Here is a 72,089-nt window from a genome sequence, read left to right as displayed (position 1 = left end):
ACTCCACAAGTGAGGTCTCACCAGAGCACTTCTCTCTTTCCACTGCTAATACCTCTCCCTATACAACCAAGCATTCTGCTAGCATTTCCTGCTCCTATTTCAGCTGCTGCCCGTTCTCAGTATTCTCTTGCGACCCATTTTTTACTCTCCACTCTATTACATTGTCTGCCTACCTTTAACTCATCTGAAATCATTACCCCTAAATCCCTTTCCTCAGAACCAGAGGTTAGGACTCTCAAATATTATATAAACTGACCTTGGGTTTTTATGTCCAAGATGCATTATCTTGCACGTATCCACATTAAATGTCAGTTGCCACAACTCTGACCATTTTTCTAGTTTACCTAAATCTTTTTTTCCCTTCTGGGACAACAATCCTGTTACATATCCTAGTATCATCAGCAAAAAGACATACCTTACCATCAAGACCTTCTGCAATATCACTAATAAAAATATTAAAGAGAATGGGTCCAAGTACAGATTCCTGAGGTACCCCACTGGAGACAAGCCCATGTTTCAAATATACTCCATTGACTACAACCCTCTGTTGCCTGTTACCCATTCAACAATATTGGAATCCAAACGTAGAGATTGCAGTTTATTGCTAAACCTTCTATGTGCAACAGTGTGAAAAGCCCTACTGCAATCTAGGTAAGCAATGTCTACTGAACCACCCTGATCTATTATTTTAGTTATCCAATCAAAAAAATGAATAAGATTAGTAAACCCTGAAGTAAACCCATGTTGTCTCTGATCTTGAAATCCATGGGATTTTAGATTTTCAACAATCCTATCCTTTAACATGGTTTCCATTACTTTCCCCACTACTGAAGTAAGGCTTACTGGCCTATAGTTGCCCGACTCCACCCTACATCATTTCTTGTGAATGGGCACAACATTCGCTAACTTCCAATCTTCTGGGACTCCTCCTGTTAACAATGATTGGTCAAATAAATCTGTTAATGGTTTTGCTAGTACACCACTAAGCTCTTTTAATAACTTTGGGTATATTCCATTAGGCCCCATTAACTTTACTTCTGACAGTTAAAATAGAACCTCTTCCTCTGTAAACTGACATGTAACAAATTACTCACTTGTCCTTTTTCCTAACTGAGGCTCCTTTCCTTAATTTTCATCTGTAAATACTGAACACAAAGTTTATTGAGGCAGTCAGCTAAACCTTTATCCTTCCTTCTTTTGTTTTTAATCTAACTAATCCTTGTTTTACTTTCCCTTTCTCATTTATGTATCTAAAAATGTTTTGTCCCCTTTTTTCACGCTGACTGACTGATAACAAATTAGGCAGCAATATGCAATGTCAATCTGCCATTGCTAAGGCCAGTAAGGTTTTGTCATGTATAAATAGGGGCATAAATTCTCGGGATGAAAATATAATTTTGCCTCTTCATAAATCGCTGGTAAGACCACACCTTGAATATGCTGTGCAATTTTGGGCACCTGTTCTAAAGAAATATATCATGGCCAGGGGCGGACTGAGAACCCTCAGGGCCCCCGGGCAAAATAATTAAAGGGCCCCCTTACAGGCCCCACCCATACTCCGCAGCAAGCGCCACCCTTGTACCGCCTCCATGCACCGCCTCCAGCCACACCCTACACAATCTTTAGACACAAGGAACAAAAGTGCAATAATCCCTTGGAGGCCCCAGTAGAGACTTTCTAACAGAGGCCATCTCAGCGTCCCTGCTGGAAACAGTCGCCTCCACGCCCCAGTAGAGACTACAATTGAGGGCTAATGGGCCATGGAGGGGGGATCATTCTAGCAGAGGCTATCTCAGTGTCCTTTAGCGAGTGTGTTAGAAAGAATTTCCTCCAGGTCCCATTAGAGACTACAATGGAGTCTAATGGGGCCTGGAGGGGGGTCTCTCCAACACTCTGGTTCCTATTCACAATATAGCAACACAACATAGCTCGCTGATACCTAGGCCAAGTTGGCTCCTCTTACCTTAATTACTGTTGCTAGCTGGCAGTCTGTGGGCTTGCTGGAAGGCTGTGGGCTTACTGGCGGCGGCTGGCAGGCTATGGGCTTGCTGGCAGGCTGTGGGCTTGCTTTCTGCGGCAGGCAGGCTGTGGGCTTGCTGGCTGGCTGTGGTTTGCTGGCTGCGGCTGGCAGGCTGTGGGCTTGCTGGCTGTAAGCCTGTGGCTTGCTGTAGGCCTGTGGGCTGGCTACTGGCCTGTGGGCTAACTGGTGGCCTGCGGGCTGGCTGGCTACTGGCCAGCCTGTGGGCTGGCTGGCAGGCCTGTGGGCTGGCTGGCTGGCCGGCCGGCCGGCCTGTGGGCTGGCTGGCTGGCTACTGGGGCACTTGTAGATTATTTAAAGAAATAATCCATGCACAATAACCACTACTGCTCTGTGTACTGGTTATGGTCCCAGGAGGGCCGGGCCCCCCTCCCAGAGTAAGTAGTCAAACCGTTTAAGAACAATTGACAACTTACCTGGGGTCTGCTGGGATATGAGGCTGTAGTAGGGTATAGGAGCAGTGGTGCAATGTGTGAGGGGTGCAGTGTATGTGAAAGGTTGAGTGTGTGTGAGGGGGTGTAGTGTGTGAATGTGTAGGGTGTGTGGGGCAATGTGTGTATGAGGGGGCTGTGTATGTGTGTGGCAATGTTAGTATGGGGGGCTGTGTGTGTATGGGTGGGCAGTGTATGTGTGTGTGTGTGTTTGTGTGAGGAAATGTGTGTAAATGTGTATGGTGTGTGTGGGGCAGTGTGTGAATGTGTATGGTGTGTGGGGGCAGTGTATGAATGTGTATGGTGTGTGTGTGTGGGGGGGGGGCAGTGTGTTTATGGGGCTAGAGTTCACTCTCACCACTGCGACCACCAGGAATCCCTGGTGGTCACAGTGTTGAGAGTGAACTCTAGCCCGTAGCTCCAGGGCTAGAGTTTACTCTTGCAAGAGCCGTAACGTTGCCGTGGTTCTCCCCCCTCCCTCTCTTATTACTCCCCCTTCCTCTTTTTTCTCCCCTCTCCCCCTCTTTTTACTCCCCCCCTCTTCTTACCCCCCTCTTCTTACCCCCTTCTTACTCCCCTTCCCCCTCTTCTTACTCCCCCCTCTTCTTACTCCCCCTTCCTCTTTTTACTCCCCCTCTCCCTCTTTTTTACTCCCCCCCTCTTCTTACCCCCTTCTTACTCCCCCTCCCTCTCTCTTCTTACCCCCCTCCCCCTCCCTCTTAATCCCCCCTCCTTCTCTCTTCTTACCCCCCTCCCCCTCTTCTTACTCCCCCTCCCTCTCTCTTCTTACCCCCCCTCCCCCTCTTCTTACTCCCCCCTCTTCTTACTCCCCCCTCTTCTTACCCTCTTCTTACTCCCCCCCTCCCTCTCTCTTCTTACCCCCCTCCCCCTCCCTCTTAATCCCCCCTCCCTCTCTCTTCTCACCCCCTCCCCCTCTTCTTACTCCCCCCTCCCTCTCTTCTTACCCCCCTCCCCCTCTTCTTACTCCCCCCTCTTCTTACCCCCTTCTTACTCCCCCCTCTTCTTACCCCCTTCTTACTCCCCCCTCCCTCTCTCTTCTTCCCCCCCTCCCCCTCCCTCTTACTCCCCCCTCCCTCTCTCTTCTTACCCCCTTCCCCCTCTTCTTACTCCCCCCTCCCTCTCTCTTCTTACTCCCCCTCCCTCTCTCTTCTTACCCCCCTCCCCCTCTTCTTACTCCCCCCCTCTTCTTACTCGCCCTCCCCCTCTTCTTACTCCCCCTCCCTCTCTCTTCTTACCCCCCTCCCCCTCTTCTTACTCCCCCCTCTTCTTACTCGCCCTCCCCCTCTCTCTTCTTAACCCCCTCCCCCTCTTCTTACTCCCCCTCCCTCTTTTCTTACTCCCCCTTCCTCTTTTTACTCTCCCCTCCCCCTCTTTTTACTCCCCCTCCCCCTCTTCTTAACCCCCTCCCCCTTCTTACTCCCCCTTCCTCTTTTTACTTCCCCTCCCCCCTCTTCTTACTCCCCTCCCCCTTCTTACTCCCCCTTCCTCTTTTTACTCCCCCTTCTTACTCCCCCTTCTTACTCCCCCTTCCTCTTGTACTCCCCCCTCTTCTTAACCCCATCCCCCCTCCCCCTCTTCTTAACCCCCTCCCTCTTACTCCCCCCTCTTCTTACTCCCCCTTCCTCTTTTTACTCCCCCTCCTCTTCTTACTCCCCCCCTCCCCCTCTTCTTACTCCCCCCCTCTTATTCCCCCCTCTTCTTACTCCCCCTTCCTCTTTTTACTCCCCCTCCCCCTCTTCTTACTCCCCCTTCCTCTTACTCCCCCTTCCTCTTTTTACTCCCCCTCCCCTTCTTACTCCCCCTCCCCCCTCTTCTTACTCCCCCTTTCTCTTTTTACATCCCCCTCTTCTTACTCCCCCCTCTTCTTACTCCCCCTTCCTCTTTTTACTCCCCCTCCTCTTCTTACTCCCCCTTCCTCTTTTTACTCCCCCCTCCCCCCTCTTCTTAACCCCACTCCCCATCCGCCCTCTTCTTAACCCCCTCCCCCTTCTTACTCCCCCCTCTTCTTACTCCCCCTTCCTCTTTTTACTCCCCCTCTTCTTACTCCCCCTTCCCCTCTTCTTACTCCCACCTCTTCTTAATCCCCCTTCCTCTTTTCACCCCCCACTCCCCCCTCTTCTTAACCCCATCCCCCCTCCCCCTCTTCTTAACCCCCTCCCCCTTCTTACTCCCCTCTTCTTACTCCCCTTCCTCTTTTTACTCCCCCCTCTTCTTACTCCCCCTTCCTCTTTTTACTCCCCCTCTTCTTAACCCCATCCCCCTTCTTACTCCCCCCTCTTCTTACTCCCCCCTCCCCCTCTTCTTACTCCCCCTCCCCCCTCTTCTTACTCCCCCCTCTTTTTACTCCCCCTCCCCTTCTTACTCCCCCCTCCCCCCTCTTCTTACTCCCCCTCCCCTTCATACCCCCTCCTCTTTTTACTCCCCCTCCCCGTCTTACTCCCCCCTCCCCCTCTTCTTACTGCCCCTTCCTCTTTTTACTCCCCCTCCCCTTCTTACTCCCCCTCCCCCCTCTTCTTACTCCCCCTTCCCCCTCTTCTTACTCCCCCTTCACCCTCTTCTTACTCCCCCCTCTTCTTACTCCCCCTTCCTCTTTTTACTCCCCCCTCCCCCTCTTCTTAACCCCCTCCCCCTTCTTCTTTTTACTCCCCCTCCCCTTCTTACTCCCCCTCCTCTTTTTACTCCCCCTCCCCCCTCTTCTTAACCCCATCCCCCTCTTCTTAACCCCCTCCCCCTTCTTACTCCCCCTTCCTCTGTTTACTCCCCCCCCCTCTTTTTACTCCCCATCCCCTTCTTACTCCCCCCTCTTCTTACTGCCCCTTCCTCTTTTTACTCCCCCTCCCCTTCTGACTCCCCCCTCCCCCTCTTCTTACTGCCCCTTCCTCTTTTTACTCCCCCTCCCCTTCTTACTCCCCCCTCCCCCCTCTTCTTACTCCCCCCTCCTCTTCTTACTCCCCCTCCCCTTCTTACTCCCCCCTCCTCTTTTTACTCCCCTCCCCTTCTTACTCCCCCCTCCCCCCTCTTCTTACTCCCCCTCCCCTTTTACTCCCCTCTTTTCTTACTGCCCCTTCCTCTTTTTACTCCCCCTCCCCTTCTTACTCCCCCCTCCCCCCTCTTCTTACTCCCCCCTTCACCCTCTTCTTACTCCTCCTTCCTCTTTTTACTCTCCCCCTCTTCTTAACCCCCTCCCCCTCTTCTTAACCCCCTCCCCCTTCTTACTCCCCCCTCTTCTTACTCCCCCTTCCTCTTTTTACTCCCCCCTCCCCCCTCTTCTTAACCCCATCCCCCTCCCCCCTCTTCTTAACCCCTCCCCCTTCTTACTCCCCCTTCCTCTTTTTACTCCCCCCTCTTTTTACTCCCCCTCCCCTTCTTACTCCCCCTCTTCTTACTCCCCCTCCCCTTCTGACTCCCCCCTCTTCTTACTGCCCCTTCCTCTTTTTACTCCCCCTCCCCTTCTTACTCCCCCCTCTTCTTACTCCCCCTCCCCTTTTCACTCCCCCTCCCCTTTTCACTCCCCCTCCCCTGTCTTTCTCCCCCTCCCCTTTTCACTCCCCCTCCCCTTTTTACTCCCCCTCCCCTTTTCACTCCCCCTCCCCTTCTTACTCCCCCTCCCCTTTCACTCCCCCTCCCCTTCTTACTCCCCCTCCCCTTCTTACTCCCCCTCACCCTTTTACTCCCCCTCCCCTTCTTACTCTCCCTCCCCTTTTTACTCCCCCTCCCCTTTTTACTCCCCCTCCCCTTCTTACTCCCCCTCCTCCTCTTCTTACTCCCCCTTCCTCTTTTTACTCCCCCTCCCCTTCTTACTCCCCCCTCTGCTTACTCCCCCTTCCTCTTTTTACTCCCCCTCCCCTTCTTACTCCCCCCTACCTCTCTTCTTACTCCCTCTTCCCCTCTTCTTAACCCCTCCCCCCTCTTTTTACTCCCCCCCCTCTTCTTACCCCCTCCCCTGTAGCATGGCCGAGCTGCTCTCTGGTCCGCGGTGCCCAGCCGGAGTGATAGGAAGGTGCACACTCAGTGTGCACTTCCTGTCAGTCCGACCGGGTACAGGAAACAGAAACTCCTGTTCCGCGCGGAGTTTCTGTTTCCTGTACCCAGTTGGACTGACAGGAAGTGCACACTGAGTGTGCACCTTCCTATCACTCCGGCCGGGCACCGCGGACCGGAGAGCAGCTCGGCCACGCTACAGGGGAGGGGGGTAAGAAGAAGCTGCAGCCGCCTGAGGCTCTTAACAGAGCGCTCAGGTGGCTGCAGCATTTAAAGGGCCGGCCCCCTGATGGCGTGCCCCCCTCTCGGCCGGGCCCTCGGACCATGTCCGAAGTGCCCGACCGGTCAGTCCGCCCCTGATCATGGCACTAGAAAAAGTGCAGAGACGAACTACAAAATTGATAAAAGGAATGGAGCATTTTAGTTATAAAGAAAGGTTAAAAAATGTAAATCTCTTTAGCTTGGAAAAACAGCGCCTGAGAGGGGATATGTTACATAGTTACATAGTTACATAGCTGAAAAGAGACTTGCGTCCATCAAGTTCAGCCTTCCTCACATATGTTTTTTGCTGTTGATCCAAAAGAAGGCATAAAAAAAAAAAACCCAGTTTGAAGCACTTCCAATTTTGCAACAAGCTAGGAAAAAAATTCCTTCTTGACCCCAGAATGGCAGTCATTGAAAGATTATATCCTTGAATATTCTGTTTTTGCAAGTATGCATCTAGTAGCTGTTTGAACATCTGTATGGACTCTGATAAAACCACTTCTTCAGGCAGAGAATTCCACATCCTGATTGTTCTTACAGTAAAAAAACCTTTCCTTTGCCTTAGACGAAATCTTCTTTCTTCTAGTCTAAACGCATGACCTCGTGTCCTATGTAAAGTCCGGTTTGTGAATAGATTTCCACACAATGGTTTGTATTGGCCTCGAATATATTTGTATAATGTTATCATATCCCCTCTCAGGCGACATTTTTCTAAACTAAATAGGTTTAAATTTGTTAACCTTTCTTCATAGCTGATATGTTCCATTCCTTTTATTAATTTTGTAGCCCGCCTCTGCACTTTTTCTAGTGCCATAATATCCTTCTTTAGAACAGGTGCCCAAAATTGCACAGCATATTCAATGTGTGGTCTTACCAGTGATTTATAAAGAGGCAAAATGATATTCTCGTCCCGAGAATGAATGCCCTTTTTCATGCATGACAATACCCTACTGGCCTTGGCCACTGCTGATTGACATTGCACATTGTTGCATAGTTTGTTGTCTATAACAATTCCCAAGTTCTTTTCGTGTGTTGTTATCCCTTAAGGGTATATGTTGCTTGTGTATTCTTTACGCCGAAGTGCATAACTTTGCATTTTTCAACATTAAATTTCATCTGCCATTTGAGTGCCCAGTCCTCCAGTCTATCTAAATCCCTCTGCAGCAAAGTAATATCTTGCTCACATTGTATTATTTTACAAAGTTTTGTGTCATCTGCAAACACTGAAACATGACTTTCAATGCTGTCTTCAAGATCATTTATAAACATGTTAAATAGAAGGGGTCCCAGAACAGACCCCTGAGGGACACCACTTGCCACCTCTGTCCAGCTTGAAAAATTACCATTAACGACAACTCTTTGTACTCTGTTTTTAAGCCAATGTTCTACCCAAGAACAAGCATTTTCATCTAGACCGATTTCCTTGAGTTTGAACACTAATCTTCTGTGTGGAACTGTATCAAATGCCTTGGCAAAGTCCAAATAGATCACATCCACTGCAACACCCTGATCTATACTTCTACTTACTTCTTCGTAGAATGCAATCAAGTTAGTTTGACACGACCTGTGCTTCATAAAACCGTGCTGATTTTTGCTGATAACCATGTTCTTCTCAAGGAATTCTTGAATATAATCCCTTAATAACCTTTCAAATATTTTACCAGCCACAGAAGTTAAGCTCACAGGTCTATAATTTCCAGGCAAGGATTTTGAACCCTTTTTGAATATAGGAACAACATCTGCCTTCCTCCAATCCTCCGGAACACTTCCTGAAAGAAAAGAATCTTGAAAGATTAAAAACAGAGGTTCACTTATTTCTACACTTAGTTCCTTAAGTACACGTGGATGGATACCGTCAGGCCCTGGAGCTTTGTTTATATTAACTTTCTTTAGTTGCTGCAGCACCTTGTCTTGAGTTAACCAATTACAATTATTCTGCAAGTTTTTAGTAGCAATCATTTGCACATCTATTGCCATGGGTTCTTCCTTAATATATACAGAGGAGAAATAGTTATTTAAAATTCCTGCCTTTTCCTGGTCTTCATTAACTAACACCCCCGTTTCAGTTTTTAGTGTAGCTACACTTTCATTTTTGGGTTTTTTAGAATTTATGTACTTAAAAAATGCTTTAGGGTTGGTTTTGCTCTCTTTAGCTATCATTTTTTCATTTTGAAGTTTAGCAAGTCTAATTGCCTTTTTGCACGCATTATTTGCTTCCTTATATCTTTTATAAGATGCATCTGATTTGTCCGATTTAAATGCTTTAAATGCCCTTTTCTTATTTTTAATCTCTTGTTTTACTTTTCTAGTAAGCCACATTGGTTTTAATTTGTTTCTTTTATATTTATTTCCCAATGGTACATACTGAGAAATGTACCTTTCTAATATTTGTTGGAAGATGATCCATTTATCCTCAGTGTTCTTTTCACTAAAGAGTTTATGCCAGTCAATATATTGTAAAGCTTCCCTTAACTTATTGAAATTGGCCTTTTTAAAATTATATGTTTTAGTATACCCCATGTGCTTTTGTTTTTTTGAGTTTATTTCAAAGGACACTATATTGTGATCACTATTTCCCAAGTGCTCACCTACTTGAATGTTGGTCAAAAGATCAACGTTGTTTGTTAAAACCAGGTCCAGACAAGCGTCCATTCTAGTTGGTGCTTGTACTAGTTGTGACATGAAGGTGTCATTAAAAACCTAATTCCCTTTGCTGAGCTACTAGTCCCTCTGTCCCAATTTATGTCCGGGTAATTAAAATCTCCAATAATTAAAGTGTTACCCAGATTTGCAGCTTTCTCAATTTGCTCAAACAGCTGTTGTTCCTCGTCAATATTAACATTAGGTGGTTTATAACATATCCCAACCAATAGTTGGTTTCCCTTATTTTCCCCCAAGCAGATATTTACCCATAAAGCCTCCACATTTTCCTCATCGCATTCCATTTGCTTAAGATTTGGCTTTAAATCATGGTTGACATACAAACATACCCCACTACCCTTCTTGTTTTGCCTAGCCTTCCTAAATAGCATGTACCCATTTAAGTTAACTGCCCAGTCATGTGTCTCATCCCACCATGTTTCAGTTATGCCTATTATATCATATTGTTTAGTGTATGCTAATGCCTCTAGTTCCCCAATTTTGTTATTTAGTCTCCTTGCATTAGTAAGCATACATTTAATATCATGCATCACTTGTATATTTTGTGAATTATCAACATTACATAGCTTCTCTGTTCTGAGCTTGCCCCTGCCCCCGTCTCCACCCTCCTTGTACTGTGCTAAAGCCCATTTCCTTTCTGTCCTATCTCCATTTTGTAAATTGCTATGAACCTCCCCCTACTACTAGTTTAAAATCTCCTCCAACCTTCTAGCCATCCTATCCCCCAGCACTGCAGACCCTCTCCCGTTTAGGTGCAATCCATCACTACTATAAAGGTTGTACCCAATCGCAAAGTCGGCCCAGTGCTCTAAAAACCCAAAACCCTCCTTCCTGCACCAAGACTTCAGCCACGCATTAACCTCTCTAATCTCCCGCTGCCTTTTCACTGTAGCACGTGGCACAGGTAATATCTCAGAGAATACCACCTTGGAGGTCCTTTTCTTAAGTTTGCTACCTAATTCCCTGAAATCATTCTTTAGGACCTTCCATCTTCCTCTTACTTTGTCATTGGTACCAACATGGACCATGACCGCTGGGTCATGTTAACATTATACAAATATATTCGGGGCCAGTACAAACCATTATCTGGAAATCTATTCATAAACAAGGCTATACATAGGACACAAGGTCACACATTTAGGCTGGAAAAGAGGAGATTTCATCTAAGGCAAAGAAAAGGTTTTTTTTACAGTAAGAGCAATAAGCATATGGAATTCTCTGCCTGAAGAGGTGGTTTTGTCAGAGTCTATACAGATGTTTAAACTGCAATTGGATAAATACTTGCAAAAACACAACATGCAGGGATATAATTTCTAATTAGTGGGGTAATAGCTGCTTGATTCAAGGATACATCTGACTGCTATTTTGGGGTCAAGAAGGAATTTTTTCCTAGTTTGTTGCAAAATTGGAAGCGCTTCAGACTGGGTTTTTTGCCTTCTTTTGGATCAACAGCAAAAACATTTGTGAGGAAGGCTGAACTTGATGGACGCAAGTCTCTTTTTAACTATGTAACTGCTATTTTCTCTTCTGTGAGATTTGGAAGCTCTTATAACTTGCTTAGCCTCTTTCTGCCTATAGATCTGTCTCTCCCTCACTGTTTTTTTGTTGTTGTATTTACTAAATGCTAACTTTGTTTTTTTACGATTTTGGCCACATTTGCAGAGTACCACAGGGGTTTCTTACATTTTTTGCCTTTACTGACAAGCCTATTGCAATTTTCTGTTGCCTTCAGCAGAGCAACTTAAATAATCCCATTTCTCTTGGACTCCATTATCCCCTAGATCAGCATCTCTATGAGAGGTGCTGATTTCTCTATGGGAAAGCATTGGATTGGTTAAAAATGGGCAATTCTGATGTTACCAAGGAACACATCAGGGGCGGGGCAGCTTCGGCAGACCCATGTGGCGCTGGAAAAAAGGTGAGCTTTCACCTTTTCTAATGAGGGGGAGCAAGCCATCTAAATGATGGGTTAAACAATATAGGGTCAGGAATACATGTTTGTGTTCCTGACCCTATAGTGTTCCTTTAAAAAAAAAAAAAAAATTGCTGTTAAAGAGGAACCCGAGTATATTTTAGAGAATATACCAGTGGTAGATGTCCAAATAGCGGTTTCCAGCAGCTTAAAAGATGCAATGGAAAAACATATTGACTTCTTTAAAGAAGTGTTTTTAGCCTTAGCATCTCAATGTAAAGTGCTGATTGCAGGAACATCAGTGGCCAAAGCACAGAAACTATGATTAGATGCCTTAGAAAACATCTATGCAGGAGAGTCCAAAGAATATCCAGTCCAAATCTTTCCAAACATTAAGATGGCATCAGATTTTTTTAAATTGATTCTAAGGCAAAAAGTCTGAAAATATCGGGAAAATCTATGGGACTGGCTACGATGGCAAGAAGAGTAATCTGGTTAAGAAGCTGGTCAGCAGATTCAGCCTCCAAAAATTCTCTGTGTGACATTCCTTTTGAACCAGGCAGACAGTTTAGTTCCAAATTAGATGATCTGTTAAAGCAGATGACGGAAAGCAAAAAAGGATTGGCCGAAGAAACCAGGAAGAAAGGTTGGAGTAAGAATGTTTTAGGGACAGATCCTCTTACAGAGTTCCTTTTAGAGAAAGGTGTTTGATTACAGAAGAAAACAATTTTTCAGACAAAAAGAATAGTAACTTATGACGCCATACCTGTAGGCAGAAGACTCATGCACTTTTTGTCGAAATATCAACAGACTACATCAGACAGATAGGTGCTTCTGTAATTAAAAATGGGTCCCACTTAAAACTAGCAAGTATCCCAAAAAGAACATGTTTGTGTTCAACAGTCCATTCTGTTGAATGGTGCTTTGGCACCTATTCAATAATTTTTCTTGTCACGAAACCAGACGGTACATTCAGACCAATTCTGAATCTCAAGACCGTAAACAAGTTTATCATAAAAAATATGTTTCTTATGGAGACCAGAAATTCAGCTACTCACATTATCCAACCTGGAAATTGGCTAATTTCACTAGCATATTCCTATAGCAGAAAAGTGCAAGAGATTCCTAAGGTTTGCCATTAAATTCTAAGAGCAGATACTACATTTCCAGTTCCGAGTGCTTCCATTTGGCCTTTTGTCAGCCCCAAAGGTGTTTACAAAAACACTATTAGTCATTACCACAGAACTAAGGAGAAGGGGTCTAAACGTGATTCCTTATTTAGACAACTGGCTTTTACCAGCTCCTTCAAAAGAACAACTTTGTCAAGACCTCAGAATCTTTAATAAGCCACAAGTGGATAATAAACCTCGAAAAATCAGAATTAGTACCAAAGGATCTCTGACTATACAGAAACAACTTCAATCATGATTTCCCACAACTCTTCAAAAGCAGACAGAAAAAATAATGACAATTAAAATTATGCCTTGGTGGGCAAGGAGTTGGTTCTCCATGCTCCTAAATGTCCCCAACTCAACCTATTGGAAACTTGCTGTCAGAGGAGATGCTATAACACTCCATGGTGCCACAGAAAACTCTACAGAAATGTAACCGTACAGCCTGGTTTCTGAATACCAAATATTGAAAGACAAAAGGTTTAGCTCCTGATGTTACTAATATTATGATGTCTGCAAAAAAATATTCTATGTCTAAAAAATTTTTCCAGAATCTAAAAGAAATTTTGTAATTGGCGCTTTATGATCAAGGAAAATCGCTTATCATCCATTCCGAACATTCAAAGATTCTTAAAACTGGGCTTTGCAAAAGGATTTAGACGTGCCACGCTGAAGGTCCATTTTTTAGCTTTTTCAAGGCTTTGTCCCATTTAGTTCCAACCATGAAAAAGACTGTTCCTCTATGGGATCTTTATGCGAATCTCCATTTAAACAGTTGGAGAAGACGTCACTCAAAATTATAACTATCAAAACTTTATTTTTAGTGGCAATTACTTCGGCAAAACAATTAGGTGAACTTCAAATACTAAATTCAGATCCTTTAATTTTCCATCAAGACGAAGTAGTTTCAAAGCTTGATTCGTCTTTTATTCCATAAGTTTGATCAGCAACTAACATCTATTAAGAAATTATTCTGCAAATTTTTGCCAACAACCTTCTAATGCTTTAGAATAAAAGTTTAATTACCTTGACGTTAAAAAGGTCATTACTGCAATACTTAAAAAAAAAAAAAAAAAAAAGTACAAGTTCCTTTAGAAGATCGAACAGACTTTTTGTACGTGCAAGAAAAGGTCTTATGACATCTAAAAGTTCACTGGTCAGATAGTTAAAGGATTCTACTTGGTTGGCATATTCTTCCTTGCAGATTCCTCCATCTCAATCAATTAAAGCTCATTCCACTGGAGCTATGTCCACGTCTTGTGCCTTCAGCTCTCTTTTGCAAATCTGTTCTGCACTTGGTTGTCTCTTCACATGTTTACTAAACATTATAGGTTACACATACTGTGTGTAACCTGGCCTCAGAAGAAGCTAGTTTGTGTTCCTGACCCTATAGTGATCCTTTAAGGATTGCTTTATTATCCCTGTTTTTCAAGCACTGCCTCTAATCTGAAGGAAAAAGTATACATATTTACTTACCGTGAATTTATTTTTCCTGAAGATTAAAGACAGTGCAATCTTTCCCCACTTTTTTTTCTAATAAATTATTTTTGCAGTTATCCAGCTTTTGTATTTTCTGGGGAGCTTGTGATTAGAGGGCACTTTATAGTGCCGAAAGGAGATTTTGGGGGAGGTTATTTAAAAAAAAAAAAAAAAAATTGGGGTGTTTGCCTGGCTTTTTTTCCCTGCAGATTAGAGAAATTCATGTTTGTCATACACTGGCTCTAAACTTCAGGAAAGAAATTCACGTTAAGTAAAAATTTATGCTTTTTGTAGTGCATCACTTAGACACAGTTAGCATTTAACAAGTATGCAGTAGGCAATATACAGCAACATTGTACAAACAAGGCATTTACAAAAAAAAACAAAAAAAACAGGAAACCGTAAAACTAGGCATCACTGAGAAGCAACACCATAAGGGCACAATTATAAGATGTGAAATTCTCAGATCTTCCCAGAATGAGAGTGTTAAAAGGAACACAAACATGTACTCCTAACCTGATAGTGTTAAAACCACGATCTAGCCCCACTGGGCCCCCTAAATATAGTAAGATCGTACCTTTATTTCAGTCTGCTGCTGGCTCTGCCCCTGATCTGCCTACTTGGCTGACATCAGAAGTGGTGGATCTGAACCAATCACAATGCTTTTCCATAGGAAAGCATTGGATTGGATGAGACTGTCAAGGAGGCAGATCAGTGGCAGAGGCAACACAAGCTAAACACAGCCCTGGCCAATCAGCATCTCCTCATAGAGATGCATTAAATAAATGAGGAAAGTTCAGTGTCTCCATGCAGAAGGTGGACACACTGAATGGCAGTGGTGTACAGTGTGCCCCAGGAAGCACCTCTAGTAGTCATCTGAGGAATGGCCAGTGAAGGTATCCCTAGGCTGTAATGTAATCACTGCATTTTCTCTGAAAGGGGGGTGGGGGGAGGGGGAATGATAGGATGATATATGAGAATACTACTGGTGTAAGGGACATAGATTGCTCTGAGGCATAGATAAGAGGAATTGTAATATGCCAACAAATTATCCCATCTAATTTGCATTTAAGTCATGTTAACGCTATACTAACACACAGTCTGTGATACAGTTATAGTCTATAGAACATTGTGAGAATGTAAACTGCAGGTGAGCTTTGTACACTTCTGAAGCAAAAGTGTAATTTGTGATAAATCTGGTTCACATTTGCCACCCAACCCTTGAATCACAGCAAGACTAATTTTAGGAATATTACTTATAGGGACACTATAGTCACCTGAACAACTTTAGTTTAATAAAGCAGTTTTGGTGTATAGAACATGCCCCTGCAGCCTCACTGCTCAATCCTCTGCCATTTAGTAGTTAAATCCCTTTGTTTATGAACCCTAGTCACACCTCCCTGCATGTGACTTGCACAGCCTTCCATAAACACTTCCTGTAAAGAGAGCCCTATTTAGGCTCTTTATTGCAAGTTCTGTTTAATTAAGATTTTCTTATCCCCTGCTATGTTAATAGCTTACTAGACCCTGCAAGAGCCTCCTGTATATGATTAAAGTTCAATTTAGAGATTGCGATACAATTATTTAAGGTAAATTACATCTGTTTGAAAGTGAAACCATTTTTTATTTTTTTTCATGCAGGCTCTGTCAATCCTAGCCAGGGGAGGTGTGGCTAGGGCTGCATAAACAGAAACAAAGTGATTTAACTCCTAAATGACAGTGAATTGAGCAGTGAAATTGCAGGGGAATGATCTATACACTAAAACTGCTTTATTTAGCTAAAGTAATTTAGGTGACTATAATTTTTCTTTATTGTACAAGCACAGCCTTTTAGTGGAGCCCCAAAACAAGCACACAAATAGTAAAAAAGTATTCCAGGTTTATTTCAACCAAGCCGTTTTCAAAAATGATAATTTTGTTGCAGAGTGGGAGGAAAAAATTGCAAGCAATTTTTAGATTTTTTTCTCGAGGCAGGTTAATAAAATCAACAAAGAAAGATAATTGGCTACTTGTAGCCACATTTACAAAAATGCATTCCTTGCTTCACTTCACATTGCAATGAGGAAACCTTTTTAGCAATACATTAAAAATAAAGGAAAAAAACAAACAAAAAAAAAACCCACAATCTAAGGCAGATCTACAAAGTGTGGTGTAACAAATGTTAGTATAGAAAGGTAACAATACATCACATGACCAACCCAAAAACACAAGGTATTGTCATATTACTATTTAGCTGTTCAAGTCGAATAATAAACCACGGTTTTAACAGACACCCTGGTTTAACTAGAAAAGATGTCCTTTCACTATTAGCATCACAACTGCAGTGTTTTACTCTGAATACTCTTAATGTATTAAAAAAAAAAAAAAAAAAAAAAGCACAAAAACAACAACAAAATGCAATTATTCATTTCCTCTTGCGGATCAAAAGTTCATGAGAGGGTCTTATGTGCATATCAACCGTGTAATGCACAGAACTGCTGGAAGACTGTCAAGATGTGATGATCAAGCTCCGCTGTGAACAAGAGGTTTTCAAGGGTGACCATGTACTGCTGAATTATCTGATGATGCTTTAAAGAAAAAGATTTATCGAAAGTTAATATTGCAATGCAATAGTCAAGGGTGCAGAACATTTTCTATAATATCTGAATACGCTGTAAACGAGAAAAGCACAAACCTGGAGGAAAATTTGCTGTAGTCTCTCTATGCAATTCTTATACCATGGAGTATTCACATCAATACCTCCAGTTTCACAACGCACCAGGTGCTCCGTAAGAATCATAATAAAGCGCTAAAAAAAATGACAAAGCTGGTCATTAACAAATATCTAGTAAGTAGAAAATTATGTTGTGGTTCTCTTGTTTCCATAGAGTTTGAAGAAGAAAAAAAATATATATATATATACATAAATACATTTGAAGAGTGTGAGCTATTGCAATCACACAGCATAGTCTGTGCATTAGATGTTTAAGACATACAAAATGATGTAATGAATCTAATATTTAACCTCATTTTTCTAATTTTAGAGAAACCATAGGAAAGGAATTTAAAAAATATGGGGAGGACTAACCTTTTAATACATTTAAAATAAATAAGATGTCTAAAAAAACAAAAAAAAACAATGGACAAAAACTTACAGACCTTAGATTTAATAAAATGCCTGTATGATTAATTGAAACTACTAAAATACCTGAAAGATGACAAGGAACAGATTCTTTTGTTCACTTTGAGCGGCCTCGACCTTCTCCTGCAAACGTTCTATCTGTTCTTCCAGAGGACCATCTTCCCTTCCACTATCATCATCATCGTCATCATCACTGTCCCTCTAAAAGTGTGTTTAAAAACCACATATAAAAAAACGTGCTACAACACATGCAGCAAATGTGATTTTAAAAAAATAAAAAACTCATTGCATACATATAGGCAGGTTATGTAGGTTAAAAAGATAAATCAGGGAAAGAAGACATGTACACCCATCTGTTTAATAAATTTGTATTTCAAAAGAAATTCAAGAGAACACACCCTTATTAAAATTTAGATTTTACTTCTCAAATAGTAATATGGTTTACATACTCGTTTGTTCTGCCTGGCAAGACGTTTTTTTGTATCCTCCAATTCTTTTTCGATTTTCTGGACGTGCTTATTCATTTTCCGAATTGTGGAGTGCAAGATTTCCCATATGTATAACCTATGAAAAACTACTTAATTACTAGACATAAAGGATCATAGAATAAAAGTACAATATATTTTTATTTACAGTAAACAATTGCTTTCCATATCTAGAAAAAAAAGGATATATATCAGCTTGGAGTTTGGCTATTTGACCAATCACCACGATAGGCACAAATTTCGATGAATTGCAGTTTGTAACAAAAATCTCCAAATCTAGGGTGTAATCTCTTAATGGCCAAGGCTTTATTGAGATTTCTGGTGTTTGGGATTGTAATTTCAACACAACTAATGCAATTAAAGAAAAATCACTTAAACTAGATTCACTTATTAGTCTTCATTGTCAAAATGCCCAATATGTCCTGGATTTCAATTAATTTTTACATTTATAAAACAAACTATGCTATTAGAGACAGTCAAACTCTTTAACTGAAGCATAGATAACTACACATCCCACAATTTTTTATAATATTATACATAGCTGCTTTAAATTTCAGTATGGCACTGTGCTGAGAAATAAGCCTCTTAACACAGATCCTCAAATCGTCTTAAATGGGAAAATAACACTCATTTGTAAGATAAAACGCAATTAGAAGGTAACAAAAGTAATCCAGCTAACCTGGTAAAATCATGTGATAATTCACTGGAGAAAATCCAGTTGGCCACTGCAGCGCAGTCAACAATCTGTGTTCGTATCATCTTATCAACTAACACAGCAGTCATCTAAAAACAATAAAAAACAATTTCATACATTTGTATGTTAGTAGGACTACACCAAGAAAAAAAAAAAAAAATCCAAAGAATATATCATATATTCCTTGGCCAAAAAGAGATGGAATGGGTGTATTATCTAGACACCCTCCACCCTAATGATCTGAATGCCGATTTTGATCTGTTTAAAGGAACACTAACCCACCATTTAGGTGGCTTGCCCCTCCCACCCCCGTTAAAAGGAATTACAAAACTCTTATTTCCAGTGCCGCTTAGGTCCGCCAGCGCTGGCCCTGCCCCTGATCTGCCTCCTTGATGACATCAGAATTTTCTCTGAAAAGGCAGTGTTTGAATGAAAATGCCTGAAGGCAATGATTATACTCACCAGAACAACTACATAAAACTCTAGTTGTTGTGGAGACTATAGTGTCCCTTTAATTTCTTGTAATCCTTACTATTTTTATGTGTTTTGGCATCCAACCTGTTTAATTTATTTATATTACCCCGCTTTTATAGATCTATACCTCTCCTTGGCTTATTCACATTCACTAATAGTTTATCTAATTGTAGTGGTATGTTTTAAAATAGGTTCAGGTTACCTCTCTCTCTTTTTTAAATAATGTTCACAGTTTAACATAATATTTAATGAGTGCTACTTTCTATGGACTTTAAGGAATGCTTGGTATTTTAAATACAGTTAGTCCATTTATTCTAATGCAATGTTTGTTTCCCACACTTTGCCCACATTCAATATGGACGACCGAGCTATTGGGACATATTTTGCAATGAACTGCTGATACATCATTATTTGCCAACGTAATATAAAGAGCGGAGCTACACAAAGACGGACATGAAACACTGAATATCTTTGTATACTCGCGGATGTAAGACTACATACCCTATGAACCCATGCAAGGTAATTATTGTGACGCGTCACTTCCTGGGCGACGTGCGCGACCGAAGAACAAGCAGGAAATGCATTAGAGACACCAGATTTCACTGATTACTGACATACAGCCTATATAAACCGGGACAGGATTATCCACACTTCTGAGGAAGCCCAGCCAGTGTGTACTGGAAGAATTGAACTCTTATTTCAAAATATATATAAAAAAAAAAAAAAAAAAAAAAAAAAAAAAAATTACCGGCACTCTTGGGTTTGATTCATCCAGTTTATTGTTGGTAGATTCAGGCTAGGTCAACGTTTCAGCTCCCGATCGGAGCTTTCATCAGGACAACAAAGGCGTTGCTGAAACGTTGACCTAGCCTGAATCTACCAACAATAAACTGGATGAATCAAACCCAAGAGTGACGGTAATTTTTTATACTATTGAGACTTGGCATCTGGTACTATCAATTTTTGTAGGAGTGCAAGAGGGTCTAAATTGTCTTTATATAATATATATATACATATACATATACACATACACATATACATATACTTATACATAGCACCGCCCAAACCATTTACAGCAGAGCTCTTAGTAGCTCAATAAAGTGTGAGTTGGCCCTCTATACAGTTTAAATAAAACATTACATATTTTGTTAAATATTGTACACTGTCTTTTTTTTTTCTTTGAGGTTACCAAAAGTTACTCAATACCTGTATACAGTGACTCTATAGAAGTATATGTATATATATTAATACAAGTGGTGCTGTACATTTTTACACTCTTTTGGGCATGGTTTGTCACTTTGTTTGTTATAATTTGTACTGTTTGTGAGGTTTTGGGAATCCTCACGGATTTACTGCTGCCCTCTTTTGTATTATTGTAGTGAGCGCTTATTTCTGTTTTGCTATATCATGTATTACGTAACTCTAGCCATGCTCCGTTATACTGATAATGGAGTGTTTAGCTAATCCCTCAAGCAGGGGAATGAATCCTCAAATTGATTCTTTGAGGATTATGTTTATTTACATTTTCAAGTCGCAAGTGGCATGGTTATGGCATTAAAAGTTTCTGATACATAAAGATTTGCCAACTGCATTTCAACAATTTCCGACTCATGTCTGATAGTTTCCTTAATATTTTTCGGTAATAGGTTTTGTCTTCTATTACAAAAAATAAAAAAAAATGAAAAAAATCAAGATATTCCATAAAGGAATTACATAAAGGAATTACATTTTTCCATAACAAGGACTACAGGGTTTACAAAAGTAAAGTAGACAATATGAAAATCTGATCAAAGAAAAGGGACATTTGAAGGCAGATTAAGCCCCTTACCTGTGGGTGATTTTTCCAAACCTCATAGGCGACCCTGAGAATATGAAGCTTCCCTTCATCGCTGTCAGATAATACTTTGAAAACTTCATGAAACCTTGTGAAAACAATGCATGTAATAATCAATATGCCATGTCACAGCTAAGCACAATTAGTAACTACATATTACAGTGGTTCACAAACCAGTCCTCAAGGCACCCAGGATTTAGGGATTACCCAGTTGTGTGTTTTCTTTTTTTTTCTAAAAACACCTTAGACACAACCGGGTACTTCCCAAATCCTGGACTGGTAGGGGTGCATTAAGGACAGGTTTGGGAACCACTGACTTAGACAGTAGAGCATTGAGCAGCTAATTACACCGAAGCAGACACACGTTAACCACACAAGTTTGTTTATATTGGGACAGACCTGGATTTTTGTTTCTCTGAAGGGACAAAAAAAAAAAATCCTATCTTTAACACCTTCATGACAGATGACATGCAGAACCATAACACAATATTTATCTAGGCCTTAATCTAAAGAGGTTAAACAAACATTTTTGCTATATTATTACAACACTCAAATGGAAATACAAAATGGCTTTTTCAAATTAAAAAAAACAAACTATTTTTTAGTGTTCGACAAATAGGATTAACAGAAGATTACATAGCCAAGACTATGTAAAAAAATACATTTTAAAAATGCTGCTTGAAGAACAGTTTACCTCACAGAAGGCAAACAGATTTAACTTATAAATCAGTAGTTTCCCGCTAAGTTCACAAGGTCATTCCAGGTCATGAACCACAGTAAAAAAAAATAAAGAAAAATGATTTGGGAATTGTCGCATCATGGACTCTTGGAGTACCTTAAAACACAGTAATCGTATGGAGTAGTAGAGGGGATCAGGAAGCAACATTAAAAATTAGTGAAGCAAAAGGTCATCATTCTGGAGTATACCTTAGGCCAGAAGGTAGTGAGAGCTTGCTCCGAAGTCCAAGCTCCAAACTATCAAGAATTAAAATTCTCAATAAAGGTTAAAATATACAACCACAAACCCTTCATTTCCTATTCACAAAATCCAGGACCAAGGTAAGAATGGAAGAATGAACCAAAAGACTGGCTTGGACACCAAAATATAGTGGTCTTGAATAAAAAGGACGGAAGGCAGTCTTCTTGACTAAATCAATGTACCATTTTAGACAAAGCAAATATGGAGGAGAATACAGTGGCTGGTAATGTATTAAAAATAAAAAAAATACAAAGGAAAAAAACAGGACTAAAAATTCTACAGCCTGGAATGACAGGACCTCCAGTGACAAGAGAAAAAGAAGCTGTTCCAAAAAAGATTTATTTTTTATTTTTTTTAAAAATGCAGGACTAAAGAGTGGAGAACTGAAAGGCAATTCAAAGTTTACTAAGTAGAATGACCCATTTTTTTTTTGTCCACCACTTCAGCAGGGATTCAAAAAAAACACTTACTTTGCAATAGCACTGAACGAATGGCTAAAGGACTTTGATGCCAAATTCAGCAGAGACTGCACAAAAACATCGATCTTCAGTGGATTGAAGCTTATTCCTTCATCTGTAAGCAAAACATACAGGTAAACTATTTTACAGTGGATATTTTGTTTATTAAGAAAATGCAAAAAGTGTAAAGCATGATTATTTACATTTTAAGAATGTAAAAAAAACTTTTTGCCATTACAAAGCACTACAAAGTATATAACAATTTACTAAGCTACATAGCAAAGATCAGATAGGAATTCTTACCATCATCGTCATCTTGATTTGGATTAGGAACATCTTTTAAAACATTAAAAATATCCTCATTAACCGCCTTATTTTTTATCACACTTGTCAATTTGAGCGCAATGGCATATCCAGGCAAGGAACCTGTAGAAGAGCAGGAAAAAAAAGCAATTAACAAAAAACAAAACATTATTGGTTCCATCACCATTTATTATTTTTAAATAATACACACTTTACACAGAACAGCTGGTAATGGTCTCCCTGACCAAATTTCACATTAGCATTAAATGGATACTCTAAGCACAAAAACAAAGCTAGGTAAAGGGACACTAATCACCAGAACAACTACAGTTTCTTGTATTTGTTCTGGTGAGTAGAATCCTTGTCCTGGTGAGTAGAAAAGGCAGTGTTTACATTACAGCCTAGAGATACCTCCACTGGCCACTCCTAAGATGCTTAATAGAGGTGCTTCCTAGGGTTTCTATGGAAGAGCCAGCGTCGGGATGTTTGTGTGTGGGAAGGCTTTACCTATATGGGACGATGCTGCTGCATTACATGATTATGGAGATGCAGCCACCACACATTCCCTGATTTGTTTTGATTTAGACAATTTTTTTTCTTTACATTTTTTTGCTTTCATTTTCCAATCTTTAGTTGCTTATTCTACTTACATTTTTTACCTATATTTAGAGACTAGAAACTACAGGATAGAGTTGATGGGTGGCTAGATTTTTTTTTTAAATTGGGCCATCGAAAGCACAATAGGCACTGTGTATAGCATTTAGCCTCTCCTTACATTTCCCCTTTTGCTTTGACAGATATAGAGGTGAGATGTTTTTTGTATCTATTTTATGCTCTATAAGATAGACCAACTTTTAGCTGACAATTATTTTCCTATTATGCTAGTTTCTTGATAGGATACAAAGTTACTATACACTTGTGGTGGCATGTATGTGTTGCTACTAAGTAGTCTTGGTACGAGTTCTTTTTTCAATGTGAAGTAAATGGACAGGCAGTTTTTGATTCATTGAATTTGTCGAATTTAAACTTAGTTCACATTTTTGACTACCATATATTTTAGTCTCTTTATGTAGGGACTGTTTTGGATGTAATTATATGTTTTTACCTTTTTATATAGCTGAATTAATAAAAGTTACGTTTTAAATGGTTTATGCCAGTGTGTCCACCCTGTGCATGCAGACACTGAGCTTTCCTCATAGGAATGAATTGATTCAATGCATCTCTATGAGAAGATGCTGATTGGCCAGCGCTGTGTTTGGCTTGCGCTGGCTCTGCCACAATCTGCATCCTTGACAGTCTCAGCCAATCCAATGCTTTCCTATGTGAAAGCATTGTGACTGGCTCAGATTTCCACTTCTGAGGTCAGCCAAGCTAACAGATCAGGGGCAGAGCCAAAACAGGCAGACTGCAATATTTGGGGGATGGAACAGGAGGGCTAAATGATGGTTTTAACACTATAGGATCAGGAAAACAGGTTTGTGTTCCTGACCTTATAGTGCTTCTTAAAATAGCAATTTTAATGTATAGGTAATGCACCTGCAGGCTCACAGCTCAATTCTCTGCCATGTGGGTGTTTAATCACTGTGCTATAAGGGAAGGTTAAAAAAAAAAATTAAAAAAAAATAAAAGAGACTTTTTTATGAAGTGTATCCCCTGGCTGAGGCTCTGAGCCTCAGCCAGGGGATGTGTGACTATGGCTGCATAACAGTGATTTACTTTAAAATTACAGAGAATTGAGCAGAAAGACTGCAAGTGTATGATCTGTACACCAAAACCACATCATTAAGTTTAAAAGTTGTTTTGGCGCCTAATACTGCCAGACACTATAGTAGTTGTTCTGGTTAGTATAATCATCCCCTTCATGCATTTTCAAACAAACAATGCCTTCTCAGAGAAAATGCAGTGTTTACATTGCCCCTAGCCAAGTGGCCACTCCTCAGATGGCCACTCAATGGATTGGCTAAAAATCTGAAATTTTGAGGTCACCAAGGAGGTGGTTCAGGGGCGTGGATAGCGTTGGCAGAGCCGTGCAGCACTTTAAATAAGGTGAGTTGTAACTCCTTCTTAGGGAGTCATTGGGAGGGGGGGCTCGAGCCACCTAAATGTTTAGTACCTATAGTGTTCCTTTAATATAATATAGTACAGTAAAACACGTGTAAACAAACAAAAAGTCACTTACTAGCGCTCTCATCTCCATATTTGAAAACACATTTGGGAGCTGGTGGATACAGAGCAGAAAAGGTTGCAGGCACAATGTCCAATATCCTCTGGTGATAGGAAAGCCTAGGAAAGGAGAGAAGTAAAAAAAAAAAAAAAAAAAAAAGGAAATAAGATTTGTGGATACAGGATTATGTATGCAGAATATGCAGTGAACATTAGGCCATCTATAATGTGTTTCACTGAAAATGTCTGAGCGCACTAAAATATCCATTAATGTAGAGTAACTAATACCAGCCTCTGAAATCTCTACAAATTATGGAAAGTCATAATCTGGCAAATATAAAGCAAAACACTATATACAAAATCATATATATACCTCATGCATTTTTCTAAAACTTCTCGTACAAATTGGGGTTTAGGTTTGTCTAGGTCTTGAGGAATACAATCAGCCCTGCAACACACATAAATAAGTTAATTAAAACAATGTAGTTAATATGACAGATACTAGTAAGTCATCTCTTCTAGCAAAGAAAGATTAAAAAGCACTTACCAATCTTCCCAGTTCCATCGGAATTGAAAGTTACTCAGATGGTGAGAAAACCAATTTATAAACCTAAAAAATAAATAATTTTTTGTAGTCACTAAACTGTTCAGAAAATACCTGCCCCATTCATCCCAGCTCACCACTATCACACAAAGTTGGATTTCCAATAGCTGAGCTGCAGAAATGCGGTAGGTAGAGCCTAATTCTGAAGATTAAAATGTTTTGGTATATGTAGTATAGGGATAAAATAGTGTGTTTTTAGAATGGAGATAACGTTTTTATAACTTGTTATGGTCCCCTTTAAAGACTGAGGTGAAAGCAGCACTTCTCACTGCAAGAGAAGCCGTAGGTTTTTGGTTTTGCTTTACTTTGGTTTGTATGTTTGTTTATAAGTATTATCTTGCTGGCTTAAAAGTCAAGTGATGCATGCCCCTTTAGCAGAGCTGTGTAAACCTAGGCACTGCAACTGTAGATGAACTGTAATTCCCACAATTCTTCACCTGCAGTTATGTTGCCAGAAAAGTTTGAATTGTAGTTAAACTACTATAGGATTAAATTTAAATATTTTCTCAAAAGGGACACGCTAGGTACTTCAACCATAACATCTAATTGAAGTGGTTATAGTTAATGGTTGGCCCTAAACTTCATCCCTGCCACTGCGGCTCAATCTAATGAATCCTCATTAGACTAAACGGTAGAGGGGCCCAGCTGTCGGGGACTCTTGTTTAACCATTTAAAAACAGAGGAATGATGACAGGAAATTCCAAGAATGATAAACCAATGCCTAGAGTGTCCATTTAAGTTTTATTTGTTCATACAGCAAATTTTACTGCTCGTTATATTTACCTGTCGATGCAAGTTGTGTTCATGGAGTCCAAGCGTGTGTACAGCATTTCAGTGGCTTGTGCAAGCTATTGATTTCCAATAAGGAAAACTACGAACTACAAATTTTGATTAAAATAACAGACACATTTAAAAACAAACTGCATACCATCTGATGATATTTTGACTTTTAAATATCTGAATATCATTTATTTCCATATTTTTTTCCCCCATTTACACATCCCATCAGATTATTCCAAACCTGGCAATTGCCATATTGCATGACTCAACTCCGTCATTCCAAATAACTTCTCTGTATTAAACTAAAGTATGGACCACAAAGATGTTTCAAGTATTTTGACATATAAATTGCTAATATAGTATAAATTGGAAACCCTGGAAAATTCACAATGAAAACTAATATTATCAGGGTTATTCACTAAAGAGAGTATTCAAGGTGAATTCAGAGTGAGTTTTAAATTAGCCAAACTGGGAAACGTCTCAAAGTCAACCATACTTTCAGTTTACCGACTGGTCTTATTTTTGTAATTTTCTTTGAATTCTCAATTTAGTGAATGAAATCGTCATGCCTTGCTACAAAAATGGTTTGAGCGCATAACCAGAGTTTTAACAAGAGTTACATGCAGATTGCAACTAAAACACCTTTTTTTAAATTGACAGATTTATATAGGACTGCGTCGCCTCCAAAATATAAAAATAAAAAGGATACAACTTGTGGTAAAGATCCAGGCTGCAGTTTGCAGAGTTCAATTAATAGTGTTGTATACATGACTTCAATATGTGGTGGGACTGGAAGTTGGAAGAGTTCAGCAAATATAACCTAGGAATAGAACACAAATCAGAGCAATAAGAAAATCTGTATTACAAGTAACAAAGAATCACTTCAAGTTCAATAGGCCTGAAAATAACGATACTAAATGGAAACTCTGGGCTCCATACCAACTTCACTCAATGAAGTTGCCATGGTGCTAGATGGTCTCCGGTGCCGTCTTACCTTAAGGAGTTAAACAGTTAATTAATAATTTAAACCTAAAGACTGGAAGACTGCTCCCAAAAGCTCTGCCCCATCCACTTTCTCTGAAAGTCTGAGTCTTTAATCAGGAAGTCTTGATGTAGATGCCGCTAATAGGCTGAGAGTGTCAGCTGACACTCTGCCTCTCTCTTGCTTCCCATTCAGAAAATGGTGTAAAAAAAGTATGTATCTTTATAAACGCACTATTTTTTTTTAATCTTTGCACAATAATGCCTTAAGTGCTTGATGAAACTTTTTGTAAACTGTTATCAGCATCCTATCCTTTACATTAACATATCTCTACAGTCTTAATATCTCAATGTAATGAACAGGTGCCAAGCAACTAATAGGAACAAGGGATGAGTGAAATAACAATGGAAAAATACAATTCAATGATTAGTATGAATGTAATAACCTGCTAATAAAACTATAACTGACAAATCTTGGAACTGAGTTTTCAATACAGCATATGTTACCGTATAGCAAATAAACCATTAACTGTAGAACTAAACATCACTCACATACCTCAACTATATGATAGTTCAAAGGAATCTTGTTCTTCCCTGGGTAGCTTAATAGCTGTGCCGCACTACAAGAGAAAGATATAGAACAGATTATTTCAAATTAAGTGGAAACTGTTTTTTTTTTACTCAAAGTGGCTAGTTTTAAAAGAAAAGCATAAAATGGATCAATAAAAAATGATTTCCCTCCAACCATGGCCTACAATTAAATACCCTTTCTTCATGATGTTCTTACTTGCATCATATTCAGTCTCTGGTTTAAAGGGGACACTATAGTCACCCAGACCACATCATCTCAATAAAATTGCTTTGTGGCCAATGGCCCTGTCTTAACCCTGCAATGTAAAACATTGCGTTTTTTTAAAAGAAACTATTGTTTACATTGCAAGATTAAATCCTCCTTAAGTGGCTGTCTGACAGCTGGTAGAGATGCTTTTGCTGCACTGCTACGAGGAGGATTGGTCCATCACCGGAGGATCTTCTGCTCCAAGCCACATCTTAGTTACCGGCTAAAACATTTTCAGAATGCTTTCTCCCTTCAAAAATTATGATAATTACACAAAAAGTGCATTGAAAAAATATTTCCCCCCTAAACTTTAGGTTTTGTTGTTTTTAGGTTTCACATCAATTTACCCTCAATGTGAAAAAAAAATAAAAAATAATTAAAAAGCCTGACATATTGCATTTACATAAGTATTCAGACTCTTTGCTATGACAATTACGTTCAGTCCAGATGCATCCCATTTCTCTGCATAATCTTTGAGATGTTTCTACACATTGATCAGAGTCCACCTGTGGTAAATACAATTGGACATGATTTTGCAAGGTATGAAGCGGTCTATATAAAAGGTCTCACAGCTGTAAATTCATACTATAGCAGAAACCAAGCCATGAGGTAAAGAAAACTGCCTTAAGAGCTCTGTCAGGATATGCTCAAGGTACACATCTGGAGAAGGTGACAAAACATCTTGGCTGCAGTGAAGGTTTAAAAGAGCACAAAGGCCTCCATAATTCTGTAATGGACGAAGTTTGGAACAACCAGGAATCTTCCAAGAACCGACTCCCCAGCCAAACTAAGCAATTGGGGGGAAAAGGCTTTGGTAAAATAGGTGACCAAGAACCTGGCGGTAACTCTAGGTGAGCTTCAGCGTGTGGAAATGGGATAAACTTGCAGAAGGACAATCATCAATGTAACACTCCGTTGATCTGGACTTCAAGGCAAACTGGCCAGACCAAAGTTTCTCCTCACTGCAACACACATGAATTCTAGTTTGGAAATTGCATAAAAAGCATCTGAAGAACTCAGACTGTGTGAAACGAGAGTTGAACTGCCTTTGCCTATATTCAAAGTATAATGTCTGTAGTAAACCAGGCTGTGCTCATCAACTACACAAAACCATCCCAACAGCTTGGTGGTAGTAGCATCATGTTTTGCATGTGTTTTCAGCGAAAGACTGGCAGACTGGTTAGGGTTAAGGGAAAGCGGAAGGCAGTAAAATCAGAGATGACTTTAAGAAAAATCTGGTGCAGTGTGCGTAGGATCAGAGACTGGACTGAAGGTGCACTATCCAACAAAACAATGACTTTTATATCAGTCATTAAAATGCAAGAGTGGCTTAAGGACAATGCTTTGAATGTCACTGAGAAGTCCAGCCAGAGTCCAGACATTAACCCAATCAAATATCTCTGATATGTGGTCTGAAAATGGCTGTCCAAGCTGACAGAGCTTAAGAGGATCTGCATAAATAAATGACAAAAACTTCCCAAATCCAGCTGTGCAGAGCTGGTCACATCATACCAAAAAAGACTTAAGCCTTTTATCGCTGCTAAGTTAAGGACCTGAACACTTAAGTCAATGTGATACTTCAGCTATTTTCTGTTTAATATATTCTCAAATGGTGTCTAACATTTTTTGTATTTGTCATGAATGTATATTGAAGTGGAAAAAAAAATTAAACAACCGTTTCATAAGCATACAATAAAGTCACACACACTTTATTGCTTATATTTTAACACTATCTATTGGCTAAGGAAGGAACATTGATTCAAAACTATCAGATTATAGCAATGCATTCAAGATACATTTAGTATCAAGCAACAAATTTTCTACTGTAAAGAAAACAGTCTTTTCAGTTTCTTAATATGAAGATAAATCCCTAAAATGCCAGCCTTGATTCCTCCAGTTATGTAAAATAATTGTGACTAATAGAAAATTAAAAAAATACATTTCATTCAAATTGACTTGTAGAAGGTGGATAATAAAAATAATAAAAAAAAAAAGATAAAAAAAATTATTCAATGTTTCGCCACTAGATGGTGTTAAAATAGAAGTAATAAAGTGTATGTGATTTTATCGTATGCTTGCACAGTTAATGGGTTTTCCTATTTTTTTTCCCCACCGGTTTCAAAATAACCTTTTCCCTACGCGCTCTAGAAATCTTTTAAAATTGTTCCATAAGGCTGTTTTTAATAAATGTGAAAAAAAATTAAGGGATTTAAATACTTTCTGAATGCAATGTATATAAACACACACACATTAAGCATGACTCATTTTCATCTCTAGTGTTCCTACTTTTATATAAATTTAAATTAAAAACCAAAACAAATGCATACCAAGTTTTCCTCTCTTTCCAGTGTGATTTAATGATACAATGGAGATTTTCTTCTATAACAAATCTTTCCACTGAATGACTTCCTGGCATAACTGGACCCTGGTCAAAATAAATAAACTTCAATAAGAAAATCCTTGCACTGAAAGTTTCAAAATGTAGAATTAATCAGTATGCAATATTCAGCAATTACAATTAAGAAAGAAATATACCACAACAGAAGGTCATCTATACTTTACCAGTAAGCTACATTACATTGTACTAATAGTACGTACTTCCGGAGCATCGGTATAGTCAAACATCCTGAAAATGACTCTTGGCATTGGGTAAACAGAACCTTCTGTATGAGGTGGTGGTGTGAACGGTGGTAGATTGTGTTGCAAAGCCTCACAAAGAATGCTGTCAAAGGCAAGGTATGGGCGCAATATGTGTCTTTCTTGCCAGCGATCCTTCTTCAACTTCTGAATCTGGGCCCACAAGCAGTCCAAATACTGGAAGAATTAACAGTTTTCTTTAATAAAGATTCTAAGAGTTCAACGAAAGACCAGTTTAAGCTAAAGGTAAAATAATATTAACTTTAAAGGACCACTATAGCTCAATGAAGTGGTCTGGGTGCCGGGTCCATCTAGGGTTAACCCTGCAGCTGTAAACATTGCAGTTTCAGAGACACTGCTATGTTTACATATGGTTTAATCCAGCCTCTAATGGCCGTCTCACTGACAGCTGCTAGAGGCGCTTCCGCACTTCTCACTGATTTTCACAGTGAGAAGACGCCAACATCCATAGGAAAGCATTGAGAAATGCTTTCCTATGGACTGATGGAAGGCACGCGCGACTCTTGCCGCGCATGCGCATTCGGCAGATGACGTCGGAAGAGGGAGGAAAGACCCCAGCGCCGAGGCAGCCTGGCGCTGGAGAAAAGTAAGAATTTAACGCCTTTCTCCCCCTTCAGCCCAGCAGGAGTGGGACCCTGAGGGTGGGGGACCCAAAGACTGTATAGAGCCAGGAAAACGAGTTTGTTTTCCTGGCACTATAGTGGTCCTTTAATTTTGCTGGCGATACTGCAGCCAAAATAATATTTTTAGTCTGTGTTGGGAATTTCAAGAAACCCCCTTTCATAATGGCAGTTTTCTTCCCATCTCTCGCTCTCTTACTACTGTTGCAATCTTAACTTCAAATCCCTGTTAAGATCACATTTATAGGCTATGATTGCTATGGCTATGATGATTTCACTATGTTTTAAGAATTTTGCTATTTTTAGAGGTACACACAGGTACACACCTATTTTTTTTTTTATTAATTGTCAGAATAGCCATGCTGTTAAAATTTTCCATTCCTAATATGTACATATAGGGGGAAAAGGGCCTTCTCCAAAACTAGACTCACAAAGTTAAAATTAATAGTCAACTTACCTCTTCTTGTGGGTGTGGTTTTTCTGCTGACCATATTTGCAGGAGAGACACGTGAATTTTTTGACGCCGTCTAATATAAACAACAAAACGAGTTAGCATGCAGACAACTCTAAAACTAGATTAGTATGTCTGAAGCATAGATTGAAAAAACATTATGCAAAATTGTAAATGTAAAAATATATTTTAAAATATTCACACACCTCCCCATGACAGAGACACACACACACACACACACACACACCTACCCCATGACAGAGACACACACACACACACACACCTCCCCCATGACAGAGACACACACACACACACACCTCCCCCATGACAGAGACACACACACACACACACACCTCCCCCATGACAGAGACACACACACACACACCCCCCATGACAGAGACACACACACACCTCCCCCATGACAGAGACACACAGACACACCTCCCCCCTGACAGAGACACACACACACACACCTCCCCCATGACAGAGACACACAGACACACCTCCCCCATGACAGAGACACACAGACACACCTCCCCCATGACAGAGACACACACACACACACCTCCCCCATGACAGAGACACACACACACCTCCCCCATGACAGAGACACACACACACACCTCCCCCATGACAGAGACACACACACACACCTCCCCCATGACAGACACACACACACACCTCCCCCATGACAGAGACACACACACACACACCTCCCCCATGAGACACACACACACACACACCTCCCCCATGAGACACACACACACACACACCTCCCCCATGAGACACACACACACACCCCCCCCATGACAGAGACACACACACCCCCATGACAGAGACACACACACACACCCCCCCATGACAGAGACACACACACACACACCTCCCCCATGACAGAGACACACACACACACACCTCCCCCATGACAGAGACACACACACACACCTCCCCCATGACAGAGACACACACACACCTCCCCCATGACAGAGACACACACACACACCTCCCCCATGACAGAGACACACACACACACCTCCCCCATGACAGAGACACACACACACACACACCTCCCCCATGACACAGACACACACCTCCCCCATGACACAGACACACACCTCCCCCATGACAGAGACACACACACACACACACACCCCCCATGACAGAAACACACACACACCTCCCCCATGACAGAGACACACAGACACACTTCCCCCCTGACAGAGACACACACACACACACCTCCCCCATGACAGAGACACACAGACACACCTCCCCCATGACAGAGACACACAGACACACCTCCCCCATGACAGAGACACACACACACACCTCCCCCATGACAGAGACACACACACACACCTCCCCCATGACAGACACACACACACACACACACACACACCTCCCCCATGACAGACACACACACACACACACACACCTCCCCCATGACAGAGACACACACACCTCCCCCATGACAGACACACACACACACCTCCCCCATGACAGACACACACACACACCTCCCCCATGACAGAGACACACACACCTCCCCCATGACAGAGACACACACACCTCCCCCATGACAGAGACACACACCTCTCCCCCATGACAGACACACACACACACCTCCCCCATGACAGAGACACACACACACACCTCCCCCATGACAGAGACACACACACACACCTCCCCCATGACAGAGACACACACACACACCTCCCCCATGACAGAGACACACACACACACCTCCCCCATGACAGAGACACACACACACACACCTCCCCCATGACAGAGACACACACACACACCTCCCCCATGACAGAGACACACACACACACACCTCCCCATGACAGAGACACACACACACCTCCCCCATGACAGAGACACACACACACACCTCCCCCATGACAGAGACACACACACACCTCCCCCATGACAGAGACACACACACACCTCCCCCATGACAGAGACACACACACACCTCCCCCATGACAGAGACACACACACACCTCCCCCATGACAGAGACACACACACACCTCCCCCATGACAGAGACACACACACACCTCCCCCATGACAGAGACACACACACACCTCCCCCATGACAGAGACACACACACACCTCCCCCATGACAGAGACACACACACCTCCCCCATGACAGAGACACACACACACCTCCCCCATGACAGAGACACACACACCTCCCCCATGACAGAGACACACACACACACCTCCCCCATGACAGAGACACACACACACACCTCCCCCATGACAGAGACACACACACACACCTCCCCCATGACAGAGACACACACACACACCTCCCCCATGACAGAGACACACACACACACCTCCCCCATGACAGAGACACACACACACACCTCCCCATGACAGAGACACACACACACACCTCCCCCATGACAGAGACACACACACACACCTCCCCCATGACAGAGACACACACACACACCTCCCCCATGACAGAGACACACACACACACCTCCCCCATGACAGAGACACACACACACACACCTCCCCCATGACAGAGACACACACACACACACCTCCCCCATGACAGAGACACACACACACACCTCCCCCATGACAGAGACACACACCTCTCCCCCATGACAGAGACACACACCTCCCCCATGACAGAGACACACACCTCCCCCATGACAGAGACACACACCTCCCCCATGACAGAGACACACACCTCCCCCATGACAGAGACACACACCTCCCCCATGACAGAGACACACACATTATTGCTTGTTTTAATACCTGTGGGGTCTAGTGGGCGACAGGCTGGGGTGCAGGAGAGCGGCATGCTGAAGGATTATGGAGGCAAGCGGCAAGTTGGGGGATTTTCTAGGCAGACTGCTTGCTGAGTGGTCGTGGAGGCAGGCGGCTAGCTGCACGTATGGTTGCTGACGGCGAGGGAGCTGTGATGTTTCTGCTCCCCCGCACGCCACTTAGCGAGACCGGGGCCGGAAAATGACATCATATCCCAGCCCCGGTCTCATTAAGCTGCGCGCAGGAGAGCAGAGCAGAATCATTACAGCTCCCTCACCGCCCGCCTCCATGACCACCCAGCAAGACGTCTTCCTAGAAATTCCCCCAACTTGCCGCTGGTCGCAAGCCAAGCTTGGAGTTTAGAGGCTCGCATATCTCAGGCACCAAGGCAAAATTTCCATGCGACATGGCAACCTGAGATTTGTCGAGCCCAGTTATATTGTATAAAGGCAATAATGGCTCCATTTATGTATGTGTATATAGACACATATATATATATATATACACACATCAGCTGTTTGAGAATGGCAAGGCTCCATATAAGTAAAATTAACTCTTAACTTATGAATTATTATACAGACCAAATGCTACGTGTACAATTCAAACTATAACTTACTGAAGATAACTTTCAATTTGTGATAAAATGCGATCCATTTCCACATCTTTTTTCTCATACAATTCTTTTCCAACCCAGGGCAAGGATGCGAGAACTGCATAAACATACCAATCACTTCGCACCTACAAAATAAATAAAAAAAAGTCTCTTTACTCTGCATCAAAGGGGAGGCCAAAATCTAAACCATTGCAAAAATATATATATCTGCTCATCGGTCTTTAAAAGTTCCAAATTTTATTTAAGTATAAATTACAAAAAACCAACGTTTCAGTCCCAGCTCAGGACTTTCCCGAGCTGGGACTGAAACGTTGGTCTCTTTTAATTTATACTTAAATAAAATTTGGAACTTTTAAAGACCGGTGAGCAGCTGTTTTTTGGTGAAAAAATAAATAAAAAAATTTATATATATATATACACACATACACATACACACACACACACACACACACGTAGGCTATTTTGTAGCAATGAAACTAATACTGTTTTGGTTAGGGTGCACAGTCATTTTGTTACCTGAGGAATATCTTCTTCTATAGTGACCCCAACAAAGCTTTCAAACATGGCTACCATTGATGGAGCTGCGATTACATGGCAATTCACGAGATCAGAAAGAAAGCGAACCTTGGCGTGAAAAATGAGAAAAAAACACAAAACTTCTATTTTATGCCACAAGAAGCACATCAGATGTTCACTATATAAGCAGGGACTTTAATCTGCTAATAGGTTGAGGTGTTAAAGTGAGAACGGTCTCTTCTATTGGAAATTACTTCAATGTTTAAAACAAAAAACAGAACACCCATACTTTGTATTAACTTTATTCATTAATTGTTCTAATATTACAGATTTCGTAAGCGACATCACAATCCGGTTTAGTCCCGGCACAACAAAAGCACACTTTGTAGATGAGGAAAAGCAAAAAATTGTACTTACTGTACATTTATTTTTCCCTAGGAATAGAGGCAGTATATACCTGAATGATCTTAAAACTATCTTCTGCAAGACATGCAGTATGAGAATGGGAATTTCAAAGTTACGTCCCTTCTATTGCTCCTTTTCCCCAAAGCATAGAGCCCCACAATACCTCCATATCTACAATCAACGCAGCCACATAATGTACTGCAAAAAAAAAAATTAATTGGGGCAGGAGGAATCTGTACTCCCTTTGAATGAAGGAAAAAAAAAATATTTTTTTTTTTTTTTGCTTCTTTGCAGATAGAGCAAGCTAGATGCTTGGTTTTAGCCACTGCTTTGCCTTTTTCCACAGGTTGCTCACATAAATCTGGTAGATTGGATATACTTTACAGTACAACATAATTAGAAACAGAAAATATACATAAACGTAGGGGAGCTTATTAATTATATAATAAGCCTAACTGTGCTGAAGGGTTGGTGAGATAAATAACTTTCAGGCACGCACCTGGCTGCCAGAGTTACTGCTGGGCTTAAAATGAACACTAAAGTGTCAGGAATACACACAGTGTTTAGGTCACTGGCCCCCCCTCCGAGCACACTGGAAAAGTGGTTTTAATCACCTTTTTTCATACACTGGTCTCTACGCCTCCATGGCCAAGATCATCAGTCTTAATCTCAGTCAATAGGAAAGCACTGGAATGCATCTCTATGAAGAATGTATAGCGCCTCCATGCAGAGGGTGGAGACACTGTGCAGCGCTGGACTAGAAAAAAAACTCTACTTATCGTCTGTGTGACTGCCACTAGAGATGGCACCAATGTAATCACTGCATTTCCTCTAGAAAGGCAGCATTTACAGTGCTCAGTCTGGAGGAACATGCACCACTTACGGCACCGTTTATGATCTTGTACATGCCACAACAAATATTGTTTGTACAATTGGTGGGAAAGAAAAATAAAATCAGCTAATTTAGGCCTCAATTTAATATTTTTTTGGATAAAAAATATTAAATTGAAGATCGTATTTAAAAAACAAAGATCGTATTTAAAAAACAAAGATCGTATTTAAAAAAACAAGAAAAAGGCATTTAAAAGCTAATCTAAAAATATTAAATCATTTGAAGAGCTTATGCAAGAATAAATAATCGAGGCGCTAATCTGTAAAACCCATTACACGATTTTCTTACAGTGTGATAGATTTTGGAAATCTTAAAGGGTTTAATTCAAAATGACCCGATTCCACAATATTAATAAATTGCCAAACTATTTGTGAAGGACAGGAGACAAAGCATTAATAGCTTACAAAATACGTAGCCTCTGTGTATGCATTTGATTTTATGGTCTCTTTTAGTGCACGAATCATGGCTTCAACAAATTCTCCACCAAAATTGTAATTCCTGGCATTTAGGAGACCCACTAATGTAGTGTAAACAGTCATTTTCTCTGGCAACGAACGGCAACTGTATGAAATAAGAAAGGGGAAAAAATACGCATAGGTATTAACATAGATAACATGACTGTAAAATTAAAGTAAATTAGTTCTGAAAAACAAACCTGATATTGCTCCCATATACATTAAATACACCATATATCAAAAATATCTGGTGTAATCAATGTAAAATATAAAGTTTTACTCACTTTTCCTCCGCTTCAGCTCTGCTTTGTGAGTGTTGCTCTTAATGCAACACCCACCACTTGGTCTCCCTCCACAAGTCTTCCTTGATTTGCCCAGTCTGGGACACCTCCCCAAGCAGGGCAAATCTCATCAGGGACGTTGGCATGCTGGATTTGTTTCCAGCATGATAGCACAGGTACAGAGTGACGGCTAGGGAGTTTCCACAGCAACAACAGTGCATACGCTCTGGTTACTATAGGTGGAGAGCAGATGGACCTCCTGTGGTTCATCTTTTTTGCTCGCCCTTGTCAGACAAGGATTCGGCACGCCGAAGCACTGACTGACAGTTGGGAGAAAACTATTTTTAAAAGTGTTTATTTTATCCTAATTATGTATTTGCTAGGAAAACTGATAGCACAATGTTTAGATACAATTTTGACAGGTGCCCTTTGACAAATTTAGAATTTAAATGGTTTAACTTGGCAAATATATATGTATACCATGCAAACTTACACTGCACAAAGAATTCTCAAGATCTTGCTTTTGTAGTTGGGTAGGTCAGCCTCCAAAACACCAGCCAGCCCCTCTAAGTTGCTTTCAAGTGAGGAAGTACTCTGAGAAATACAAATGGAAATGTTCTAGGTGTCATATGCATTAGCAGAGAAGACAGCTATGTCTGAATTAAGCATGATCAAATGCGATGGGAAGGGAAAAAAAAAAAAAAAGGACCAGAGATTACCTTTTCACCAACTCGACATATTAATGATTCTAGTCGGTCTTCAATTACAAGAGGTTCTGAAGTTTTCCTCCTCTTGTGAGGTTGCCCCCCTGCAAAGGAAAAAGAAAAGCAAAATAACATCCATATCCTTAAGAACTGGTGGTCTCTCCACCAAACTTGATAAGTCTTTCAATGGTAAAAACAAAAATGCAACAAAACTTGAACACAAACTCAATTGGCCTATTGGTGCATGTCAAATATTTAGATATGAAACAATTTTAGGTGTTAAAATTTCAGGATGACAAAATGCCCAGCGGCCTTAAGCAGTTTTGATGTATAGATCATCCCTCACTCTCATTTACTCAATTTGCCATATATGAGTTAAATCACGGTTTATACAGCCCTAGCTACACTTCCCCAGCATGTGATCCACACAGCTTTCCTAAACACTTCCTGTAAAAAAATATATCTTTGTTGCAGAGTGTGTTTAAATTGTAATTTCTCATCATGTGCTCAGTTTATAGCCTGCGGGAACCTTCTGCGGCGTGCACAGTGTCCAGCACTAGCTTTCAGCATCGCCACACTTTGCATGGATGCACTGAACGTTCCCCATAGAGATACATTGATGCAATGCATCTCTATGAGGAGATGCTGACTGGCACAGCACAATCTTTAGCTGCACATGTGCAATTGCATCTCAATTGGATTTACAAAGATCATCAAGGAAAACAGGTGAGTAACATCACCTTTTCAGCATGATCAGAGCAGGACGGTCACCTAAAATGCAACATCAGACTATATTCCTGACGATATACAATTCCTTTAAAGGATCACTAGTGTGTCAGAAAAACAAAGCGGTTTTCCTGACACTATAGTGCCCTGAGGGAGTCCCCAGGGCCCTTCAGCAGCTTATCTTAATCCAGCGCCAGGCTCCCTCGGCGCTGGCGACCTCTCCTCCCCCGTCAGATGAGCCGAGTGTGCATGCGAGGCAAGTGCCGGGCGTGCATTCAAAGTGTCCATAGGCAAGCATTTCTTAATGCTTTCCCCTATGGACGCTCTGCACGAAGGAGGCATAATATGCCTCCAGCGTCGCAGATGCGCCTCTAGTGGCTGTCCGGAAGACAGCCACTAGAGGCTGGCTTAAACCCAAATGTAAATATAGCAGTTTCTCTGAAACCGATATGTTTGCATCTGAAGGGTTAAAACCTGAGGAACCTGGCACCCATAACACTTCACTGAGCTGAAGTTGTCTGGGTGACTATAGTGTCCCTTTAAAGTACCATTTACAGAGCAAGTGTAAGATTAGATTGAAAATGAAACCATTTCTTTCATACAGGCTGGGTCAGTCACAGCCAGGGAAGGTGTGACTAAGGCTGCATAAACAGAAACAAAAGTGATTTAACGCCTAAATGGCAGACGATTGAGTAGTGAAACTGCAGAAGCATAATCTATACACCAAAACTGTTTCAATAAGCTAAAGGTTATGTTTGGTGACACTGATATCCCTTTAATACCTAAACCCAGACCTGCTCCTTATAGGTCTAGCATCAATTCTATAGTAATGGTCACCTGTGGTGTAACTGAGATCCAGCAGAAGAGAGTACTGCATGCCGGCCTTCCTCCCTCCCTCACACACAGAGCGCTGCATGCCAGCCTCCCTCCCTCACACACAGGGCGCTGCATGCCAGCCTCCCTCCCTCACACACAGGGCGCTGCATGCCAGCCTCCCTCCCTCACACAAAGGGCGCTGCATGCCAGCCTCCCTGCCTCCCTCACACACACACAGCGCTGCATGCCAGCCTCCCTCCCTCACACACACACAGAGCGCTGCATGCCAGCCTCCCTCCCTCACACACACACAGAGCGCTGCATGCCAGCCTCCCTCCCTCACACACACACACACAGAGCGCTGCATGCCAGCCTCCCTCCCTCACACACACACACACAGAGCGCTGCATGCCAGCCTCCCTCCCTCACACACACACAGAGCGCTGCATGCCAGCCTCCCTCCCTCACACACACACAGAGCGCTGCATGCCAGCCTCCCTCCCTCACACACACACACAGAGCGCTGCATGCCAGCCTCCCTCCCTCACACACACACACAGAGCGCTGCATGCCAGCCTCCCTCCCTCACACACACACACAGAGCGCTGCATGCCAGCCTCCCTCCCTCACACACACACACAGAGCGCTGCATGCCAGCCTCCCTCCCTCACACTCAGAGCGCTGCATGCCAGCCTCCCTCCCTCACACTCAGAGCGCTGCATGCCAGCCTCCCTCCCTCACACTCAAAGCGCTGCATGCCAGCCTCCCTCACACACAAAGCGCTGCATGCCAGCCTCCCTCACACACAGAGCGCTGCATGCCAGCCTCCCTCCCTCATAAAGCGCTGCATGCCAGCCTCCCTCCCTCATAAAGCGCTGCATGCCAGCCTCCCTCCCTCATAAAGCGCTGCATGCCAGCCTCCCTCCCTCATAAAGCGCTGCATGCCAGCCTCCCTCCCTCATAAAGCGCTGCATGCCAGCCTCCCTCCCTCATAAAGCGCTGCATGCCAGCCTCCCTCCCTCATAAAGCGCTGCATGCCAGCCTCCCTCCCTCATAAAGCGCTGCATGCCAGCCTCCCTCCCTCATAAAGCGCTGCATGCCAGCCTCCCTCCCTCATAAAGCGCTGCATGCCAGCCTCCCTCCCTCATAAAGCGCTGCATGCCAGCCTCCCTCCCTCATAAAGCGCTGCATGCCAGCCTCCCTCCCACATAAAGCGCTGCATGCCAGCCTCCCTCCCTCATAAAGCGCTGCATGCCAGCCTCCCTCCCTCATAAAGCGCTGCATGCCAGCCTCCCTCCCTCACACACACAGACTGCTGCATGCCAGCCTCCCTCACACAAAGCGCTGCATGCCAACCTCCCTCACACAAAGCGCTGCATGCCAACCTCCCTCACACAAAGCGCTGCATGCCAACCTCCCTCACACAAAGCGCTGCATGCCAACCTCCCTCACACAAAGCGCTGCATGCCAGCCTCCCTCACACAAAGCGCTGCATGCCAGCCTCCCTCACACAAAGCGCTGCATGCCAGCCTCCCTCCCTCACACTCAAAGCGCTGCATGCCAGCCTCCCTCCCTCACACTCAAAGCGCTGCATGCCAGCCTCCCTCCCTCACACCCAGAGCGCTGCATGCCAGCCTCCCTCCCTCACACAGAGCGCTGCATGCCAGCCTCCCTCCCTCACACACAGAGCGCTGCATGCCAGCCTCCCTCCCTCACACACAGAGCGCTGCATGCCAGCCTCCCTCCCTCACACACAGAGCGCTGCATGCCAGCCTCCCTCCCTCACACACAGAGCGCTGCATGCCAGCCTCCCTCCCTCACACACAGAGCGCTGCATGCCAGCCTCCCTCCCTCCCTCACACACAGAGCGCTGCATGCCAGCCTCCCTCCCTCACACAGAGCGCTGCATGCCAGCCTCCCTCCCTCCCTCACACAGAGCTCTGCTCTCCCATTCATTGAGTTGGACCCAGACTCTGGGCCGGAGCGATAAGCCCTCACCGTCATTCTCGTCGCTGTGCCTCCTCCTGGACATGGTGCCGGTCCGCCCGCGGTGGGTAGTGATCAGTCGGACGGTTAGTGTAACGGACAGACTGGGAGAGCTGGAGCGGGGGTCTCTCGGTGCTGGGAAGGTTCGGTCCGCTGACCCTCGGTATTTCCAATCCCGGGTGCTGACACCGGCACGGGCAGAGCGGACAAACAAAACCGGCGAAAATGTGGCCGATCCGAGCTCACAGTGCCTCTCAGTGAGGGAAACCGCCGGAACTTTCCAGCGGTGCTACGTTATTTCCGGTTACCAAAGAGTCGCGCGCTGGAACAAGTCTACACAAGAGGCGCTCTAGGCCATTGCTGGTTTACATCTCTATGGCTTTGGGGGTGTTAGCTTCCGGGGGGATTGTAAGGGAGCGTGTGCAAACTGCGTGATTCAGGGAATTCCGTGTAAAATGTTAAACTATGAGTTGAGATAATTGATGACAATATTATGGAGTTGCAGGGCCACTGTGAGCGAAGTCTGCAGCTCTGTAGCTAAGTGAATGCTAAAAAAGTGAGTCAAATAAATTGAATAAAACCATGGTCGTTGTAAGCATCTACACAGTGTTAGCCTAATGCCACCGCCGTCTCACTGCGCAATTCTCTGCCATTTAGGAGTTAAAGGGTCACTTCAAACACCATGACCACTTTAGTGATTTGAAGTGGTCATGGTACGTGGAGTCTGCAAACAGAGTTTAACCCCTCTAATGCGGGAGGTGGAGTTACACCCTACGTGCAGCGTCATTGGGGTGTCGTCACCCAGAACTAGCGTTACAGATGGGCGGATATCAATTATGCACAATTTTCAAAATTGCATTAATTGGCGGACAGCAGGCAATGCTATCAGCCAATGAATGGAGACGGCATCCAGCCTCTGCAGCTGTACAGAAGCCGCATGCACATCACTAGAGCAAGAAAGAAACATGGCGTCCGGCAGGGTCCCAGATAAGAGGGCAAACCATTGCAAAATAGTTTATTCCATGAAGGAAAATGGGGCCAGGGTAGTGATACCATCACAAACTCCTTTGGCTATACCTCCTTAAACACTCCCCTCCCCCCCATTCCCTTCCCCCCCCCCCCCCCCCCCCCAAAAAAAACCACATTTTTTTGTCACTTCCGTTACCGTGTTTTACTGAGAATTTCTATCTCCTGGTCTGTAATTAGACCCTGCGACCAGTGTTAATTTTGGCGGCAAATTTAAATTTACTTTTAGTCATAGTCTTTTGACTAGAAAGCCGTTTTAGTTTTAGTTGTATTTTAGTTAACTGAATTGTTTTAGTTTTAGTGGTCTAAATCTCAAAAATGTTAGTCTACTAAAATTGTTAGTCGACAAAATTAACACTGCCTGCGACACCCTTCTGTAATGTGATTAAAGTTCAATTAACATGGTAGGAGATAAGAACTTCTAAAGCAAACACACTGTGTTGTCATTTAATTTATTGATCATGATAAAGTGAGCATTCACAAAAACTCTAAACCAGCACTACTGGTACACACATAAGGTAATGTGGAAATGCTTCTAAACTCAAGGTTGTGAATTGTTACCGATCCCTAAGTTATTTGACTTCCTGGGGGAGGTCACAGACATGCTTTCCTTAGCAGATGCTTCATTCACAGTTTAGTGTAACAAGGTCTGAGAAGCAGCTTTATTATTTTGTGCTTTTATCTGGGGTCAGCGCAACACATGAAATAATCCAGGAACTATTAAATTAATAACTGCTGCCGAGGAAAGTCATTCAAAGATAACTGCAACTTACTGACTGCCAGAGCTGCCTTTGAGTGAAATATCTATAACCAAAATAATACACATATTTTTTTTTTTTTTTACTTGTACAGTACATTTTAATCTATTTTTTAATTTGCCTGGTGACCGTCCTGGGCTCTCTGGAGCAAGACTCACACTGTGCCTTAAAGCTAGTAAATATTTATTAATGTCTTTATTTTGATCAAGGGACCTATAGTACCAGTTTTTACCTTTTTCTCTTTGAAAATGTCTCTGTCTATATGTTCCACTGGGACAGATATGTTCTGCAATGATCCAGAACACTGTGGGATTATATTCCCAGATGCAGACTGGGAGGAGGCTGCTACACTGAACCCCAAAAGCGCCTTAAAAGCCGGATTAGATGCCAACGCACGAAAAAAATACTCATTTGCAAAAAAGAAGGTAAGTGCTTGAGCGAGAAATAGCTTATTAAAATTAACAGCCATTAATCAGTTGCATTTTGTTGTATGTTAATTTTAGAATTGAATGATTGTTTTAAATGGATTGTCTAGGGCAGTGATGGCGAACCTTTTTGAGCCCCAGTGCCCAAACCGAAATACATGCCAACTTTTTTTTCCTTAACCCGTTAAGGACCAAACTTCTGGAATAAAAGGGAATCATGACATGTCACACATGTCATGTGTCCTTAAGGGGTTAAAGTGCCAACACGGCAATTAAACCTGAATACTGAGGTTTAAGTTTAGAAAAAACAACTCGTACTGTTGTCCGAACTAATTAACAACTTTTGTTTTAAAAGAACACATCAACAAAGAGTACAATTATACAAATTTTAAATAATGATATAAATAGATACAATTACGCTTATATTTATTAGTATCTCCAACAAATGCAATACATACACACACAGACTGCTAAATACACACACACACACGACTGCTGAATACAGAGACTAATGAATACACACATACAGACAGTCTGCTGGGTACACACACACAGACTGCTGAGTATACACAGACTGCTGAATACATACACACAGTCTGCTGAATACACACACACACACACAAACACGACTGCTGAATACAGAGACTGATGAATACACACACACACAGACTGCTGAATACACAGACTGAGGGGTACTGTGTGGGGGGGTAGGGGTGCTGTGTCTGGGGGGTTAGGGGTACTGTGTGTGGGGGGGTAGGGGTACTGTGTGTGGGGGGGTAGGGGTCCTGTGTGTGGGGGGGTAGGGGTACTGTGTGGGGGGTATGGGTACTGTGGGGGGGTAGGGGTGCTGTGTGGGGGGGAGGGGTACTGTGTGTGGGGGGGGGGTAGGGGTACTGTGTGTGGGGGGGTAGGGGTACTGTGTGTGGGGGGGGTAGGGGTACTGTGTGTGGGGGGGTAGGGGTACTGTGTGTGGGGGGGGGGTAGGGGTACTGTGTGTGGGGGGGGTAGGGGTACTGTGTGTGGGGGGGGTAGGGGTACTGTGTGTGGGGGGGTAGGGGTACTGTGTGTGGGGGGGGTAGGGGTACTGTGTGTGGGGGTAGGGGTACTGTGTGGGGGGGTAGGGGTACTGTGTGTGGGGGGGTAGGGGTACTGTGTCTGGGGGGGTAGGGGTACTGTGCGTGGGGGGGTAGGGGTACTGTGTGGGGGGTAGGGGTACTGTGTGTGGGGGGTAGGGGTACTGTGTGTGGGGGGGGTAGGGGTACTGTGTGTGGGGGGGGTAGGGGTACTGTGTGGGGGGGTAGGGGTACTGCGTGTGGGGGGTTGGGGTACTGCGTGTGGGGGGTTGGGGTACTGTGTGGGGGGGTTTGGGGTACTGTGGGGGGGGTAGGGGTACTGTGTGTGGGAGGGTAGGGATACTGTGTGTGGGGGGGTAGGTGTACTGTGTGGGGGGGGAATGTGTTTAAAAAAAAAAAAAAAAGTATATTACATTTGTATCTTCTCCCCCTCCCCTCCCCTCCTCCTTCTTACCTTTAATGAAGGAGGGGGGGGACACAGCGCCTTCCCTGGTGGTCCGGTGGTGGTAAGCACTGCTTCCATGTCGGGAGGCAGGGGGAGGGATCTGTGAAGCAGCTCCCCAGTCCTCCCGTGCGATGCTGTGTGGAGTGTTGCCATGGTAACGAGCGGCAACGCTCCACACAGCTTGCTCGCGGGAGGACAGGGGAGCTGCTTCACAGATCCCTCCCCCTGGCTCCCGACCGGGAAGCAGAGTAGGCACCTGCCGTTTCGGGCAGGCAGGTGCCTACTCTGCATTGATGGCAAACCTATGGCCGCGTGCCCACGCGTGCCATAGGTTCGCCATCACTGGTCTAGGGTGCATTTCACCCTAAATATTTTTTAATTAAATATATATATATGTATATATATATATAATGCATTGAATAAATATTGTCAAATAGGAAATTTTAAATAAAGAAAAGTGTTACTTAGTGGGTCTCCCACACAAGGACGATATTGCAGGGTGGTCTCATTCTGATCTATTGGGATGTTTTTCGCTAATAAATCCCTACACAAAGAATACAACCCAAAGAGTAGTTCCAATCAACATATAGGATTATTGGAACTTCTCAATTCACTGATAGCAGGCACATAGTGGCAAGTATTTATTTAAACACAGCATAGTTTACTATTTAGTGATTTGGCTGTCTTATACAATTCTGAAAGCTGCGGACCACCAGAAGGAGGAAGACCCTTCCCTTATGTGTTGAGCATGCTCATGCCATATGCAGATTAGGGAGAAAATAGACAATGGCAGACCATTACTCAGTTTTTTTTTGTGCTGCTTTGTAGTGATACAAAGATGACCCATAAAAATATAAACAAAATTGATTTTGCTAATGCAGAAGTGCAAATCTAAAATTGGCATTCATGTAGAGTGTTGGCAGGGCCATGATTTTGCTAATGCGGAAGTGCAAATCTAAAATTGGCATTTATGTAGAGTGTTGGCAGGGCCATGGGTGACTCAAGACTGAAACATATTGCTTTAAGCACCATTGGCATGCAGTGATTATTGTATCTCAAGTAACATTTTAAACAAAAAATCTGGGGTCACTGTCTTTGGTGTGGGTGAATGCCAACAGGTAATAGGTAGTCCAAGGTTTAGATGCAGCTAGTATGTAAACTTGTAAACCGATACGTCTTTCTGCATGCATCCTTGGCTATGGAGCATTGATTTAGACACTGCTTTTTAAATCAAATCACATGTATAAAATAGATTTCTTGTATATGGGTTTTTCTGTAGAATGTAAATAGAAAACTGTAATAATTCCGGTAGGGAACAAATGTCTAAGAAAATAGATCATAATAAACATGTGTCCATAAACATTGTAACCTTACCAGAAGTGTCTATTACATATTCCAGCGTGAGGGGGGTTAAACCCAAATTTGTAGACCCCTACAACGTCAGAAATAAAGGAGGCTTTCTTAGTAAGATAAAATAGAGAGGACCTGTGCAAAGGTTGCCGGTATCCTCACTGATGTAAAGCTAAGTACTAAAAGGGAGATGGTTTAGCACAATCATCAGTCAGGGGTGAACTCCCCAATGTCTGTTAACGTTCCAACGTTTCAGGGTAAAGCCTCTATATATAAATCCCTAAAAGCGTCAGAAATAAATAAAATGATACACTGATCAAACAAAATCTGAATCTATAGAGAGGTCCTGTTCAAAAGTTTTCAGTGTCCTCTCAATAAAGGTTTGTCATTTGTCCCGTCCCCCACCACCAATAGGTTTAATTGGGTGAAAGATACCAACCTCTTTGGACGTAAACTTGCTCTCCATATCACTCACAAAAGGAAAGATCACAAACAGGCTAAAGAATTGGGTCTCACCTATGAGGAGTACCAACACCTCCAAACAATGGTGTCCCTTCTCAATGAACAGGATGACAAACAACCCCTAACTAACTGCAAACCCCTCAATTGGTATACCCCCAATTTTAAAGAAATATCAAGCGTGGACTTATTTGTCCAGATGACGACAAAATGTTTAGAATCACTTCCACCACCAGGGAATTTCAGGGATAATCTAACCAAAGCAGAACGGGAGGCACTAAGGGATCTCACCAACAACAAAGACCTAATCATTAAACCTTCTGATAAAGGAGGAAACATTGTGATAATGGACCAAAAGATCTACCTGGACATGTGCATGGAACACTTAAAAGACACTACCCAATATAGAGTACTCCCTCAAGATCCAACTAGCCTGTTCCTCACTGAACTAAGAACCATGCTAACCAGAGCACTAGAGATGAACATAATCACCAAGGAAGAATTTCAATTTATGCTTCCTAATAACTACCCAACCATCTCCACTTTCTACTGCCTTCCGAAGGTTCACAAATCTCTTACAAATCCTCCCGGCCGACCAATCATTTCCGGCAACAACTCTCTGACAGAAAAAGCCAGCAAATTTATAGAGAAACTCCTTCATCCCTTTGTTATCAACTTAGAATCACACGTACAGGACACCAAACAAACACTGCTGATGCTGGAAAATCTAGTGGTTCCACCTTATACTCTACTCGCAAGTTTAGACGTTGTATCCTTGTATAACAACATTCCACATGCAATAGGACTACGTGCTTCATCTTATTTTCTACTGAAATCTAGCAAATACGATTCTGAACAAATCGAATTAATACTAGCACTATTGGAGTTCATCTTAACTCACAATTATTTTGTCTTTGACGGCAAATATTACCTACAATTAGTTGGCACCGCTATGGGCACAGCTTGTGCCCCTAGCTATGCGAACTTATATCTTGGGTGGTGGGAGGAAACCATTCTGAAAGACATCAGTCAGTTCCACCAATATATCCACAAATGGATCAGATATATCGACGATGTCTTGCTGTTCTGGACTGGTTCTATCCCATCCTTTGTCAATATGGTGGATGAGCTCAATGACAATCAAATTGGACTCAAACTGACATATGTGATCCATGAGACACATTTGGAATTCCTGGACCTTAGGATCATACTCAATATTGATGGAACAGTGGACACCGAACTTTTCAGGAAAAGTACTGCATCAAACAGCCTTTTACATTGGCATAGCTTCCATCCGCAGAGACTAAAGGCCGGAATCCCCTATGCACAGTATCTTAGAGCAAGAAGAAACTGCTCCAGTGAGGAGTCCTTCAAAGCTGAGGCCAACAAACTACGTATCCGATTCAAAAACAAAGGATACCCAAACCGGACCCTCAAGAAAGCGTACCAGAGAGCTTTGACACAAGAAAGAAGCACTAGTTTACGATCAACAAGACCCACTCCCACTACACCAACGATTAGATGCATAGGCACCTTTGATGATCAATGGCAACCCATCAAAGATATATTCACCCGACATTGGCCTATCTTGCAATACGACAAAGATTTAGATACTAGTCTAGTACCCTATCCAAACATCACTGCACGCAGATCAAAAAATCTTAGAGATCTTCTGGTTCACAGCTACTTAGAAAGAAAAACACCCACTAAAAACTGGTTGGTGGCTCCAACAGGGACTCATAAATGCGGCCATTGCAAGGCGTGCCAATACATCAAAACCTCAAAAATGGTGAGATGTAGCCAAACTTCCAAAGAATTCAGGGTGAACCATTTCATCAACTGTAGCACTACACGTGTCATCTACGTGATAACTTGTTCATGTGGTACCCAATACATAGGGAAGACCTATCAGGAGTTCAGGAGACGTGTTCTTCAGCATATAAACTCTGTCACCAACTTGAACCTAAGCACTCCCGTAGCGAACCATGTTCGCCACTTTCATGACGGCAACCCAAATCATTTATCCTTCCAAGGCTTAGAAAAAGTGACTCAAAATTCCAGGAAAGGCAATTTCAATTGAACTCTTCTCCAGAAAGAGTCCAAGTGGATTTATGAGTTTAGAACTCTGAACCCAGGGGGATGAATGAAGAATTTAACTTCACCCCATTTATCCACTAGCCCGCCTGGTTCCTTACACCCGCTACCACGGAATCTGCCTGCATACTAAGCAGAGTATCTTCATTACAGTCCTATAATGTGTCACCAGGGAAGTAAAGGTCGTTTGAGTTATCTACTGCCACATTTCAGACCTCCAGTAGATGCGTCTCCTTCCCCATCTCACCATCGGGGAGGAAGTTGTTTCATATCTCAACGGTTCATTGGGCTATTACCATACACTTCACAGTGTCGAGTTTTCCCCTGTCAATCTCTTTAATTAGGACTCATCCACCCCATTTTTGGGCTCTGCTAGGTTAACAGGGTACGGACATTTCCTCCTGTGTATGTCACCAGTACCCCCCCCCCCAGGTGACATTCTCTCCTTTGTATGTTACCAGCACCCCCCCTGGTGATTGATGTTATCAGCACTTTTCTGTGGACCAATTATGTTTATTCATCCATTATTTTTTATAATTATTTTTCACATAAGCACTGCATCTCTGGTCACCATTCATCATTATTATTTTAGTATTGCCATTTACCCATAATAAATCTCGGGGTCACCCTTCCCTGGTACCCATATCCTGAATCCAGAGTCAATTCCATGTTACACTCGATCCATGCGATAAAAACACACTCTCATCTATGGATACTCGGTGATGATATACGACATGGTGAGACCCGCAGCCTGTCGTACCCATTCTTGGTTACTCGTCACCCATGGGATAACACATACACTCACCTATGGACAACACTTTAATGATATACGACATGGCACGATCCAAAGACTGCTGTACGTCCAATACATAAGGGATGTTCACCCAGGGATATGACTTGTTCACTGCGTGAACCTCCAATATATATATATATCTATGATACAGGACGGGATCATGATCCAAGTATATCCACAATTACAGTCGGTATATCAACTGGGTTCCCATGGATGGTTCTCGTACCATATCCTATTTAGTGTCCACTTTTAAATGTACCATTCCCCTATCGGCAGTGATATTTCACTGTTTCTATTGCTTTTTACCATCTTTTGATTCGATTAATAACTTGAAGTACAGCCCGCAATATTCTTTTACATGTTATTTGCCCATTTATATTGTGCTAGTATTTATACTTACCCAGGGCCACATTGACATTCATCCCTCTATCGTAAGGGTGAGAGTGTTCTTGATCTCTCTCTCTCTCTATGTTTTACAATTAGACCCATAAGGGGTTAACCTGTCTGACGTCTATACCGCTCAGTTACATCACATCCTTACCTGACGATGATAGGCTGGTAACGGCTGACGTCTGTCTTGTTTTCCACCAATGAAAACTCACCACCTACCTTTAAATATCGGTCCAGTTCCCGCACATCGGCTCCCCTCTGATGAGCTGCGGGCGAAACGCGCGCGTCAGGGGCCTCTCGACGATCCAGATTCATCACCACTTCTCTCTTACTATGGCGTTAGTGGTATTATGGTTCGCGAGCTGACTTGAGCTTTGACTGGGAAGAACAAGTTCTAGCGGCTATGTTCCCACTGCTATGAACTAGCAGCCCATACCTTTCTATTATTGGCTACCCTGCTGGCCGACTTTAACATTGACCTTCCTGGTTTAGTCTTAAGTATTTTCACTTATTTATTTGTGTATCATTTATCTAGGGTACACTTTTGATTGTGGTACCCGTCCATATATACACAAGGCTATATAGGGCACTAAACGAGATTTACAGGTGTATACTATGCCAGCATTCAAGCTACATTATTAATTGGGGCTACACTGTGTATTGGGTGCATTAGTGATTTCTATTCAGGAGATCCCAACCCTTACGATCGCCCATCCACCTATACTTAAGATTGAATTTATTCTATTCATTTGTGTTACTCGTTACCTATTTATGCCTACAATATATGGTGAAGTGAGTATACTGACGCCTTATACCTAGGAGGTCTCAGTATATACTTATTCCAATATGTGCAAAACTACCGCTTTTTTGCACCTGGCTTTTTGCTGAGAGGACACTGAAAACTTTTGAACAGGACCTCTCTATAGATTCAGATTTTGTTTGATCAGTGTATCATTTTATTTATTTCTGACGCTTTTAGGGATTTATATATAGAGGCTTTACCCTAAAACGTTGGAACGTTAACAGACATTGGGGAGTTCACCCCTGACTGATGATTGTGCTAAACCATCTCCCTTTTAGTACTTAGCTTTACATCAGTGAGGATACCGGCAACCTTTGCACAGGTCCTCTATATTTTATCTTACTAAGAAAGCCTCCTTTATTTCTGACGTTGTAGGGATCTACAAATTTGGGTTTAACCCCCCTCACGCTGGAATATGTAATAGACACTTCTGGTAAGGTTACAATGTTTATGGACACATGTTTATTATGATCTATTTTCTTAGACATTTGTTCCCTACCGGAATTATTACAGTTTTCTATTTACCTTTTTTGGTGGTATTACCAATTTTTAAATGCACTATTAAAGGTTATGTATTAACTATTTAGGGCACTCACCTTTCTCCGTTTTGTCTCTCACTACTTTGGTAGTTTCCCTAGGGTTATCCTCTTATACTTTGAGTGCTCGTTCTAGGCTTCCTATTTTCCTCCTTTTTGTTCGCTTTCTGTAGAATGTATTCCAAGCAATTACTGCTACTGTGTTAATTTTCTTGTGTATTTTGAATTAATTATTCCATTCCCATTAAGCTACTTTCAAAAGGTCAAAAAAAGCAACACTATTCTTCATCTGCAGGCATTTGCTCTTTTTGTCAAAGAATTGCAGCAAGCTCCCGATTTGGTTCAATCTGGCTATGGGAACGAGACTCGGTGGAGATGCTGTGAGCTGGAGTTTACGCACCAGGCAGCAGTACACAAACATGTCGCTGCTCAGCATGATAATGACATCTTACAAAGAACTGAAAGCGTTCTAGAACAACTTATTAGAACTGAAGCTTCCACCGCCGTGCCATGTACTGACCTCTCCGATAATATATGTTCTTCAAGGGATATTTCCTGCTACAAATGTGAGATTTCCGACTGGTTGCCAGACACAAGTCATTTCAGCCAAGATGACCTGACAAGGTAAAGCAGACAGTTACATTTCCTGCAAAGTAATGTAGACATGATTGTAAGACTCATTAGAAAGCACATGTAAACGTTATAATGTTTGCAGGAAGCACACTACTATTCCTTTTTTTTTTTTTTTGTGGCATAGGGTTATTATAAAGTATTAAAGGGTTACTCCAACCATCATGATCACTTCATGTAATTTGAAGTGGTCATGGTGGTAGGAGCCAGTAAGTGCAGATTGTGAGTTTGAAAAACTGCACATGCAGAGTTATTGTTAATTGTGTGCTGGGGCTGGTTGCATACGTGACATTGGCAGCCCTTGATTCTGGGTTGCCAATGTCAATTCTGTGCAAAAAAAAGTCTGTCGTCAGTGTGCACTGCACACTACCGACAGGCATAAAAATCTTCCCCTTGCAGGCAGAGCGCATGCAGACAGATCCCCTCCTGCCTCTTTCCATAGCACTTTGTTTTGTTTGTTTGTCCTTTCCACTCCCTTCTTCCACTCTTTTTTTCCAATCATAGGCTTCTCCATTACGGCACCAAAACATTTAACTTAATTAAGCAGTTTTGGTGAATATATCATTCCCTTGCAGTCTCACTGCTCAACAGTTTGCCATGTAATAGTTAAATCACAGCCTTATCTACACCTTCCTAGCTGTAACAAATATGTGCGGATTAACCCCTTAAGGACCAAACTTCTGGAATAAAAGGGAATCATGACATATCACACATGTCATGTGTCCTTAAGGGGTTAAAGGGACACTACAGGCACCCAGACCACTTCACCTCATTGAAGTGGTCTGGGGGCAATGTCCCAGTCCCCCTTAGTCCTGCAATGTCAATTACATTGCAGGACTAAGACTGCCTCTAGTGGCTGTCAAAACCTTGTTTGTCTTATTTAGCCTTTTAGTTAGGCCGCTTGGTTAAACTAGGGCAAAATGGTTTATTTTTCTTTGTAGTATAGATTTAAGAAACCTTAACCTGCTGCTTTTGTTTTGTCTGACAGTGAACCAGGTGAAGTGCTCTTATATTACTGCTACTGTGAATTAACAGACCCTCAGTGGGTCTGCAACTGGCAAAGGGCTTTGTGTCAGCTTCTGCATCTCACCGGCAAGGTAAGTGAGCGTTAATCAATGTAATCAAAGTGTTATATTCTTTATCCACAATGTGCACTTTCATTTATGTAAAAAGATGCAGAAGAGTACAGATTTGTCTCCTTTTTCTTTTCTTTTTATGGGCTTTAATTACTATATCCACCTTCAGTGCTCAGTATGATACATGCTTATTTTTCTCCTTTCCCTGCTCACTATGCTGCATGTTATCAATTCTCCATCTCTAGCGCACTGAGCAGCATGCTACCATTTCTCCATCTCTACCTCACTGCATGCTGCCATTTCCCAATCTCCAGCTTACTGCACAGCATGCTACCATTTCCAATTCTCCAGCTCACTGTGCAGCATTCTACCATTTTCTATTCTCCAGCTTACTGCTCAACATGCTACCATTTCTTATTCTCCAGCTTACTGCTCAACATGCTACCATTTCCTATTCCCTAGCTCACTGCGCAGCATGCTACCATTTCCTATTCTCCAGCTTACTGTGCAGCATGCTACCATTTCCTATTCCCTAGCTCACTGCGCAGTATGCTACTGTTTTGGATCAAAGAAAACTTTGATTATTTGTCTATCTACACCTTCCAAATTGATTAATGCATGCACATGTCTTCTGGAAGTAAAATCACACCGGACACATTGCAGGTTTTGAAAGAACTCCAGAGAGGCCTTTATTGCAGGGGGTGCAATTCCCTTTTAAAGCAGAAAAACGTCATGTACAGAATCACAATTAGCATACAGTATCATTTATCCATTGGTTAACAGTCTAAGGGGTCTTTGTCTAAACCCACCCTACTGGGCGTGACCCCAGCATCATCACATGACATTTCTTTGTATCCTAGCTCCATTTTACTACATGTGGCATGTTTCTATAGAACTTTTAGTTGCACAAAGGAAGTGGGGGAGAAGTTAATAAAAGAAGCTGTTACACGAGGCTTGCTCAGATGGGAAGGGGGGGTGAGGTAGCAGCTTAGGAGACAGCTGCTGCCCCGGCTAAAGAGGAATTTGCAGAGGAAACAGTTACTGAGTACACAGAGGGGGGAAGGGAAGCTTTTACTCTAGAAACCAGTTTTTTTACACAGTGAACACAGAATAAATAGACATTAATAAATAGCCATTTTGGTTTAATTCTTCTGTCCATAACAGTCCCCCCTTAAAATGGCTATTTTATTAATAACTACTATCTCTAACTCTAATACTGTCCCTATAGAAAAATAACAAAAGGCTATCTTGCACATCTGTCTGAACAGGCCTCGAACGCTTCACTGTGCGGGTTACCCATAGCAGCTTGTCCACTACTTCTTCCGCGACAGACTTCTGCCCGTAGAGACAGACGCTATCCCTGAATGTCCTTAAGAGGAAGTAGCTATTGATTTAGTGCAGTGGGACTGTAAGGGTGTATGTGGTGTATCACGGTCTATGTCATCAATCTCTTGGTGAAGGAAGGTCGGGGTGGTCTGGTCGACTGTCTGATCAACTGTCTTTTGTAGGCATTTCTTAAGACAAGGTAATACACAACAAACAAGAAGAGCGAGGATGATTATCGTTATTAAAATGGCAACACCTATTTGGGCCAGAGCACCTTGCCATCCAGACATCCATCCAAACCATCTTTCCCATGGATCTGTGGCCCCAGAATTCCTTTTCAGTTCATTGGATAAACTTTTTAACTTTTCTATTGCCAACGTTACCTTACCATTAGGGCCTGTATTATCTGGGATATAGGTACAGCATGTCACGGTGTCTGGGAGTATTTTTACATACTCTCCTTTTTCCTGCCAAAATCATCTATAAGGCCATTCTATTCTGGAAGGTCATCTGAGAGGTAGCTTGTAACCGCCCTATACCACCATATATCCCATAACCAGTATAGTTCCCTGGATGCCTTCGTCTGGGTTAATATTTTTAGTAATGATTGGGTATTCATTTTCCATGACTCGCATGCTGACCGCTTAGGTTTACATATAGTGTAGAGACTTAAAAAGCATACCTCATATCCGGAGGAAGGTTCAGGGATACAGTACCTGGGTGAGGCCTCGCTCCTCCGCAGACATAGCAGTAGACTTGTTATGTGTAGTAGCATTGTATTTCATCCATTCAAGTCACAAGTTAGTGTCAGAGAAATCTGTCTCTACAGTCATAGTATCCTCAAATATGGGATGACTACCATGTCTTTTAAAGTCCTAATGTATGGCTTGAGGGGATTAACAGTCATGTACGTGGCACTTACCCATTCAGGTGAGTCCTACATGTCCCATAAGTAAAAGGTCTCCTGTTTATTGTATGAACCTCCTCCCTTCCAATTCAGATTTTATTAGCTGTAATGCTTGGGAGAATAGATTCAAACTTAGTTTATTACCTTAAAATCAGTTGGTACCCCCCTTGACACCCCTATGGCATTAATATATATGTGTGGGTAACACCGCCCTTTATAGGAGTGTTCCTTTTTTTTTTCCTGGAGCATGAATGTGGTATGTCAAGAGTACCTTGATGATTGTCATGTATTATGTGTATGGACATAATATTGGCTAGGGCACATTTACTTATTCTTAATCTTATAAATCTTGTCTCATGCTACCCTAATACTAGCAGACTCAGATCATTTAAAAATTCAATATTAATATCACCACAAACTCAAGATAAGCAGATCATTCTGAAGAAGCTTCGACTGTGCGTAGGCACCTCAGGCGTGAGGGCTGCAGAGTAAGGAGTACGTCTGTTTCTCTTTAGTTTCACGAGGTCCCTTTTAGGGTATTCGGCTTTCCATCGATGACAGGTGGTCAGGCATTATTATGGCCATCAAAACACCCACTTGTTGATATTTTCTTCAGCAAGTATCTTTGCTCTTTAAGAATGGAGTTTCAAAAATTGTCAAGATCAACAAATTCTACTTCCCATGAAGCAGAGGCAGGCTTTATTCTGGAATGATGAATCCACAGGGTTGGTGATCCCTGTAACTTTCAAGGTGCACTACTCAGCATGTGGTCTTGGTTATCACTTTGGTGGCTGGGTAGGCCTCTGGCCATCCTGAAAACATGTCTACTATAACTAATGCATATTTGAACCAGCCACTCTTTGGCATTCTGGGTGTAGTCAACTTGACTCCTCTGGAAGAGATACTGAAGTTTGGCTAGATGCTTGGGGCTTTCCTCCATTCTTCCTGAGTTGCCCTTGGCACAAATGGCACAAGATCTACAGTAACTGTTGGTCAGAGAGGCAATTCCTAGTATTTCAGAGTATTTGCTGATCAAAAGAGTTCATGAAGGTTCTGGACAGATATGATGCTCCGTAGGCCCACTGGACCACTGCTGAGTATATGTTCTTGGGTAAGCAGAACTTTAAATTGTTGGGGTACAGCCCGTCTGCAAGGGTTGCCCTTTTCTGTTTCCAGCTTGTGTTTCTTCAGGGTCAGTAGCTGCTTGTTTTTCCTTCAGGAGCTTGAGGTCTGTGGGTAGGATCTTACATGGTGAATATGGGAGTTTCTTCAGCAGACACTCTTCTGTCCACTTCCCTTAGTGCACTTACAACTTATTGGACAGCTTGGCCAGCCAAATAGTTGCCACATGCTTCCTCTGAGTTCAATCTTCCGTGAGCCTTTATCTTCAGTACGGCCACTCCTTCAGGAAGGTGTAGGGCATCCATCAGCTCTTTTTAGCCGTGCTGTACTTAACTGGTGTGCCAGTTGCTGTAAGAAATCTTCTTAGTTCCAGATTCATTCCGGAGTCATGTGCCACACCTAGTGCATACCTTGTTGCAGAGTAGATATTGTCGTGTCTTCCTTCAGAGGTCTTGCATGCTGTGGTGAGAGCCTATAGCTCAGCTTCTTGTGCAGACATTGTTGAGGTGAGATACTTGGTCCACTGTAGTGACAGCAAATCTGGAACAGATCTGTTATGGTGAGTTTCATCTCCACCAACAGGAACAGGTCTTCTGAACCACAAGATGTAATGAGGAAGAAGGCTGAAAATAATAGAGTCAGTGTCATCTCATTTCCCCCCCCCCTGGGAAGTGGTAGAAGAGTGGCCAGGTAATAGAGTGTCATCTCTGCATGGTGACAGTGTCCAGCACAGGATTAGTCTATTACAGGGAGAAGTGGGATATTGCAGAGAGAGTCTCAGGGAACCAAGGCACCATTTGACACCAGAGCCTTAACCTGTTAGGGAATAGCATGAGCTTGGACAGGCTTCGGGGCGGAGGATAGAGAGGGGGTAGTATGGCTTAAGGGACAGGCTGGCCCCTGGGAGCAACTTCACAGGAACTTGGAGTGGGGAAAACATTGAGGTGTGCAAAATCTTCAGGGCCTGTCTAATTCAGGTAAGGGTATTGGGGCAACTAGCTAGGACCCTTGCCTCCTGGTCAGGTTTCACTATGTGGAGCAGAAGAAATAATAAGCAGAGGGCTGTTTTGTCAGCAGCAGAGATTGGTTCAGACATATGAATTTGGCCATCAGGCAGAAAGGTGTTAGAGGCCTGCAAATGGGGGAAGGACATCTGCACCTAGCAGATTGATTGGACAGGTAGAGGTAACTACAAAGCAAGACTTAGTAAACAGGCTACTCCAAGGAGAGCCAGCTACATGTATGCAGGAGAGAACAATATTAGACAGGAATGAGGAGTCAGGCAGGCCTTGCATGCTACAAATAGATTCCATGTGGCCTGCGATACAAGGCCACATATAGCCGATGGGTATGGGCCTTATTATGTACTGAAATCTAAGTCAGAGGAAAATTTGGGACACCCTGAAGTGATACTTTCCACAGATGCTAACTCATCGTGGAGGACATTGGTAATACAGGTAGCCTAATCAGCCAATTTATCTTAGGCTTAAACAAGTCACTCCATGAAGTGGAATGGGTCATTAGGATTCGGGCAATTCTACAGTAAAAGGGCATAGTAAGAGTGGAAGTAATGTTAAGTTAGGAGTAGGCGTGGCTGTGGATAGTAGTAAATCTGCCTCATCCATTCTCATATACTATTCCATTGTCTTCTGTATATCCAAAACACATGTATGTCCAGTATACAATATACAGTAATCCATTTTGGTCATGATATTAAAATCTCATTCTCATGAATTAAATCAAAGATTTTAATTCAACCCCAGAAGTAACAAGGTTTTCCTTCCGTAAAAAGGAATGGAGTTTACTGTATAATTGCATACACCAAAATAACATACATAAAAACAATGGAAAAAAAACCAAAAAAACAGTACAGACTAACAACGTAGTCAAACAAACAAACACACATAGATCACTATTCTTGTGCTGGTTTTTAACTCTGGAATCAAATATCTGCAAGATCTTAAATAATGTTGGTTATTGCACCAAACACAAATAACTGTAATAGTTAAGTAGTTATAGTCCTAAAGGAAAAAAAAAGGAGGGGGTCGAATCTGCACTCCTCTCTCTGCCTCTTCACAAGTTAGTGTAACCCCTTCATTTCTTGATATCTAAGAATAAAACCAACTTCCATCAAAGTACTTTTTTTTTATTTTTATTTATTTTTTATTTATTTTTTTCTCTAGCAATTACAATTCATTACTTAACTGAGCTTCAGGGAAATTAGAATCAGTCCCTGTGATTACATAAAGTTCTTAACTAGAATATTTGTCCAGCACACACAGTCCTCACTGAGGCTCACAAGCATATCACCCATTCAACTATATGAGTGCTGTACAGAAACATAAAGAATACAAAAGAACAGGAAATAACTCTACATTCATTGCAAACAAAAACACAAGGAGTTACATTACATAAATAAGTAAGGACACAAACATAAATCAAGGATACATCAAGCTACACATACACTTGCAATCATATCACTAACAAAGGAATTCCAACTGGACAAACCTCACTCAGAGGAAGGAGCGAGTCAAAGGAAAGAGGGAGGGGTGGAAGGGGGGGGACAAGTTAGTTGCAAGCACAAAGTTTTTAACCATGTGAGTGCCTAAGCACAGCTCTCCTTAAGACAAAAGATAGAATAGGAGAACTACAAGACACATATAGAATATATAACAAGTAACATATACCCAAAAAAAAAACCAAACAAAAAAACAGTATACATGCAAAAGCACAATATATATGCCAAAGCACACAAATTCTTTAAAATAAATGCCAGCTGAAAATAGACTCCTTAAAATAAACTCAGTACATACACACATAGAAACTCACACTCAAGCACACATACAACAACTTAACTCTTTGTTTGTTGTTTTTATTATTTCAACAAACTAAAACCAATTACGCCAGTTTGGTATTTCCCAAAACCGAACTTAAAATAAAAACAATAGAGAATCGCCAGGATTTAATATTAAAATATTAATATAATCCGGCCAAAAATGCCAGGGTAGTCTTATGAACCCCCCGATCTCAAAATAAAAACAACGCCAGGATTTACAATTAATATAATCCGTCCACAAACGCCAGGTTTCAACACCCCGACCTCAAATAATCAAAAGAAAGTAAAACAGATTCTCAAACAGACACTTTCACATAAAAAACTCACACTCAGGATTTAGGCTGTAGATAGACAATTATGACAGATTGTTCTATATAAAAGGGGACATTATTGGGCATATTAAATACCTGTCTGAAGATGTTATCCACAGGAAGCAGAAGTGAAGGCATGGAGAACAAACGGAGTCCAAAGAAAGGAAAATATAGGTAAGTAATTTACCATATGGAGAGCTGATCAGACTCAGTTCCCAATCTCTGGGAATCCTTTGTTCTCCTGTCTTTGGAAGTTATACGGCTTCAAATGGAGAACAATAACCCTTTCAGTCCCTGTTCGGGCGCCAAATGTTTTGGATCAAAGAAAACTTTGATTATTTGTCTATCTACACCTTCCAAATTGATTAATGCATGCACATGTCTTCTGGAAGTAAAATCACACCGGACACATTGCAGGTTTTGAAAGAACTCCAGAGAGGCCTTTATTGCAGGGGGTGCAATTCCCTTTTAAAGCAGAAAAACGTCATGTACAGAATCACAATTAGCATACAGTATCATTTATCCATTGGTTAACAGTCTAAGGGGTCTTTGTCTAAACCCACCCTACTGGGCGTGACCCCAGCATCATCACATGACATTTCTTTGTATCCTAGCTCCATTTTACTACATGTGGCATGTTTCTATAGAACTTTTAGTTGCACAAAGGAAGTGGGGGAGAAGTTAATAAAAGAAGCTGTTACACGAGGCTTGCTCAGATGGGAAGGGGGGGTGAGGTAGCAGCTTAGGAGACAGCTGCTGCCCCGGCTAAAGAGGAATTTGCAGAGGAAACAGTTACTGAGTACACAGAGGGGGGAAGGGAAGCTTTTACTCTAGAAACCAGTTTTTTTACACAGTGAACACAGAATAAATAGACATTAATAAATAGCCATTTTGGTTTAATTCTTCTGTCCATAACACTACCATTTCCTATTCTCCAGCTCACTGCGCAGCATGCTACCATTTCCTATTCTCCAGCTTACTGTGCAGCATGCTACCATTTCCTATTCCCTAGCTCACTGCGCAGTATGCTACCATTTCCTATTCTCCAGCTTACTGTGCAGCATGCTACCATTTCCTATTCCCTAGCTCACTGCGCACCATGCTACCATTTCCTATTCTCCAGCTCACTACACCAGCATGCTACCATTTACTATTCTCAAGCTTACTGTGCAGCATGCTACCATTTCCTATTCCCTAGCTCACTGCGCACCATGCTACCATTTCCTATTCTCCAGCTCACTGCGCAGCATGCTACCATTTCCTATTCTCCAGCTTACTGTGCAGCATGCTACCATTTCCTATTCCCTAGCTCACTGCGCACCATGCTACCATTTCCTATTCTCCAGTTCACTGCGCAGCATGCTACCATTTCCTATTCCCTAGCTCACTGCGCAGTATGCTACCATTTCCTATTCTCCAGCTCACTGCGCAGCATGCTACCATTTCCTATTCTCCAGCTTACTGTGCAGCATGCTACCATTTCCTATTCCCTAGCTCACTGCGCACCATGCTACCATTTCCTATTCTCCAGCTCACTACACCAGCATGCTACCATTTACTATTCTCAAGCTTACTGTGCAGCATGCTACCATTTCCTATTCCCTAGCTCACTGCGCACCATGCTACCATTTCCTATTCTCCAGCTCACTGCGCAGCATGCTACCATTTCCTATTCTCCAGCTTACTGTGCAGCATGCTACCATTTCCTATTCCCTAGCTCACTGCGCACCATGCTACCATTTCCCATTCTCCAGCTCACTATACAGCATGCTACTATTTCCCATTATCCAGCTCACTATACAGCATGCTACCATTTCCTATTCTCCAGTTCACTGCGCACCATGCTACCATTTCCCATTCTCCAGCTCACTATACAGCATGCTACTATTTCCCATTATCCAGCTCACTATACAGCATGCTGCCATTTCCCATTCTCCAGCTCACTATACAGCATGCTACTATTTCCCATTCTCCAGCTCACTATACAGCATGCTACTATTCCCCATTCTCCAGCTCAATAATATAGAAATGTGTTGAATCAACTATCAAAGATAAGTTGCATGTAAAACAGGACCTAAAACAATATTCTTATATGAGCCTAAATTAATCAGAAATTATTTCCCGATACATGAGTAATATAGAAGAAATCCTTAAAGGATCACTATAGGCGCCCAAACCACTTCATCTCATGATGAGTTCTGGGTGTCATGTGCACCCTTACCCCTTCTACAGGAATGACAATATTTTCTTTTATAGGATTAACTTGCATCTATTAACTGTCATATGATAGCCCCTAGAGGCTCTTCTGTAAAATAGCAGTGTAAAAAAAAATGTTCTGTTAATCAGATGGTCTCAATGTTCTGTTAATCAGATGTAGCACAATGTTTTGCTGCGCATGTGCACTAGCCTCCCAATGCCTTCCCATGGAAAGCAGTAAATTGGCTGAAATCATCAATCTTGTTGATCTCAGGCAAAGAGGCAAAGCTTGAGTAAGGAGACCCTTGCTAGTCGGAATAAAAGACTCACCATTTTAACCCTCTCAGCGCTGGCCCTTGTCATTTAAACAGTGACTAGGACTCTATAGCTTTAGAAATATATATTTGTACTCCTAACACTATAGTGGTCCTTTAGGGATTACTTAGAGCAAAAATTTTGTTTTATTATTTACGTAAAATACATGATATTTGTTCAGATTTCTTTTATTTGTAAATATTATTGCCCTCTATTATATATGGTGGAAGAAAGCCCATAAACTGCACCAAGATTCTCTACTCTGGTTCCCTGCCAATACTCCAATGGTACAATAGCTTAAGTCAGCACTGCCTTATATGATTATCTTATCTAATATATGTTGTCTTTGCCTCCTAGATCCGCATTGCTACAGAAGGAATAAATGGAACAGTGGGAGGAAGCAAGCTATCTACCAAGCTTTACATCAACACTATGCTGTCTCTTCCTTTATTTAAGAATATCATGTCCTTGGAAGATTTCAAGGTAAGTTGGAGGTTTTTAATAGTGCTAGCCTGTGCTGATTTTCAAATGTGCAAGATAAATGTTTTTCTAGTAGAGTCACCTTTTCCTGACGTAGGCTGTAAATATTTGTTACAAATATGGATTATTAAAGCAAATTCATACAAAGTATTAAAGGAACACTATAGGGTCAGGAAAACAAACTTATATTCCTGACACTAATTGTTCCCCTTAAATATAGTAAAAACCTACTTTTATTCCAGCGCAGCACTGGTCTACTTACATAGTTACATAGTTAGATAGCTGAAAAGAGACTTGCGTCCATCAAGTTCAGCCTTCCTCACACCTGTTTTTTGCTGTTGATCCAAAAGGAAAAAAAAAAAAAACCCCAGTTTGAAGCACAATTTTGCAACAAGCTAGGACAAAAAAATCTACTGGTGCTGGCACCGCACTGATTTGCCTCCTTGGCTGAGCTCATCAGAATTGACAATCTCAGCCAATCCAATGCTTTCCCATAGGAGTTAGCGTGGGGGATGGAGCCAAACGCCGCCCTGGCCAATCAGCATCTCCTCATAGAAAAGCACTGAATCCGTGCATCTCCATAAAGAATGTTCAGCGTCTCCATGCAGAGCGTGGAGCTTCTGAACGTCAGGACTGCACTTTGTGCAGCACTAACCAAGGAAGCACCTCTAGTGGCCGTCTAAGGAGTGGTGTTCCTAGGCTGTAATGTAAACACTGACTTTTTTAGAGAAAAGTCAGTGTTTACAGCAAAAAGCCTGCAGGGACTGACTGTACTCACATTACGCTGTAGTGTCCCTTTTAAGTTATGTCAAACACTATTAATGCCTCAGGGGTCAATGGCTTGTTTGTGTTGGAATGCATGACATTGCAAGACACTGGAGTTAAATCACCTTATTTAATGCAATACAATGATAAATGAAAAAAAGTTGTTTCCTTCAAAGTCAAGAATAAAAAAAATTTGCAAGCTCAAGGATGGGTGATAATTTATAAAAAAAATAGCTGAAGGAACCTGCAAAGATTTTTTTAACAAATATATACTTCTACAACTTTCCACAGACAAGTGATGGTGGAGCACAGTGTTTTCCAGACCTTCGAGTTGGTATTTTCCAAGAGATTGTGCCAATGGGAATTGATCCACTTCAAGTTTCCTATAAAGATACAGGTATTTCACTAGTCTCAGCAAGCTAAAGTACTCATTCTACGTAGAGCTGTCGAAACATTATTTGTAACTCTTTGCTTTTAGCTGTTCACCTCTCTCCAGAAGAATTTCATAAAAAAGTGGGAAAGTATTTATTTGAAGCTCAAGAAGAAAAGAACAACACTATTTTACTAGACTGCCGTAACTTTTACGAAAGCAAAATAGTAAGTGGAATTCCTAGAAAACCAAGTAAAATAGCTTGTGTAATTTTTCTGTTGAGTACTGTGCGTTACTGTGTCTATCTGTCTATCTATCTATCTAAAGTAGCATGCTCAGAATAAGAAGTAAACAGTAAAAAACAAATTACCGTAGCTGGAAGCAATACTTTTAAAATTGTCACTTAAATATATCACTACATAGAAATGGGTTAGCTACTGGTTGTTCTCCCTTTTGTGGCTAGATGTCCATATGCCTTTTGTCTTTCACATGTTTAAATCTTGCAGTCCCCCTTTCACCTTTTTCTTGTCTCAATTTCTGTTGCATAGCCTTTTTTCCTCTAAGTGAAATCTCCTTGCCTCCTATGTCTTGTGTTTTTTTTTTTTTTTTTTTATTAACTTTTATTATTTTTAATTGATTTCTTTACTTTTTCAGTCTATTATGTTGCCTACTTTTTTTTTTTTTTCCATTTTACCTGATGTAAATAATTGTCCCTGTCCATTCCTCCTCTGGTCTGCCTACTGTGTGACATATGACGCCCATTCTATTTTTAATGTGGTTGTTAATTCCCTTGTTTAAATAAACATACGTGTGGGTGCACTTATGCATGTCTGCTTTACAAGTTTTCTATCATGTTGGTTTTTCCTGGAACCATCTTGCTTCAGGCTTATTTACCAAATTGTGTATTGCAGGAAAATCAAAGTGAATTACAATTTTAGTCCAAAATAGATCAAATTAGCATGTAGCTGTCATGAAATATTTTCCAATTCAGTGTTTTTTGGCCTAAAATTTAAATTTAACTTTCTGATATTTTACATATTGGTGAATAACCATGTCACTTTTTGTAAGTAAATGGTGTAAAATGTAGTGGAATGATTGGTCACAAGAGAGGAGTTGGATCTTAGGTTACTATTTAATTTTGCAATAACATTAATCTGTTTGTTTATTGAGTGTTGCTGTATCAAGTGGATCATAGGTGTCAAGTGTGTCCCTTTAAGTTACTCCATGGGTGCACAAACGTGAGGTGTTGATCCATTGAAACGTTTGCTAAAGGTCCACATAGATTGAAAAATAACTGTTTGTTCCCAAGGTGTAACTAAAAGGAACACTATTGTAACTCATACCACTTCATCTCAAAGGGGTCCTTTTAACCCGTTTTCTTTAGAAACTGCAAAGTTTGCATAAGTACATCATGCATCACTTGATAATTATTAGTATTTTAAACAGTAAGCAAATATACAATCCAAAATAAAGCAAGAAAAAACTTTGAAAAATAAGTAATAATCATTTATAAACTTGGTGAGATTGCATTGCTGGACACACCTTTTGGCTAGGGGAGCCGAAAAGATTTAATGTTTAAAGTTTGAATACGTGTGCATGGTTTGTTCAGATTTGTATTCCTAACTCTACAGTGTTCTGTTACATAAACACTCATTTGAGTTAGATATTTTAAAATTGATCACAGCCTTTACAGTCCCATGAATGTGGTTGTTTTGCCTTTAGTAAAGTTATCTTCAGCACATTTGCTCATTCAATGTTCTCTTTTAGGGAAAATTCGAAAATTGCCTCGCCCCAGACATCAGGAAATTCAGCTACTTCCCAAACTATGTTGATCAAAACCTTGAGTTATTTAAAGATAAAACAGTACTGATGTATTGTACGGGTGGAATCCGCTGTGAACGTGGCTCTGCTTACCTCAAGTCAAAGGTAACATCACTGAATAATATAAGATGCAGCCCACTACTGCTTTATATTGATCAATTTAAATGTCTGTTTATGGGGAGTTTATTTTTTTTTTCTTTAACTGATATAGCAGTAATATTATGATATTTTTAGAGGGACACTTTAGTCACCAGAAAAACTACAGCTTATTGAATTTGTTCTGGTGAGTAGAATCATTACCTTCAGGCTTTTTACTGTAAACACTCTTTTTTTTAAAAAAAAAATGCAGTGTTTACATTACAGCCTAGTGATAACTTCACTGGCCACTCCTTAGATGGCTGTTAGAGATCCTTCCTGGGTCATGACTGCCTAAAACGCATCCAGACATTCAGTATCTCCTCCTTCTGCATGCAGACACTGAACTTTCCTCATAGAGATTCATTGATTCAATTCATCTTTATGAGGAGATGCTGATTGTCCAGGGCTGTGTTTGAATCATGCTGGCTCTGCCCCAGATCTGCCTCCTTGTCAGTCTCAGCCAATCCTATGGGGAAGCATTGTGATTGGATTGGAGGCTACCACTTCTGATAATGTCAGCAGCTTGTTTTTTCTGAGGCAAACAGCATGCAGATCTACAGCTTCAGGCTTGAATTTGCTATGAGGGGCCCAGGGGGCTAGATGGTGGTTTTAACACTATAGGCTCAGGAATACATGTTTGTGTTCCTGACCCTATAGTGATCCTTTCAATATTGTTGTAAACATTTGTCAAAGAGTGCATGCAGTATGAATAGCAGAAATGCTATTTCTTGTGCAAAATGTATACTCTGTTTTCACAGTGAAAATTTTTAAATGTATTGTGTTACAGATGGACACAGACAGTGGCGTACATACCAGGGTCGCAGGGGTCGCGGCTGCGACTGGGCCTGGCCCACCAGGGGGCCCGGCCGCCCCTGCGACCCGGTATGTAGCCACTTGGCCAGCCTCTTCTCCTGGGGGGCCCTAGAGCCGGCCACCTCCGGGCCCCCCGAGGCTGGCCCTGCTGTCACCCCACGGCCGGTCCTGCGGGCGTGCGAGGGAGCACTCTACCCTAAGTGCTTCCTTTTCAGCTCCCTCACGCACCGCACTGATACCGGAGCCGGAAGATGATGTCATCTTCCGGCGCCGGTATCAGTACGCGGCGCGCGAGGGAGCTGAAGAGGAAGCACTCAGGGGAGAGTGCTCCCTCGCGTGCCCGCCAGCCTGACTGCCCGCCGGGTGACCGCCCCCCCCAGGAGCCCAGCAGCACCACTGGACCCCAGGGAATCCCCTCAGCACTCCAAAAGGTAAGGAGGCTGGGGGGATTAAATAAAAAAAACAAAAACGTGTGTGTGTGTGCGTGTGTGTTAGTGTGCGTGTGTGTTAGTGTGCGTGTGTGTTAGTGTGCGTGTGTGTTAGTGTGCGTGTGTGTTAGTGTGTGTGTGTGTTAGTGTGTGTGTGTGAGTGAGTGTTGGTGTTAGTGAGTGTTAGTGTGAGTGTGAGTGTGTGTGTGTGTTAGAGTGTTTGTGACTGCTAGTGAGTGTGTTTGTGTGTGTTAGTGTGCGTGTTAGTGTGAGTGTGAGTGTTAGTGTGTGTGTCTGTTAGTGTCAGTGAGTGAGTGTGTCTGTTGAGTGTGTGTCTGCTAGTGAGTGTCAGTGAGTGTGTTACTGTGTGTGTCTGTTACTGAGTGTGTTTGTGTGTGTGTTAGTGAGTCTGTTTGATGTCTGTTAGTGAGTGTGTGTTTGTCAGTGAGAGTGTATGTTTTGTAAGTGAGTGTGTATGTATGTCTGTCGCTGAGTGTATCTCTGTCAGTAAATGTGTGTGTCTGTTAGCTAGTGTGTATGCATCTGTTTGTGAGTGTGTGTGTGTGTGTGTCTTCAGCACGTACCTTTCTCCAGCGCCGGACTCCCTTGGCGCAGGGGATCCCTCCGCCTCTCAGCTCCGAATGCGCATGCGCGGCAAGAGCCGCGCACGCATTCAAACCGCCCATAGGAAAGCATTACTCAATGCTTTTCTATGGACGTTCAGTGTCTTAGAATCGCGGAAGCGCCTCTAGCGGCTGTCAGTGAGACAGCCACTAGAGGCTGGATTAACCCTCAGTGAAACATAGCAGTTTCTCTGAAACTGCTATGTTTTCAGCTGCAGGGTTAAAACTAAAGGGACCTGACACCCAGACCACTTCATTGAGCTGATGTGATCTGGGTGTCTGTAGTGGTCCTTTAAGTGTGTGTGCATCTGCATGCACTGGCGTACATACCGCGGTCGCAGGGTTCGCAGCCCTGCAACCCCTGCGACCAGGTGCCCGCCGCAATGTGTTGCGGCCCCGGCCCACCAGAGTAAGCGCGGGGGGTTGGGGGGGGCCCACGGATCAATTTTCGCACCAGGGCCCCATTGGTCATGTGTACGCCACTGGACACAGACAGTAAGTAATGAAAAGCTATTTAACAATTGCTACTTCTAATAAGACAATACCACAAAATTGAAATATAAATTGACAACAGAAAAGAAAACAAGGCTTAATTTGCATGAGGGTGGGAGACTATTTCTGTATGAGATCCTCCTCATTGTTTCAGAGACCCCCTGCTGAAGGAATTTGTCTTCTCAGATAATTGAAACATTGTGTTTAGGAATCTTAATTTGGTGTGATTGTCTTGTCTTTCTGTCTGTGATAGAAATCATTCAATTGCTTTAAGTTACTGCCCTTGATTGTGCATGTCTAAACCTTAAAGGGACATTCCAAACACATGGACAACACTTACCTTGCTTAATATAAATACTGGGAGTTGGACAATTTTTTGGGCCTATATGCTCCTTGGGCCTGAAAGAGAAGAACTCTTATGTTCATGCCTTATCTAAGCATATCAGGCTTCTGTTTTCTTTGTTTTTCGGCCCATGGTGAGTATTGTAGCAAAGTCAACGTTTTCGGGGCTCTGCAACAGCACAATATCATTTGTATACCGGGGATATGCACAGAGTCCATCGATCGAGCATCAATCCAGCTCAGCCGCAAGCTCAGCCCCCCTATCACTGACTAATTAAAACTTAGCCAGCTACTTCAGGTTACTGAAAGCAACACAACAACTGTACTGATTTGAAGTGGTAATGGTTATTGGAGTCACTTTATGCAGCATTTTAATTTGGAACGCTGCACATGCAGACATAAAGCACTTTGCTGCCATAGGCATAATTCTACCTCAGGCAGTGTCATTAGCCAGGCCAGAATAAAGGTGAATTGAAGACTTTGCAGCTATTTTGTTTTTTTCAGTGTTTTTAAGGCATTATCTCCGGTATGCATTAAACAAATGTGCTTCAGCCTTAAAGGAACCACCCTAAACAGCATAACAATTGCAGTGTGCCCACTAGACCGCAGAAAATGGTTTGACTACTTGCATTGGAGGGCACTTCTTGCACCATAATCACTACAGCCTGCTGTAGTAGTTATGGTGCTTGAAACGTTGCATTAAAAATGGACTTGGTCCAAAAATTTAAAATACAAATCAGGCTGGAGTTGAACTTCATGAGATATATAATGTAAAACTGCCACACGTCTTAAGTGATAACATGCCTATAAAGTTTCTCTGTTTGTAAATCTCCAAGTTTAGCATGTTCTGAGTGAGCAGCCACCATAGCAGAAAGAAGCTGAAACATTTCTGCCAGTCATGGCACTCACATTATTTTCTGTGGCAGTGCTGAGCATATCCAGTTTAAACCCATATTAACCAAATATTGGATTCATTTGTTTGATTCTTTAGAAAGTGTAGGGGCAATTCCATTCTGGAGTGACACATTATTATTATTTTTTTTTTTCTAAAACAACACATTTTGACTTTTTCCTGACACAGTTCCTTTCCTTTGTGCCGAGACTACATTTTCCACATATATAAAAATGGTTTGGCAATAAAAATATTGTAGCCTTAAGTTGAATATTCCCATTTTTTTTTTTTTTTTTTTTTTTTTTTTTTTGTGGACAGGCGTCATGCAAAGAAGTCTACCAGCTCAAAGGGGGGATCCATAAATATCTGGAACAGTTTCCAGACGGATTTTTCCGTGGGAAACTTTTTGTGTTTGATGGACGTTATACCATTTCTTCCAACAGCGACATCATATCAAGTAAGTAGATTGGATAACCATGGTATAATTGTAATTTGATTAAAAAAATAAATAAAAACTTTATACAGAAAACTTTGAGATGATTTAAAAAAAAAAAAAAGTGTTCAAGTGTTTTGTGCAATTTACAAATTTCAGACCTCGCTCCCTATTAACTTCTGAAGTAAGTATACCACAGTCCTAACAATCACAACACAGCATTATATCATTACCTCCTAAGGCCTTCAAATGAAGCCTTCAAATGAAGGGCCTATTCCAAAACAAGTTCACATAGGTATTGTTATAGTTGTGCCTGCCATGATAGATACAATTGTAATTTCGTTAGCATCACAGTGTCCATTAAAGAAATTAGCCATCTGAGTAAGGCTTGCACCATAAAAATCCATGTAATTTTTCGATCAAATTAGCAGATTTCACAGTAACCCTCATACACACATATACTGAAGGAACTAATACGTGAATGACCAACTTGTAATGAAAATGAGTAGTTACATAGAATGTGAAGGCAGATAAGAACCATTCGGCCCATCTAGTCTCGCAATTTTATAAATACTTTCATTAGTCCCTAGCCTTATCTTAAGTCTAGGATAGCTATCCCACACATTCTTAAACTCCCTCACTGTGTAAAAGCATGCTTATTGGCTGTGATTATCAGTAAATGTGCATTGTCCTGCATCAGCTTTACTATACAGAGTCAATGGACAATGATCCCTAATAATAATAATAACAAAGTACTTAACCAGCAAAGCTACATTCAGATTACTCTGGTTTCCAATTACGTCCTGGGGATGTTACTTTTTGCCCAACATCCAAACCTGCCAAGGGTTGAACAAATTCTACTGATGATGCATTAGCCCACTGAGCTAATTCACCAGCCTTATAGTTTTGTGTATTTTAGTAATTTATTCAGTACCAGAAACACAAACAAACCAAGTGGCTATTTTTGTATAACATTTGCAGTTTGTGTTTTAGTTCTTTATTCAACCAATTAGTGGCATGTTTTAGAAACATTTTGGTGGTGAAAGGATTAAAGTCATTTACATTGATGCAAAACTTGCAAATTGCAACTATCTTTCTGATTTTTAGAAACTTTTTAGTCTGGAATAATGCTATTGAAACACTATCGTGATTTAACTACACATTTTAACAAAAGGTGTGGCCATCAACTGTCCCTGTTCCAAAGAGGTTTGTTGGCAGTATATACCTTCCTCTTTTCATGGAGTAAAGGAGCATTTAAATCTGTGTGTGTTAAGACAGGATTTTTTGAGTCTTGAATGACTTTACAGCAGAACTCTAGTCCTTACTGTATTGAGCTCCTAGCTGAAATAGTACATTTTTTATATCTGTTTGGATGAAGCAAGCTGCATTCTTGGAAACGCCATTTGAAGTTTTACATAGAGAATTAGTATAGTAATTTATTATACTATGTTTGTATTTCTGTATTTGTATAATATGCCTTTATTAACCTTATTAAACTTTTTCAGATTGTCGTTATTGCGGAGCTGCATGGGACAAATACAAGCTATGCTCCACAACACGCTGCTGCCAGTTAGTTTTAACATGCATGCTATGTCAGGACAGAGGCCTCACCGCATGTTGTCCCACATGCCAAGAGAAGGGAATTGAGACTCATTTTAGGGATCACCAGCAACACTTCAGAGAGGAATGTGAATGCACAGAAAAGAGACCCAAGATACCAACAGAGATAGTTTAACCAGAACTATTATTTTTCACATTTGTTTACACCAGGATTGGCGATTGTAACTTGCCATAACACTTGTACAACCTGATCTGTCATAGCAAAACAGCAGTTTTTGTCTGTCTACAAAAAAATCCACAAGCATCTCTTTTCATTGGATTAAGATGAGAGTATACAATTTCAATGAATCAGTATCTGTGCCACCAAGTGGTCTTCTGTACGGATATAATATATAGAAATGTAAATGTTATTGTAAAGTGCACTTGTCATGCATAGCATAATGAGAGATTTTATTACTTAAATTGTGACTTTG

The 72,089-nt window shown here is 41.9% G+C and overlaps 2 protein-coding genes across 2 annotated transcripts; one reads left to right on the top strand and one right to left on the bottom strand.

Annotated features, from left to right (window-relative positions):
* Positions 1-15,818: 15,818 nt before the first annotated feature.
* On the bottom strand, positions 15,819-41,898 carry NCBP1 (nuclear cap binding protein subunit 1). The gene is made up of 23 exons (XM_063455285.1): positions 41,602-41,898; positions 38,077-38,165; positions 37,851-37,951; positions 37,026-37,182; positions 35,325-35,432; positions 34,812-34,933; positions 31,409-31,478; positions 30,272-30,487; positions 30,001-30,098; positions 27,392-27,455; positions 26,564-26,674; positions 25,858-25,922; positions 25,018-25,080; positions 24,844-24,918; positions 24,487-24,590; positions 22,308-22,430; positions 22,017-22,119; positions 20,562-20,655; positions 18,245-18,348; positions 17,530-17,644; positions 17,147-17,281; positions 16,634-16,747; positions 15,819-16,526 (listed from the first exon to the last, which is right to left on the bottom strand). The coding sequence occupies exons 1-23, from the start codon at positions 41,633-41,635 to the stop codon at positions 16,413-16,415; spliced, it is 2,379 nt and encodes a 792-aa protein (XP_063311355.1). The 5' UTR covers positions 41,636-41,898; the 3' UTR covers positions 15,819-16,412.
* A 1,331-nt stretch (positions 41,899-43,229) lies between these two features.
* TSTD2 (thiosulfate sulfurtransferase like domain containing 2) lies at positions 43,230-71,866 on the top strand. The gene is made up of 9 exons (XM_063457255.1): positions 43,230-43,798; positions 52,036-52,364; positions 53,359-53,467; positions 62,817-62,942; positions 63,996-64,101; positions 64,183-64,301; positions 65,842-66,000; positions 69,942-70,080; positions 71,562-71,866. Exons 1-9 carry the CDS (start codon positions 43,622-43,624, stop codon positions 71,789-71,791), a joined length of 1,494 nt encoding a protein of 497 aa, XP_063313325.1. The 5' UTR covers positions 43,230-43,621; the 3' UTR covers positions 71,792-71,866.
* Positions 71,867-72,089: the final 223 nt, after the last annotated feature.

This window comes from Pelobates fuscus, chromosome 5 (assembly GCF_036172605.1).
Source record: "Pelobates fuscus isolate aPelFus1 chromosome 5, aPelFus1.pri, whole genome shotgun sequence".
Lineage (NCBI taxonomy): Eukaryota > Metazoa > Chordata > Amphibia > Anura > Pelobatidae > Pelobates > Pelobates fuscus.
This window is presented reverse-complemented; position numbering and strand designations above follow the sequence as displayed.

Coding starts and splice junctions, on each gene's coding strand:
- NCBP1 (XM_063455285.1), bottom strand. CDS start 41,635: ATGTCCAGGAGGAGGCACAGCGACGAGAATGACG. Junction 35,433..37,025: donor ACACAGAGGCTACGTATTTT/GTAAGCTATTAA, acceptor TTTCACGCCAAG/GTTCGCTTTCTTTCTGATCT. Junction 34,934..35,324: donor TAGAAGAAGATATTCCTCAG/GTAACAAAATGA, acceptor TTTATTTTGTAG/GTGCGAAGTGATTGGTATGT.
- TSTD2 (XM_063457255.1), top strand. CDS start 43,622: ATGTCTCTGTCTATATGTTCCACTGGGACAGATATGTTCTGCAATGAT. Junction 52,365..53,358: donor AGCCAAGATGACCTGACAAG/GTAAAGCAGACA, acceptor TTTGTCTGACAG/TGAACCAGGTGAAGTGCTCT. Junction 53,468..62,816: donor TTCTGCATCTCACCGGCAAG/GTAAGTGAGCGT, acceptor TTTGCCTCCTAG/ATCCGCATTGCTACAGAAGG.